We start from the raw sequence: 72089 nt of genomic DNA, 5'->3' as shown, positions 1-72089 counted from the left end.
ACATTGCCAAAGCAAGTGAGGTAGACAACATACAAAGTGAATATATAAAGTGAAAAACAACAAAAATTAACAGTAAACATTACACATACAGAAGTTTCAAAACAGTAAAGACATTACAAATGTCATATTATATATATATACAGTGTTCCCACAATGTACAAATGGCTAAAGGACACAAGATAAAATAAATAAGCATAAATATGGGTTGTATTTACAATGGTGTTTGTTCTTCACTGGTTGCCCTTTTCTCGTGGCAACAGGTCACAAATCTTGCTGCTGTGATGGCACACTGTGGAATTTCACCCAGTAGATATGGGAGTTTTTCAAAATTGGATTTGTTTTCGAATTCTTTGTGGATCTGTGTAATCTGAGGGAAATATGTCTCTCTAATATGTTGGGCAGGAGGTTAGGAAGTGCAGCTCAGTTTCCACCTCATTTTGTGGGCAGTGAGCACATAGCCTGTCTTCTCTTGAGAGCCATGTCTGCCTACGGCGGCCTTTCTCAATAATAAGGCTATGCTCACTGAGTCTGTACATAGTCAAGGCTTTCCTTAATTTTGGGTCAGTCACAGTGGTCAGGTATTCTGCCGCTGTGTACTCTCTGTGTAGGGCCAAATAGCATTCTAGTTTGCTCTGTTTTTTTGTTAATTCTTTCCAATGTGTCAAGTAATTATCTTTTTGTTTCCTCATGATTTGGTTGGGTCTAATTGTGCTGCTGTCCTGGGGCTCTGTAGTGTGTGTTTGTGTTTGTGAACAGAGCCCCAGGACCAGCTTGCTTAGGGACTCTTCTCCAGGTTCATCTCTCTGTAGGTGATGGCTTTGTTATGGAAGGTTTGTGAATCGCTTCCTTTTAGGTGGTTGTAGAATTTAACAGCTCTTTTCTGGATTTTGATAATTAGTGGGTATCGGCCTAATTCTGCTCTGCATGCATTATTTGGTGTTCTACGTTGTACACGGAGGATATTTTTGCAGAATTCTGCGTGCAGAGTCTCAATTTGGTGTTTGTCCCATTTTGTGAAGTCTTGGTTGGTGAGCGGACCCCAGACCTCACAACCATAAAGGGCAATGGGCTCTATGACTGATTCAAGTATTTTTAGCCAGATCCTAATTGGTATGTTGAAATTTATGTTTCTTTTGATGGCATAGAATGCCCTTCTTGCCTTGTCTCTCAGATCGTTCACAGCTTTGTGGAAGTTACCTGTGGTGCTGATGTTTAGGCCAAGGTATGTTTAGTTTTTTGTGTGCTCTAGGGCAACAGTGTCTAGATGGAATTTGTATTTGTGGTCCTGGTGACTGGACCTTTTTTGAACACCATTATTTTGGTCTTACTGAGATTTACTGTCAGGGCCCAGGTCTGACAGAATCTGTGCATAAGATCTAGGTGCTGCTGTAGGCCCTCCTTGGTTGGTGACAGAAGCACCAGATCATCAGCAAACAGCAGACATTTGACTTCGGATTCTAGCAGGGGGAGGCCGGGTGCTGCAGACTTTTCTAGTGCCCTCGCCAATTCGTTGATATATATGTTGAAGAGGGTGGGGCTTAAGCTGCATCCCTGTCTAACCCCACGACCCTGTGTGAAGAAATGTGTATGTTTTTTGCCAATTTTAACCGCACACTTGTTGTTTGTGTACATGGATTTTATAATGTCGTATGTTTTACCCCCAACACCACTTTCCATCAGTTTGTATAGCAGACCCTCATGCCAGATTGAGTCGAAGGCTTTTTTGAAATCAACAAAGCATGAGAAGACTTTGCCTTTGTTTTGGTTTGTTTGATTGTCAATTAGGGTGTGCAGGGTGAATACATGGTCTGTTGTACGGTAATTTGGTAAAAAGCCAATTTGACATTTGCTCAGTACATTGTTTTCATTGAGGAAATGTACGAGTCTGCTGTTAATAATAATGCAGAGGATTTTCCCAAGGTTACTGTTGACACATATTCCACGGTAGTTATTGGGGTCAAATTTGTCTCCACTTTTGTGGATTGGGGTGATCAGTCCTTGGTTCCAAATATTGGGGAAGATGCCAGAGCTAAGTATGATGTTAAAGAGTTTTAGTATAGCCAATTGGAATTTGTTGTCTGTATATTTGATCATTTCATTGAGGATACCATCAACACCACAGGCCTTTTTGGGTTGGAGGGTTTTTATTTTGTCCTGTAACTCTTTCAATGTAATTGGAGAATCCAGTGGGTTCTGGTAGTCTTTAATAGTTGATTCTAAGATCTGTGTTTGATCATGTATATGTTTTTGCTCTTTATTCTTTGTTATAGAGCCAAAAAGATTGGAGAAGTGGTTTACCCATACATCTCCATTTTGGATAGATAATTCTTCGTGTTGTTGTTTGTTTAGTGTTTTCCAATTTTCCCAGAAGTGCTTAGAGTCTATGGATTCTTCAATTGCATTGAGCTGATTTCTAACATGCTGTTCCTTCTTTTTCCGTAGTGTATTTCTGTATTGTTTTAGTGATTCACCATAGTGAAGGCGTAGACTCAGGTTTTCCGGGTCTCTATGTTTTTGGTTGGACAGGTTTCTCAATTTCTTTCTTAGATTTTTGCATTCTTCATCAAACCATTTGTCATTATTGTTAATTTTCTTCGGTTTTCTATTTGAGATTTTTAGATTTGATAGGGAAGCTGAGAGGTCAAATATACTGTTAAGATTTTCTACTGCCAAGTTTACACCTTCACTATTACAGTGGAACATTTTACCCAGGAAATTGTCTAAGAGGGATTGAATTTGTTGTTGCCTAATTGTTTTTTGGTAGGTTTCCAAACTGCATTCCTTCCATCTATAGCATTTCTTAATGTTACTCAGTTCCTTTGGCTTTGATGCCTCATGATTGAGTATTGCTCTGTTTAAGTAGACTGTGATTTTGCTGTGGTCTGATAGGGGTGTCAGTGGGCTGACTGTGAACGCTCTGAGAGACTCTGGGTTGAGGTCAGTGATAAAGTAGTCTACAGTACTACTGCCAAGAGATGAGCTATAGGTGTACCTACCATAGGAGTCCCCTCGAAGCCTACCGTTGACTATGTACATACCCAGCGTGCGACAGAGCTGCAGGAGTTGTGACCCGTTTTTGTTGGTTATATTGTCATAGTTGTGCCTAGGGGGCATATGGGGGAGGGAATGCTGTCACCTCCAGGCAGGTGTTTGTCCCCCTGTGTGCTGAGGGTGTCAGGTTCTTGTCCGGTTCTGGCATTTAGGTCACCACAGACTAGTACATGTCCCTGGGCCTGAAATTATTGATTTCCCCCTCCAGGATGGAGAAGCTGTCTTCATTAAAATATGGGGATTCTAGTGGGGGATATAGGTAGCACACAGGAGGACATTTTTCTCTGTTAGGATAATTTCTTTTTGAATTTCTAGCCAAATGTAGAATGTTCCTGTTTTGATTAATTTAATGGAGTGAGTTAGGTCTGCTCTATACCAAATTAGCATACCCCCTGAGTCCCTTCCCTGTTTCACACCTGGTAGTTTGGTGGATGGGACTACCAGCTCTCTGTAACCTAGAGGGCAACCAGTGGGTCCATCTCCTCTATACCAGGTTTCTTGCAGGATGACAATGTCTGTATTACCGATTTCTTTGGTGAAGTCTGGGTTTCTGCTCTTTAGGCTAAAGGCAGATGACCTCAGGCCTTGGATATTCCAGGATAATATAGTGAAGGCTTTTTGTTCCATAGAGTGTCCAATGTTGTTGGTCGTGGTTTGGCCTCTCTCTCTCTCTCTGTCTCTCTCTCTGTCTCTGTCTCTGTCTCTGTCTCTGTCTCTCTCTCTTTCTCTCTCTCTCTCTCTCTCTCTCTCTCTCTCTCTCTCTCTCTCGCTCTCTCTCTCTCTCTCTCTCTCTCTCTCTCGCTCTCTCTCGCTCTCTCTCTCTCTCTCTCTCTCTCTCTCTCTCTCTCTCTCTCTCTCTCTCTCTCTCTCTCTCTCTCCTCTCTCTCCTGTCATCCTGCGTAGCCAAGACACAGTGGTGTTACTCTTCTTCCTGAGCTGTTTGTTCTGCAGCAGCTGCCTGCAACCCTATCCCAGGGTGTTTCTGTTTTCCATGGAGCATTGTGAGCAGCACTCTAGGGGCTATGGCTGTCACAACAGGCCCTAAACCATCCACTCTGTCCTCACGTGGAGAGCAATGGGACCACTCACCATCAAGGATGGACAGAGACAGACAGAGACGGATGGACAGACAGACAGACAGAGACGGACGGACGGACGGACGGACGGGACGGACGGACGGACGGACGGACGGACGGACGGACGGACGGACGGACGGACGGACGGACGGACGGACGGACGGACGGACAGACAGACAGACAGACAGACAGACAGACAGACAGACAGACAGACAGACAGACAGACAGACAGACAGACAGACAGACAGACAGACAGACAGACAGACAGACAGACAGACAGACAGACCTACAGACAGACCTACAGACAGACAGACCTACAGACAGACAGACCTACAGACAGACCGACCTACAGACAGACAGACCTACAGACAGACCGACCTACAGACAGACAGACAGACAGACAGACAGACAGACAGACAGACAGACAGACAGACCCAGGGTTGAGTTCACTAAGGGAAAAGAAAAAGAGGCTTTGGACCAGTACTTTTTTCCTAACGGACTCATCAGAGAGGGTTGACACCTGAGAGACACAAGGACCAACACAACAACATAACAAAAACAGAGTACGAGAAGCAGTCTCTCTGAGAACACACAACATAATGACATCGTTGCTGAAAACCGTAGCCCCATAGACTTACAGTAATCTACATCAAGCAGAAAGTATAGGCTTTCTGCCCCAGTAAATATCTAAGTCACAGTTGGCAACAACAACAAAACAGTTCTACATCAGACATTTCCCTCCATGATTTTGGTCTTTAAGCTGAAGATCCTTAAAGCTCTGCAGTTAAGACATGTGAGTGGATGGTGTAGATTTCCTTCTGCCTAAACAATCCATTGAATGAATGACCCTAAAGCTGATATTATAAGCATTTAGCAGACATTTTCCAAGCCTGGACATGAAATTAAACTGTTCCAGGTCTCCAAGGTCATATATCAGAGGAGGATTATGTCATACTAATAGGTCATAATAAAGTAGTTAATGGTGCATGAAATAACCTAAAGGCTAAATGTTGAATTGCATAATGTGGCCTATCCATTCTCTTCTAGACTTCCCCAAAGACAGGATGAACATCATCAGGGATTCAAGAGAATACGGTTCCACAGTTTCTGTTACCATAGAGATACAGTAGGTGTTTTTAATTCTGTGCATATTACAACGTAGGAGTCACAATGGCATGGGTAATGTTGACACTAGCATAATGATGAGATTTTTGAGCTTTTGTCTTTTCTCCGGGTTATCCTCAGTGGCTAAAACCATTTGGAAATGCATTAGGGGACACATTCATACAGGCCCAATGCATTATGGTCCACCAGCGTTGCTGGTAAGAAACATACTTTTCTAATGTTTTTGTGAGAATGTGTGTCACCAACTTCAAACTTGGCCAGACAAAATGTCTTTGTATACACCAATTCATTTGATTTTTAGTTCAGCTGCAGTCCGTTTATTTAATCAGGCGCTGAACAATATTCCTGCAGGCGCATCATTACACTTCCAAGTGCTTTAGAGAATTCATTCATATTCATTGACCTTAGACGAGTGCAAAAATGTACAGAAAGGCTGAGAGGACATGGCCAAACAAGGAAGTGGTGAGTGTGTCAAGGAATCGAAAGGGGATCCTTTACGTCCACTACACTGTATCAATAAACTATTACCTCTGTCAAACAACACTTTTCTATGTGTCCATAATGTTGGTTAGGAAAAAAACTACTAACTTGATCAAAATCATGCAGTTTCAGACTCTGACTTTTCCCCCAAAACAATCAGAGACTGGTGCTGGAAAACCAAAATAGCCCGCTCTGCATTCCTTGGACTGCCGGGATCATTTTTTCACACATTTGACACAACCCAGCGAGGGTTCGTTAAAAAGGTTGAAACAAACTTTCCATCCGTGTATGGAAATGTAATCATTATGGAAATAAACATTTACACTGAGAGGCAGTAATAGTGGCTGTTTTGTTACCTTAACTGGCTAGTGTGGTATTACAAGTGTGACTCTGCCAATGGGCAGAGTGTCACCTATCACTCTTTAAGAGAGAGAGAGAAAGAGAGAAAGAGAGAGAGAGAGCCATGTGTTCTCCTCCTGAACTCAATGTGGTTTCTATTAGAAGTCTTATCTCAGCACGGCCTGTTCTGAATCTGATCTGAAGACTGAGGCTTTTCTTTGATCCAATTCAGGAGAGAGAGAAGGAGAAGGAGAAAAAACCTGTTGCCTTGGGAAGGGGTTTGAAATGGCAAACTCTGACACACTGTCCCTACAGTGAGGCCAGTGGAATATTCACTAGCAAAGGCAAAAAAAACTCACACCAAGCTAACTCAAACCAAAATGTTACCAAATTATAACTCACGCCATGTGACCAGATAAAGACGGGAGCAGCAGCCTCCCTATTGGCAGAAGAGTTGAGATGTTCCTTAAAATAAAAGGTGGTAAATCCTCCCATAGCCCTGATTGGTCCACCACCCTTGTCTCCAATAACAACGGGGCCTTGGAAAAGGTAGAAGGAAAAAAGACGTCATCATGAGTGATTTATTGTTGCAAATGTTCACTGTTTTAAGAATCGCTGTCCTCACCTCAATCAATCAATCACATGTATTTAGAAAGCCTTTTTTACATCAGCAGATGTCACAAAGTGCTGTATAGAAAGACAGCCTAAAACCCCAAACAGCAAGCAATGCAGATGTGGAAGCACAGTTGCTAGGAAAAACTCCCTAGAAAGGGAGGAACCTAGGAAGAAACCTAGAGAGGAACCAGGTTCTGAGGTGTGGCCAGTCCTCTTCTGGCTGTGCGGAGTGGAGATTACAAGAGTACGTGGCCATTTAAGGCCACCTCACATGCAGCTTGATAAGATGTTATACTGATAGTGTGCGTCTTTCCATTGAAAGGTCTGTGTTTTGTTTCGATAAGCTACTTCAGCATACATCTACGGTTCCCTAAAAAGCAACAGCTTTTTCCTTGGCAGTCTCTTATCTCCCTCGCTTACTGTAGTTGCTGATCTCAGAATCATCACTTATTCTCTTCAGTTTGACAATAAGTCAGCGTCTGTCTCTCTCTCATTCTCTCTTTCTCACACTCTCTCTCTCTCTCTCACGTTCTCTCTCTCTCTCACGTTCTCTCTCACTCTCTCTCTCACGTTCTCTCTCTCTCTCTCTCTCTCTCTCTCTCTCTCTCTCTCTCTCTCTCTCTCTCTCTCTCTCTCTCTCTCTCTCTCTCTCTCTCTCGTTCTGTATTGTTTTGCAGTGTTCCCATGCTCCCCTGCTGCCTTTCAGATGTGCCCTTCGGAGGGAAATTCCAGCCATCACCCTCGATTTGTATCAAAAATAAGCTATACCTTCTCTCCCTCTCTCTCTAATTGGGAGATAGATCCAAGGCCATCTGTAGCAAGGTGGATATTACTCAATGAAACGCGCAGACAAATTCTCTATCAGTACCTTTACAGCCACTCTGCATATCCAATCAATAAAATCTTAATATTTTGAGTTGACATTCCACTAATTCAAAAGTCTGTAAAAACATTGTCAGGACTGAATGAACAGTTTGACTGTGTAAACTCAGGGTTTCAAAGTAGGCGCAAGGTTGCAGCGCTTAAACATGGCAAAGCTTTCATCAACACACTTGTCTCCAGTGCCACCCCCTTCCTAGCAGCTAATGAGCAACAGTGTTAGAAGTCTCTCTCTCTCTCTCTCTCTCTCTCTCTCTCTCTCTCTCTCTCTCTCTCTCTCTCTCTCTCTCTCTCTCTCTCTCTCTCTCTCTCTCTCTCTCTCTCTCTCTCTCTCTCTCTCTCTCTCTCTCTCTCTCTCTCTCTCTCTCTCTCTCTCTCTCTCTCTCTCTCTCTCTCTCTTCTCTCTCTCTCTCTCTCTCTCTCTCTGCTGGAGCTCCCTGCCTGGACGTCCGCCACCAACAATACCACTCTTTCTGAAAGCCAGATCACTGCACAGTCTCCATGTGGTTTCCCAATGAAACTAACTTCAAAAGGTTGCACCATATCTGCAGTCACTTTACTGTAGCCAGTGGGGTGCCTCAACAAGAGACATTCGTTTCACATTATCTCAGAGTTTGTAAAAAATATAGTAGATACTGAAGTAACATTTTCCATCCTAAACAAAGTCTGTTTTTTTATGCTGTGTTCATACCCTCATAAAACAATACAATGATAATGTAATGATGACATTGGATCCTAATGTTGACATGAGTTTGTATGTCGTTGAGTTTTATGATTCCCTGGTGGACCTCATTCAGTTGGCTCTCTTCGGTTTGATAAAAACAGGCTATGAAAGTCCCTGTAGTCCCTTGAATTATCTCTGTTCTAGAGCCAAACTGGCAGAAAATAGGGAAGCTCCACGTCACTACGAAGACCACACCACATCAGAAACATCTTAAGGCTTCTGATCAGGATCCAACAGTTATAAAATGATCTGTACAGTACAGTTCTCCTAATGTTACGCAAAGACAATCAGTTCTTGTCATTACCGACCAACCAAATGACACGCCCAGTATTCTTCCTCTAAGCAGTGTATTCTCTCAAGATGGGACAGGGTGAAATTGTTCAGAACATGGTTTTGTTTGACGTTCATTGGACTGTGTGGTGGTGACAACAGTTGCTCTCTCAGCACTGGGATTATGGCAGAAGGAAGGAAGCTGTTGTTTCAGCCTTTCTTCTGTCCTCGTTGCCGGCACAGCCAATGTGTTGAGAGATACCCCAAGATGAGTGACAGGCCAGGCACCGTGCCAACGGAAACCATGCTCTCTGTGTGTACATACACACACAATGTACAGTATACACACACATAAAACACACACACATGTGCATATGCATGCAATAGAACACACATGTACTTAATTCATTCATACACACACAGACACACAAGTAACTGCCAAAATAAAGGAAACTCCAACATAAAGTGTCTTAATAGGGCGTTGGGTCACAACAAGCCAGAACAGCTTCAAAGCATCTTGGCATAGATTCTACAAGTGTCTGGAATTCTATTGGAGGGATGTGATATCATTCTTCCATGAGAAATTCCATCATTTGGTGTTTTGTTGATGGTGGTGGAAAACTTTGTCTCAGGCGCTACTCAAGAATCTTTCATAAGTGTTCAATTGGGTTAAGATCTGGGGGCTGAGACGGCCATGGCATATGGTTTACATCAAACCATTCAGTGACCACTCGTGCCCTGTGGATGGTAGCATTGTCATCCTTTGGGAGCATAGCCATGGTAGCCAAAACAATGGCCTGCATAGTATTTTTATACATGACCCTAAGCATTATGGAATTGCTTAATTAACTCAGGAACCACACCTGGGTGGAAGCACCTGCTTTCAATAGACATTGTATCCCTCATTTACTCAAGTGTTTCCATTATTTTGGCAGTTACCTGTACATTCTCAATGTCATTCGCTGCCCAATACACAGTCAGTTTAGTCAGTAATCGTGATCATACCCTGATTGCTCACTGTACACGTGAAGTGAAAAGGATAGCAGTAGCCCAGACACATGCAGCCTGATTCTCAGAGCATACTTCTTTTCACTGCTAAATATCAGACAAGGAAAAAGCCAATGAAGGAATGCATGTTATGAAAGAGGGGGTGCTGGGACCTGCCTGTCTGCAGAGAGGGACTGCCAACCCCCTAAGCACTTTAAGATGCACTTCATTCATTCCTTACCATGGAAACACCATGCAGGAGACAGTGAGCACTGAACAGTTCAGACCCAGACCATGTAGGCAGGAAGTGATCGGTATAAAACAAGGGGATTGTTGAATTTACTGGCTTCTGATTGGTGGATTAAGAGGGCTCTGATAGCAATGGGCCTGTAGGCCAATCATCACCTGTCATAGAGTTGATTATGTACTGTATCCAATCCCCATGCAGACTGGAACCTGAACCTGATTTAGATGTCTCTGTGTTTGTGCTCTCTGATCATGACACACTACTACAGGTACTCCTGTGGAGGAGACTTCTTAACACCCAGTCTACTGTATTGTCCAATCATACCTGGCCTACTGTACACCATGCTTCAGTTCTTCAGTATAACTGGTAAAGAGCCCTCTAGTGGTAGAGAGGGGAAGAGAGATCAACACTACCAGAGTTAGTACAGGTACACTATATATATATACAAAAGTATGTGGACACGCCTTCAAATGAGTGGATTCGGTTATTTGAACCACACCCAGTGCTGACAGGTGTATAAAATCGAGCAACAGCTATGCAATCTCCATAGATGAACAATGTCAGCAATGGTGGAAAAAGTACGCAATTGTCATACTTGAGTAAAAGTATATATACCTTAATAGAAAGTTACTCAAGTAAAAGTGAAAGTTACCCAGTAAAATACTACTTAAGTAAAAGTCTAAAAGTATTTGGTTCTAAATATACATAAGTATCAAAAGTAAATGTAATTGATCAAATATTCGTAAGTATCAAGAGTAAAAGTATAAATCATTTCATATTCCTTATATTAAACAAAGCAGTATTTTCCTGGTTTGAACATTTATGGAAAGCCAGGGGCACACTCCAACACTCAGACAGAATTGACAAAAGATGCATTTGTTGTTCAGTGAGTCCGCCAGATCATCGGCAGTAGGGATGACCACGTATTCTCTTGTAAGTGTGTGAATTGGACCATTTTCCTGTCCTGTTAAGCATTTAAAATGTAATGAGTACTTTTGGGTGTCAAGGAGAATGTATGGAGTAAAAAGTACAGGAATGTAGTGAAGTAATAGTTGTCAAAAATATAAATAGTAAAGTACAAATACCCCCAAAAATATCTTTAGTAGTACTTCAAAGTATTTCTACTTAAGTACTTCACGCCACTGATTTTCAATAGAAGGGCGTTACTGAAGAGCTCAGTGACTTTCAACTTGGCACCGTCATAGGATGCCACCTTTCCAACAAGTAAGTTTGTCAAATTTCTACCCTGCTAGAGCTGCCCCGTTCAACTGTAAGTGCTGTTATTGTGAAGTGGAAATGTCTAGGAGCAACAACGGCTCAACCACAAAGTGGTAGGCCACACAAGCTCACAGAACGGGACCACAGAGTGCTGAAAATGGTCTGTCCTCGATTTCCAAACTGACTCTGGAAGCAACGGCAGTGCAAGAACTGTTCATCGGGAGCTTCATGAAATGGGTTTCCAAGGCCGAGCAACCGCACACAAGCCTAAGGTCACCATGCGCAATGCCAAGTGTCGGCTGGAGTAGTGTAAATCTCACCGACATTGGAGCAGTGGAAACGCGTTCTCTGGAGTGATGAATCACGCTTCACCATCTGGCAGTTCGACAGACGAATCTGTGTTTGGCGGATGCCAGGAGAACTCTACCTGCCCCCATACATAGTGCCAACTGTAAAGTTTGGTGGATGAGTTTGGTCTGGGGTTGTTTTTCATGGTTCTGGCTAGGCCCCTTAGTTCCAGTGAATGGACATTTTAAGGCTACAGCATACAGTGAGATTCTAGATGATTCTGTGCTTCCAACTTTGTGGCAACAGTTTTTGGAAGGCCTTTTCCTGTTTCAGCATGACAATGTCCCCGTGCACAATGCGAGGTCCATATATAAATGGTTTGTCGAGATCTGTGTATGGAAGAACTTGACTCGCTTGCACAGAGCCCTGACCTCAACTCCCTCGAACACCTTTGGGATGAATTGGAATGCCAACTGCGAGCCAGGCCTAATCGCCAAATATCAGTGCTCAAACTCACTAATGCTCTTGTGGCTGAAGTCCCTGCAGCAATGTTCCAACTTCAAATGGAAAGCCTTCCCAGAAGAGTGGAGGCTGTTATTGCAGCAAAAGGGGGACCAACTCCATATTAATGCCCACGATTTTGGAATGAGATGTTTGATGAGCACGTGTCCACAGACTTTTGGTCATGTAGTGTATGACCCTACATCCAGGATCAGATTTGTTTTCAAATCTTTGTGATTAAGAAGTAGCATGGGTTTGATAGAAACATTGCGTATTTACCTGGTTTGTTTGATATTAATAGTTAACAATTAATACTTAACAAATAGGAAGACATTTCTGTTCTGTTTAACTCTGTGTTTCTGTAAAGAGATGGTTTCCACTCTAGCTTCCTGCAGTTAGTCTGGGCGTATGGTCAAGAAAAAATGGGTTTTGCTAGAGATAGCTTGAGCTGACAATGACTTGGTGATAAAAACCTAAAGTTGGCATTCCATAGACAAGATGTGGTGTGTGTGTGACCCGAGATAGAGATAGCCTGGAAGAGTTTAGAACAACGTCTCATTGTCTCATCATCCTGGCATTTGGGAAACTAAGCCGGGTTGGAAGTAAAACAACACACCGTGCAGATTTAATTTTACCTTTATTTTACTAGGCAAGTCAGTTAAGAACAAATTCTTATTTTCATTGACGGTCTAGGAACAGTGGGTTAACTGCCTGTTCAGGGGCAGAACGACAGATTTGTACCTTGTCAGCTCGGGGATTCGAACTTGCAACCTTTCAGTTACTAGTCCAACGGTCTAACCACTAAGATCTGTTTTTTTCATTTTCAGTTTCATTTTCAGTCATTATTGCAATAATTAATGGATATTGAATAAAGATGATTGTTTGAAGAAATGACAAAGTCTCTCTCACTTGATTAGAATATTCCATGACATGGGTCAGTTGTCAAAGGTCAGTAACATCCATTGTGAGATATGTAGTTTATTTGACCATTTTAGGGGAGAATCTGCCCACGGGAGATTCAGGAGGAGGAGGAAGAGAAGGATGTCCTTCAGAGGACACTATGCAGTGCTGTAAGAGTGAACCATCTCCTTCAGCACCTCTTCACTCGTGGCCAAATCCTTGAAAGGGGAATGCTCACAGAGCACATTTGTATCTTTACTTCAAACATTATCCGGAATACATAAATAATAAACGTCCCTCTCTAAGTGTGCTTTATGTTATCCTGAATAAATGAATAATAAACGTCCCTCTCTAAGTGTGCTTTATGTTATCCTGAATACATGAATAGTAAACAATCCTCCCTAAGTGTGCTTTATGTAATCCTTAATAAATGAATAATAAACATTCCTCCCTAAGTGTGCTTTATGTTATCCTGAATAAATGAATAATAAACATCCCTCTCTAAGTGTGCTTTGTGTTATCCTGAATAAATGAATAATAAACGTCCCTCTCTAAGTGTGCTTTATGTTATCCTGAATACATGAATAATAAACATTCCTCCCTAAGTGTGCTTTATGTTATCCTTAATAAATGAATAATAAACATTCCTCCCTAAGTGTGCTTTATGTTTTCCTGAATAAATAAATAATAAACATCCCTCTCTAAGTGTGCTTTATGTTTTCCTGAATAAATTGATAATAAACATCCCTCTCTGAGTGTGCTTTATGTTATCCTTAATAAATGAATAATAAACATTCCTCCCTAAGTGTGCTTTATGTTATCCTTAATACATTTTTTTATTTTTTTTATTTCACCTTTATTGAACCAGGTAGGCTAGTTGAGAACAAGTTCTCATTTGCAACTGCGACCTGGCCAAGATAAAGCATAGCAGTGTGAACAGACAACACAGAGTTACACATGGAGTAAACAATTAACAAGTCAATAACACAGTAGAAAAAAAGTCTATATACATTGTGTGCAAAAGGCATGAGGAGGTAGGCGAATAATTACAATTTTGCAGATTAACACGAGTGATAAATGATCAGATGGTCATGTACAGGTAGAGATATTGGTGTGCAAAAGAGCAGAAAAGTAAATAAATAAAAACAGTATGGGGATGAGGTAGGTAAAAATGGGTGGGCTGTTTACCGATAGACTATGTACAGCTGCAGCGATCGGTTAGCTGCTCAGATAGCAGATGTTTGAAGTTGGTGAGGGAGATAAAAGTCTCCAACTTCAGCGATTTTTGCCATTCGTTCCAGTCACAGGCAGCAGAGAACTGGAACGAAAGGCGGCCTAATGAGGTGTTGGCTTTAGGGATGATCAGTGAGATACACCTGCTGGAGCGCGTGCTACGGGTGGGTGTTGCCATCGTGACCAGTGAACTGAGATAAGGCGGAGCTTTACCTAGCATGGACTTGTAGATGACCTGGAGCCAGTGGGTCTGGCGACGAATATGTAGCGAGGGCCAGCCGACTAGAACATACAGGTCGCAGTGGTGGGTGGTATAAGGTGCTTTAGTGACAAAACGGATGGCACTGTGATAAACTGCATCCAGTTTGCTGAGTAGAGTGTTGAAAGCTATTTTGTAGATGACATCGCCGAAGTCGAAGATCGGTAGGATAGTCAGTTTTACTAGGGTAAGTTTGGCGGCGTGAGTGAAGGAGGCTTTGTTGCGGAATAGAAAGCCGACTCTAGATTTGATTTTCGATTGGAGATGTTTGATATGAGTCTGGAAGGAGAGTTTACAGTCTAACCAGACACCTAGGTACTTATAGATGTCCACATATTCAAGGTCGGAACCATCCAGGGTGGTGATGCTAGTCAGGCGTGCGGATGCAGGCAGCGAGCGGTTGAAAAGCATGCATTTGGTTTTACTAGCGTTTAAGAGCAGTTGGAGGCCACGGAAGGAGTGTTGTATGGCATTGAAGCTCGTTTGGAGGATAGATAGCACAGTGTCCAAGGACGGGCCGGAAGTATATAGAATGGTGTCGTCTGCGTAGAGGTGGATCAGGGAATCGCCCGCAGCAAGAGCAACATCATTGATATATACAGAGAAAAGAGTCGGCCCGAGAATTGAACCCTGTGGCACCCCCATAGAGACTGCCAGAGGACCGGACAGCATGCCCTCCGATTTGACACACTGAACTCTGTCTGCAAAGTAGTTGGTGAACCAGGCAGGCAGTCATCAGAAAAACCGAGGCTACTGATAAGAATATGGTGATTGACAGAGTCGAAAGCCTTGGCAAGGTCGATGAAGATGGCTGCACAGTACTGTCTTTTATCGATGGCGGTTATGATATCGTTTAGTACCTTGAGCGTGGCTGAGGTGCACCCGTGACCGGCTCGGAAACCAGATTGCACAGCGGAGAAGGTACGGTGGGATTCGAGATGGTCAGTGACCTGTTTGTTGACTTGGCTTTCAAAGACCTTAGATAGGCAGGGCAGGATGGATATAGGTCTGTAACAGTTTGGGTCCAGGGTGTCTTCCCCTTTGAAGAGGGGGATGACTGCGGCAGCTTTCCAATCCTTGGGGATCTCAGACGATATGAAAGAGAGGTTGAACAGGCTGGTAATAGGGGTTGCGACAATGGCGGCGGATAGTTTCAGGAATAGAGGGTCCAGATTGTCAAGCCCAGCTGATTTGTACGGGATGTTATCCCTCTCTAAGTGTGCTTTATGTTATCCTTAATACATGAATAATAAACATTCCTCCCTAAGTGTGCTTTATGTTATCCTTAATAAATGAATAATAAACATTCCTCTCTGAGTGTGCTTTATGTTTTCCTGAATAAATAAATAATAAACGTTCCTCTCTGAGTGTGCTTTTTTGAAATTCACTGCAAGGACTTGTCTTTACATTGTGTGTCTGTGCGTGTGTACAACTTTTATGGACATGGTGTACTTTGATGATGATGTTGGGCAGACCTAGAGCCAGGATGTGATTAGCCATGGGTAGAGGCTCTGAGCGGTGCTTCTAACACCGATCCACTCTTAAACCTCAGCACCGTCAAAGCAAGCAAGGATGTTACACCACTCAATATTACTTTGGGTAGGACAAGCAAAAAGGGAATTGGGTCAAAATGAATGGTGACAAGGGAACACTTTTTACGTGGCCAAGGTCATCAGGATATTGCTTTAAATTAAAGGTATGGTGATTTTTCAAGGGAGTGATACACTTAAAGCTGCAATATGTAGGTTTGTGGGCGACACATCCAAATTCACATATAAATGAGTTATAGATCCGTCATTCTCATTGAAAGAAAGTCTGAGAAGTGGTAGATCTGTTCTGTGTGTGCTATTTCTATGCTTCCTATTCTTAAGTTTTGGTTTTGCATCTTTTACTTTCGGTTTTGCACACCACCTTCAAACAGGTGAAAAAAACAATATTTTTGTTAATGGAAAATATATTTCAACAGCGGTTTAGATGGTACAATGATTCTCTACACTATACTTTCTTGTTTTGTCACAAACTGAAATTAGGCAAATTATTAGAACTTTAGCAACCAGGAAATGGTGGAATGATTTCTGCATAGTGCAACTTTAAGCTAACACTTCCTTATTATAAAGAACTCTAGTCACTCCACTATGTCGTCCTGTGTTTCAAAACACAAGGAGAAGAAAACAGGAAGTGATCTGGCCCATCAAAGGGATGATTCACTTATCTATTGGTGTCATGGCGTTCACATCATTGGAGAAGTACTACATGATCAGATTTGAGCTACACCCAATGACCTTTCCATTAGTCCTGAATCCCAAGCAAATGCACAGCTGGTTGATAAATCTCCTCTTTGCATGGTAACACAACTGACGTGCATGTAGTTCAGTGACTCGACTGTGTCCCAACTGGGACCCCTTAGTAAGACTTGATAGCACTGTTTTCTATCGGTGCTATGGATACTTAGAGACTATGTGTGGGGGAGAGCTGTTATTAAAGCCATTGTGGTTTTGGAAGTAGAATGGCATAGCTAGCATATTGTCATGATGTTGGCCTGGGGGTTAGGTTTATGACAGTCATAAATACCTCTCCCCCCTTTTTCCTCTCTCTACCCTACTGATGTTACATTTGAAAACCCCTTGGTTAACATAGAGATTCTGGGAACATCAGAAGGTGGGGGGAAATGAACGATATTCCGGTAATCCGACCAATTGAACATATGGAGTGGTACTTAATGAATATGATGTCAGTTCGGTTGTCATCTGAGACATTCTCATCAATGATAAGATTACATAAACTCTACAGTGTAAAGTCTACACATCAGAGTTATCGGATTCACATGGAATTGTTGTTCAATTTAAATGTTTGAATATGAAATTATTTGTGATGGGATGAAATGTGATTTTTAGCTTCTAAAATGTGAGAATTTGGTTTTCATAAGGTTAAGGCTCTGCTCAATCAGTGGCCCGTCCCTGTGAAGAGACATGGGTTATAAAACTTTTCAGACACACCCTTCTCGCTCCACTATATAAAGCCTTGACAAAAATGTAACCTCCTGTTCCGAGGATGTGAGGACGACGGTAAAATGTCAGAATGGTTCAGATAATAACTACAGAACGAAGCCAACATCAGCGTGAGCTTTGGTTGTGAATGGTTTGAACTTTGAACTCTTATTCACTACAGACGTGATACCTCCTAGCCGTTGAGTTAGCAACAGCAGCTGCAAACGAGGGTTAGAAAAGAACAGACAGAGTATCCCGTCTATCACACAACAACGTTACTACAAATCAAATCAAATGTATTTGTCACATACACATGGTTAGCAGATGTTAATGCGAGTGTAGCTAAATGCTTGTGCTTCTAGTTCCGACAATGCAGTAATAACCAACGTGTAATCTAACCTAACATTTCCAAAACTACTACCTTATACACACAAGTGTAAAGGGATAAAGAATATGTACATAAAGATATATGAATGAGTGATGGTACAGAGCGGCATAGGCAAGATGCAGTAGATGGTATCGAGTACAGTATATACATATGAGATGAGTAATGTAGGGTATGTAAACAAAGTGGCATAGTTTCAAGTGGCAAGTGATACATGTATTACATAAAGATGCAGTAGATGATATAGAGTACAGTATATACATATACATATGAGATGAGTAATGGAGGGTACGTAAACATTATATTAAGTAGCAATGTTTAAAGTGGCTAGTGATATATTTTACATCAATTTCCATCAATTCCCATTATTAAAGTGGCTGTAGTTGTGTCAGTGTGTTGGCAGCAGCCACTCAATGTTAGTGGTGGCTGTTTAACAGTCTTTTTATTTTTTTATTTTTTATTTCACCTTTATTTAACCAGGTAGGCAAGTTGAGAACAAGTTCTCATTTACAATTGCGACCTGGCCAAGATAAAGCAAAGCAGTTCGACAGATACAACGACACAGAGTTACACATGGAGTAAAACAAACAAACAGTCAATAATACAGTATAAACAAGTCTATATACGATGTGAGCAAATGAGGTGAGATAAGGGAGGTAAAGGCAAAAAAGGCCATGGTGGCAAAGTAAATACAATATAGCAAGTAAAACACTGGAATGGTAGTTTTGTAATGGGAGAATGTGCAAAGTAGAAATAAAAATAATGGGGTGCAAAGGAGCAAAATAAATAAATTAATTAAATACAGTTGGGAAAGAGGTAGTTGTTTGGGCTAAATTATAGGTGGGCTATGTACAGGTGCAGTAATCTGTGAGCTGCTCTGACAGTTGGTGCTTAAAGCTAGTGAGGGAGATAAGTGTTTCCAGTTTCAGAGATTTTTGTAGTTCGTTCCAGTCATTGGCAGCAGAGAACTGGAAGGAGAGGCGGCCAAAGAAAGAATTGGTTTTGGGGGTGACTAGAGAGATATACCTGCTGGAGCGTGTGCTACAGGTGGGAGATGCTATGGTGACCAGCGAGCTGAGATAAGGGGGACTTTACCTAGCAGGGTCTTGTAGATGACATGGAGCCAGTGGGTTTGGCGACGAGTATGAAGCGAGGGCCAGCCAACGAGAGCGTACAGGTCGCAATGGTGGGTAGTATGTGGGGCTTTGGTGACAAAACGGATTGCACTGTGATAGACTGCATCCAATTTGTTGAGTAGGGTATTGGAGGCTATTTTGTAAATGACATCGCCAAAGTCAAGGATTGGTAGGATGGTCAGTTTTACAAGGGTATGTTTGGCAGCATGAGTGAAGGATGCTTTGTTGCGAAATAGGAAGCCAATTCTAGATTTAACTTTGGATTGGAGATGTTCGATATGGGTCTGGAAGGAGAGTTTACAGTCTAACCAGACACCTAAGTATTTGTAGTTGTCCACGTATTCTAAGTCAGAGCCGTCCAGAGTAGTGATGTTGGACAGGCGAGTAGGTGCAGGTAGCGATCGGTTGAAGAGCATGCATTTAGTTTTACTTGTATTTAAGAGCAATTGGAGGCCACGGAAGGAGAGTTGTATGGCATTGAAGCTTGCCTGGAGGGTTGTTAACACAGTGTCCAAAGAAGGGCCGGAAGTATACAGAATGGTGTCGTCTGCGTAGAGGTGGATCAGAGACTCACCAGCAGCAAGAGCGACCTCATTGATGTATACAGAGAAGAGAGTCGGTCCAAGAATTGAACCCTGTGGCACCCCCATAGAGACTGCCAGAGGTCCGGACAGCAGACCCTCCGATTTGACACACTGAACTCTATCAGAGAAGTAGTTGGTGAACCAGGCGAGGCAATCATTTGAGAAACCAAGGCGGTCGAGTCTGCCGATGACGATGTGGTGATTGACAGAGTCGAAAGCCTTGGCCAGATCAATGAATACGGCTGCACAGTAATGTTTCTTATCGATGGCGGTTAAGATATCGTTTAGGACCTTGAGCTTGGCTGAGGTGCACCCATGACCAGCTCTGAAACCAGATTGCATAGCAGAGAAGGTATGGTGAGATTCGAAATGGTCGGTAATCTGTTTGTTGACTTGGCTTTCGAAGACCTTAGAAAGGCACGGTAGGATATATATAGGTCTGTAGCAGTTTGGGTCAAGAGTGTCCCCCCCCTTTGAAGAGGGGGATGACCGCAGCTGCTTTCCAATCTTTGGGAATCTCAGACGACACGAAAGAGAGGTTGAACAGGCTAGTAATAGGGGTGGCAACAATTTCGGCAGATAATTTTAGAAAGAAAGGGTCCAGATTGTCTAGCCCGGCTGATTTGTAGGGGTCCAGATTTTGCAGCTCTTTCAGAACATCAGCTGAATGGATTTTGGAGAAGGAGAAATGGGGAAGGCTTGGGCGAGTTGCTGTTGGGGGTGCAGTGCTGTTGACCGGGGTAGGAGTAGCCAGGTGGAAAGCATGGCCAGCCGTAGAAAAATGCTTATTGAATTTCTCAATTATGGTGGATTTATCAGTGGTGACAGTGTTTCCTATCTTCAGTGCAGTGGGCAGCTGGGAGGAGGTGTTCTTATTCTCCATGGACTTTACAGTGTCCCAGAACTTTTTTTGAGTTAGTGTTGCAGGAAGCAAATTTCTGCTTGAAAAAGCTAGCCTTGGCTTTTCTAACTGCCTGTGTATAATGGTTTCTAGCTTCCCTGAACAGCTGCATATCACGGGGGCTGTTCGATGCTAATGCAGAACGCCATAGGATGTTTTTGTGTTGGTTAAGGGCAGTCAGGTCTGGGGAGAACCAAGGACTATATCTGTTCCTGGTTCTAAATTTCTTGAATGGGACATGTTTATTTAAGATGGTTAGGAAGGCATTTTAAAAAAATATCCAGGCATCCTCTACTGACGGGATGAGATCAATATCCTTCCAGGATACCCCGGCCAGGTCGATTAGAAAGACCTGCTCGCTGAAGTGTTTCAGGGAGCGTTTTACAGTGATGAGTGGAGGTCGTTTGACCGCTGACCCATTACGGATGCAGGCAATGAGGCAGTGATCGCTGAGATCTTGGTTGAAGACAGCAGAGGTGTATTTAGAGGGGAAGTTGGTTAGGATGATATCTATGAGGGTGCCCGTGTTTAAGGCTTTGGGGAGGTACCTGGTAGGTTCATTGATAATTTGTGTGAGATTGAGGGCATCAAGTTTAGATTGTAGGATGGCTGGGGTGTTAAGCATGTTCCAGTTTAGGTCGCCTAGCAGCACGAGCTCTGAAGATAGATGGGGGCAATCAGTTCACATATGGTGTCCAGAGCACAGCTGGGGGCAGAGGGTGGTCTATAGCAGGCGGCAACGGTGAGAGACTTGTTTTTAGAGAGGTGGATTTTTAAAAGTAGAAGTTCAAATTGTTTGGGTACAGACCTGGATAGTAGGACAGAACTCTGCAGGCTATCTTTGCAGTAGATTGCAACACCGCCCCCTTTGGCAGTTCTATCTTGTCTGAAAATGTTGTAGTTTGGAATTAAAATTTCTGAATTTTTGGTGGTCTTCCTAAGCTAGGATTCAGACACAGCTAGAACATCCGGGTTGGCAGAGTGTGCTAAAGCAGTGAATAGAACAAACTTAGGGAGGAGGCTTCTAATGTTAACATGCATGAAACCAAGGCTATTACGGTTGCAGAAGTCGTCAAAAGAGAGCGCCTGGGGAATAGGAGTGGAGCTAGGCACTGCAGGGCCTGGATTCACCTCTACATCGCCAGAGGAACATAGGAGGAGTAGAATAAGGGTGCGGCTAAAAGCAATAAGAATTGGTCGTCTAGAATGTCTGGAACAGAGAGTAAAAGGAGGTTTCTGGGGGTGATAAAATAGCATCAAGGTATAATGTACAGACAAAGGTATGGTAGGATGTGAATACAGTGGAGGTAAACCTAGGTATTGAGTGATGAAGAGAGAGATATTGTCTCTAGAAACATCATTGAAACCAGGAGATGTCATTGCATGTGTGGGTGGTGGAACTAATAGGTTGGATAAGGTATAGTGAGCAGGACTAGAGGCTCTACAGTGAAATAAGCCAATAAACACTAACCAGAACAGCAATGGACAAGACATATTGACATTAAGGAGAGGCATGCTTAGTCGAGTGATCAAAAGGGTCCAGTGAGTGGAGAGGTTGGTTGGGGGTCACGGCGATTTAGACAGCTAGCCAGGCCATCGGTAGCAAGCTAGCATAGGATGGAGGTCTGTTGTTAGCCTGATGGCCTTGAGATAGAAGCTGTTTTTCAGTCTCTCGGTCCCTGCTTTGATGCACCTGTACTGACCTCGCCTTCTGGATGATAGCGGGGTGAACAGGCAGTGGCTCGGGTGGTTGTTGTCCTTGATGATCTTTATGGCCTTCCTGTGACATCGGGTGGTGTAGGTGTCCTGGAGGGCAGGTAGTTTGCCCCCGGTGCAGACCTCACTACCCTCTGGAGAGCCTTACGGTTGTGGGCGGAGCAGTTGCCGTGCCAGGCGGTGATACAGCCCGACAGGACGCTCTCATTTGTGCATCTGTAGAAGTTTGTGAGTGCTTTTGGTGACAAGCCAAATTTCTGCCTTATTATTATTGGACCATGCTGGTCATTTATGAACATTTGAACATCTTGGCCATGTTCTGTTATAATCTCCACCCGGCACAGCCAGAAGAGGACTGGCCACCCCACATAGCCTGGTTCCTCTCTAGGTTTCTTGGCCTTTCTAGGGAGTTTTTCCTAGCCACTGTGCTTCTACACCTGCATTGCTTGCTGTTTGGGGTTTTAGGCTGGGTTTCTGTACAGCACTTTGAGATATCAGCTGATGTACGAAGGGCTATGTAAATACATTTGATTTGATTTGATTTGATTCGGCGTTGAAGAGGCGCTGCTGTGCCTTCTTCACGACGCTGTCTGTGTGGGTGGACCAATTCAGTTTGTATGTGATGTGTACGCCGAGGAACTTAAAACTTACTACCCTCTCCCCTACTGTCCCATCGATGTGGATAGGGGGGTGCTCCCTCTGCTGTTTCCTGAAGTCCACAGTCATCTCCTTTGTTTTGTTGACGTTGAGTGTGAGGTTATTTTCCTGACACCACACTCCGAGGGCCCTCACCTCCTCCCTGTAGGCCGTCTCGTCGTTGTTGGTAATCAAGCCTACACTGTAGTGTCGTCCGAACAGGGAGTACAGGAGAGGGCTCAGAACGCACCCTTGTGGGGCCCCAGTGTTGAGGATCAGCGGGGTGGAGATGTTGTTACCTACCCTCACCACCTGGGGGCGGCCCGTAAGGAAGTCCAGTACCCAGATACACAGGGCGGGGTCGAGACCCAGGGTCTCGAGCTTGATAATGAGTTTGGAGGGTACTATGATGTTAAATGCTGAGCTGTAGTCGATGAACAGCATTCTCACATAAGTATTCCTCTTGTCCAAATGGGTTAGGGCAGTGTGCAGTGTGGTTGAGATTGAGATTGCATCGTCTGTGGACCTATTTGGGCGGTAAGCAAATTGGAGTGGGTCTAGGGTGTCAGGTAGGGGGAGGTGATATGGTCTTTGACTAGTCTCTCAATGCACTTCATGATGACGGAAGTGTGTGCTAGTCATTTAGCTCAGTTACCTTAGCTTTCTTGGGAACAGGGACAATGGTGGCCCTCTTGAAACATGTGGGAACAGCAGACTGGGATAAGGATTGATTGAATATGTCAAATCAAATCAAATCAAATTTTATTTGTCACATACACATGGTTAGCAGATGTTAATGCGAGTGTAGCGAAATGCTTGTGCTTCTAGTTCCGACAATGCAGTAATAACGCACAAGTAATCTAACTAACAATTCCAAAAAACTACTGTCTTATACACAGTGTAAGGGGATAAAGAATATGTACATAAGGATATATGAATGAGTGATGGTACAGAGCAGCATAGGCAAGATACAGTAGATGATATCGAGTACAGTATATACATATGAGATGAGTATGTAAACCAAGTGGCATAGTTAAAGTGGCTAGTGATACATGTATTACATAAGGATGCAGTCGATGATATAGAGTACAGTATATACGTATGCATATGAGATGAATAATGTAGGGTAAGTAACATTATATAAGGTAGCATTGTTTAAAGTGGCTAGTGATATATTTACATCATTTCCCATCAATTCCCATTATTAAAGTGGCTGGAGTTGAGTCAGTGTCATTGACAGTGTGTTGGCAGCAGCCACTCAATGTTAGTGGTGGCTGTTTAACAGTCTGATGGCCTTGAGATAGAAGCTGTTTTTCAGTCTCTCGGTCCCAGCTTTGATGCACCTGTACTGACCTCGCCTTCTGGATGACAGCGGGGTGAACAGGCAGTGGCTCGGGTGGTTGATGTCCTTGATGATCTTTATGGCCTTCCTGTAGCATCGGGTGGTGTAGGTGTCCTGGAGGGCAGGTAGTTTGCCCCCGGTGATGCATTGTGCAGACCTCACTACCCTCTGGAGAGCCTTACGGTTGAGGGCGGTGCAGTTGCCATACCAGGCGGTGATACAGCCCGCCAGGATGCTCTCGATTGTGCATCTGTAGAAGTTTGTGAGTGCTTTTGGTGACAAGCCAAATTTCTTCAGCCTCCTGAGGTTGAAGAGGCGCTGCTGCGCCTTCTTCACGATGCTGTCTGTGTGAGTGGACCAATTCAGTTTGTCTGTGATGTGTATGCCGAGGAACTTAAAACTTGCTAACCTCTCCACTACTGTTCAATCGATGTGGATGGGGGGTGTTCCCTCTGCTGTTTCCTGAAGTCCACAATCATCTCCTTAGTTTTGTTGACGTTGAGTGTGAGGTTATTTTCCTGACACCACACTCCGAGGGCTCTCACCTCCTCCCTGTAGGCCGTCTCGCCGTTGTTGGTAATCAAGCCTACCACTGGTGTGTCGTCCGCAAACTTGATGATTGAGTTGGAGGCGTGCGTGGCCACGCAGTCGTGGGTGAACAGGGAGTACAGGAGAGGGCTCAGAACGCACCCTTGTGGGGCCCCAGTGTTGAGGATCAGCGGGGAGGAGATGTTGTTGCCTACCCTCATCACCTGGGGGCGGCCCGTCAGGAAGTCCAGTACCCAGTTGCACAGGGCGGGGTCGAGACCCAGGGTCTCGAGCTTGATGACGAGCTTGGAGGGTACTATGGTGTTGAATGCCGAGCTGTAGTCGATGAACAGCATTCTCACATAGGTATTCCTCTTGTCCAGATGGGTTAGGGCAGTGTGCAGTGTGGTTGAGATTGCATCGTCTGTGGACCTATTTGGGCGGTAAGCAAATTGGAGTGGGTCTAGGGTGTCAGGTAGGGTGGAGGTGATATGGTCCTTGACTAGTCTCTCAAAGCACTTCATGATGACGGTTGTGAGTGATACGGGGCGGTAGTCGTTTAGCTCAGTTACCTTAGCTTTCTTGGGAACAGGAACAATGGTGGCCCTCTTGAAGCATGTGGGAACAGCAGACTGGAATAGGGATTGATTGAATATGTCCGTAAACACACCGGCCAGCTGGTCTGCGCATGCTCTGAGGGCGCGGCTGGGGATGCCGTCTGGGCCTGCAGCCTTGCGAGGGTTAACACGTTTAAATGTCTTACTCACCTCGGCTGCAGTGAAGGAGAGACCGCATGTTTTCGTTGCAGGCCGTGTCAGTGGCACTGTATTGTCCTCAAAGCGGGCAAAAAGTTATTTAGTCTGCCTTGGAGCAAGACATCCTGGTCCGTGACTGGGCTGGATTTCTTCCTGTAGTCCGTGATTGACTGTAGACCCTGCCACATGCCTCTTGTGTCTGAGCCGTTGAATTGAGATTCTACTTTGTCTCTGTACTGGCGCTTAGCTTGTTTGATAGCCTTGCGGAGGGAATAGCTGCACTGTTTGTATTCAGTCATGTTACCAGACACCTTGCCCTGATTAAAAGCAGTGGTTCGCGCTTTCAGTTTCACACGAATGCTGCCATCAATCCACGGTTTCTGGTTAGGGAATGTTTTAATCATTGCTATGGGAACGACATCTTCAACGCACGTTCTAATGAACTCGCACACCGAATCAGCGTATTCGTCAATATTGTTATCTGACGCAATACGAAACATCTCCCAGTCCACGTGATGGAAGCAGTCTTGGAGTGTGGAGTCAGCTTGGTCGGACCAGCGTTGGACAGACCTCAGCGTGGGAGCCTCTTGTTTTAGTTTCTGTCTGTAGGCAGGGATGAACAAAATGGAGTCGTGGTCAGCTTTTCCGAAAGGGGGGCGGGGCAGGGCCTTATATGCGTCGCGGAAGTTAACAATGATCCAGGGTCTTTCCACCCCTGGTTGCGCAATCGATATGCTGATAAAATTTAGGGAGTCTTGTTTTCAGATTAGCCTTGTTAAAATCCCCAGCTACAATGAATGCAGCCTCCGGATAAATTGTTTCCAGTTTGCAGAGAGTTAAATAAAGTTTGTTCAGAGCCATCGATGTGTCTGCTTGGGGGGATATATACGGCTGTGATTATAATCGAAGAGAATTCTCTTGGTAGATAATGCGGTCTACATTTGATTGTGAGGAATTCTAAATCAGGTGAACAGAAGGATTTGAGTTCCTGTATGTTTCTTTCATCACACCATGTCACGTTGGCCATAAGGCATACGCCCCCGCCCCTCTTCTTACCAGAAAGATGTTTGTTTCTGTCGGCGCGATGCGTGGAGAAACCCGCTGGCTGCACCGCTTCGGATAGCGTCTCTCCAGTGAGCCATGTTTCCGTGAAGCAGAGAACGTTACAGTCTCTGATGTCCCTCTGGAATGCTACCCTTGCTCGGATTTCATCAACCTTGTTGTCAAGAGACTGGACATTGGCAAGAAGAATGCTAGGGAGTGGTGCACGGTGTGCCCGTCTCCGGAGTCTGACCAGAAGACCGCTTCGTTTCCCTCTCTTTCGGAGTCGTTTTTTTGGGTCGCTGCATAGGATCCACTCCGTTGTCCTGTTTGTAAGGCAGAACACAGGATCCGCGTTGCGAAAAACATATTCTTGGTCGTACTGATGGTGAGTTGACGCTGATCTTATATTCAGTAGTTCTTCTCGACTGAATGTAATGAAACCTAAGATGACCTGGGGTACTAGTGTCAGAAATAACACGTAAAAAACAAAAAACTGCATAGTTTCCTAGGAACGCGAAGCGAGGCGGCCATCTCTGTCGGCGCCGGAAGTAAATATGTCCGTAAACACACCAGCCAGCTGGTCTGCTCATGCTCTGAGGATGCGGCTGGGGACTCCGTCTGGGTATGCAGCCTTGCGAGGGTTAACATGTTTAAATGTTTTACTCAGGTCGGCTGCAGTGAAGGAGAGTCCGCATGTTTTGGTTGCGGGCCGTGTCAGTGGCACTGTATTGTCCTCAAAGCGGGCAAAAAAGTTATTTAGTCTGCCTGCGAGCAAGACATCCTGGTCCGTGACGGGGCTGGTTTTCTTTTTGTAATCTGTGATTGACTGTAGACCCTGCCACATACCTCTTGTGTCTGGGCCGTTGAATTGTGACTCTACTTTGTCTCTATACTGACACTTAGCTTGTTTGATTGCCTTGCGGAGGGAATAGCTACACCGTTTGTATTCGGTCATGTTTCCGGTCACCTTTCCCTGGTTAAAAGCAGTGGGTCGCGCTTTCAGTTTCACACGAATGCTGCCATCAAACCACGGTTTCTGGTTTGGGAATGTTTTAATCGTTGCTATGGGAACGACGTAGTCAATGCACTTTCTAATGAACTCGCTCACCGAATCAGCGTATTCGTCAATATTGTTGTTGTCACGCCCTGGTCTTAGTATTTTGTGTTTTCTATATTTATTTGGTCAGGCCAGGGTGTGACATGGGTTTATTTTGTGGTGTGTTTTTGTATTGGGGTTTTGGTAGGTATTGGGATTGTGGCTTAGTAGGGTTGTCTAGCATAGTCTATGGCTGCCTGAGGCGGTTCTCAATCAGAGGCAGGTGATTCTAGTTGTCTCTGATTGGGAACCATATTTAGGCAGCCATATTCTTTGAGTGTTTCGTGGGTGATTGTTCCTGTCTCTGTGTTTTGCACCAGATAGGACTGTTTTAGGTTTTCGCACGTTTGTTGTTTTGTTAGTTTATTTATGTACAGTTTCTTTATTAAAGTACAATGAATAACAACAACGCTGCATTTTGGTCCGCCTCTACTTCACCTAAAGAAAACCGTTACAGTTGTTGGAAGCAATGCGGAACATATCCCAGTCCACGTGACCAAAGCAGTCTTGAAGCGTGGAATCATATTGGTCGGACCAGCGTTGAACAGACCCGAGCGCGGGAGCTTCTTGTTTTAGTTTCTGTCTGTAGGCAGGGAGCAACAAAATGGTCGTGGTCAGCTTTTCTGAAAGGAGGGCGGGTGAGCGCCTTATATGCATCGCGGAAGTTAGAATAGCAATGATCCAAGGTTTTACCAGCCCTGGTTGCGCAATCGGTATGCTGATACAATTTAGGGAGTCTTGTTTTCAGATTAGCCTTGTTAAAATCCCCAGCTACAATGAATGCAGCCTCAGGATATGTGGTTTCCAGTTTGCAAAGAGTCAAATAAAGTTAGTTCAGGGCCATCGATGTGCCTGCTTGGGGGGGAATATATATGGCTGTGATTATAATCGAAGAGAATTCCCTTGGTAGATAATGCGGTCGACATTTGATTGTGAGGAATTCTAAGTCAGGTGAACAGAAGGACTTGTGTTCCTGTATGTTGTTGTGATCACACCACGTCTCTTTAATCATAAGGCATATGCCCCCGCCCCTCTTCTTACCAGAAAGATGTTTGTTTCTGCGTGAAGAAACCAGCTGGCTGCACCGATTGCGTTAGCGTCTCTCGAGTGAGCCATGTTTCCGTGAAGCAAAGAACGTTACAGTCTCTGATGTCTCTCTGGAATGCTACCCTTGCTCGGATTTCATCAACCTTGTTGTCAAGAGACTGGACATTGGCGAGTAGTATGCTAGGGAGTGGTGCGCGATGTGCCCGTCTCCGGAGCCTGACCAGAAGACCGCGTCGTTTGCCTCTTTTACGACGTCGTTGTTTTGGGTCGCAGGCTGGGATCCATTCCGTCGTCCTGGGTGGAAGGCAGAACACAGGGTCCGCTTCGGGAAAGTCATATTCCTGGTCGTACTGATGGTGAGTTGACGTTGCTCTTATATTCAGTAGTTCTTCCCGACTGTATGTAATGAAACCTAAGATTACCTGGGGTAACAATGTAAGAAATAACACATAAAAAAATAATAATACTGCATAGTTTCCTAGGAACGCGAAGCGAGGCGGCCATCTCTGTCGGCACAGGAAGAAGGTAGCACAATGTATCCAATTGACCACCAGAGTCATTCTTCAAAGGATAAAGGACTCGGTTTGGCAACACGGCCTTCCATCTACCACCAACCTACTGAAGCACAGCTCAGAGTAAATACAGTGCCTTGCGAAAGTATTCGGCCCCCTTGAACTTTGCGACCTTTTGCCACATTTCAGGCTTCAAACATAAAGATATAAAACTGTATTTTTTTGTGAAGAATCAACAACAAGTGGGACACAATCATGAAGTGGAACGACATTTATTGGATATTTCAAACTTTTTTAACAAATCAAAAACTGAAAAATTGGGCGTGCAAAATTATTCAGCCCCTTTACTTTCAGTGCAGCTAACTCTCTCCAGAAGTTCAGTGAGGATCTCTGAATGATCCAATGTTGACCTAAATGACTAATGATGATAAATACAATCCACCTGTGTGTAATCAAGTCTCCGTATAAATGCACCTGCACTGTGATAGTCTCAGAGGTCCGTTAAAAGCGCAGAGAGCATCATGAAGAACAAGGAACACACCAGGCAGGTCCGAGATACTGTTGTGAAGAAGTTTAAAGCTGGATTTGGATACAAAAAGATTTCCCAAGCTTTAAACATCCCAAGGAGCACTGTGCAAGTGATAATATTGAAATGGAAGCAGTATCAGACCACTGCAAATCTACCAAGACCTGGCCGTCCCTCTAAACTTTCAGCTCATACAAGGAGAAGACTGATCAGAGATGCAGCCAAGAGGCCCATGATCACTCTGGATGAACTGCAGAGATCTACAGCTGAGGTGGGAGACTCTGTCCATAGGACAACAATCAGTCGTATATTGCACAAATCTGGCCTTTATGGAAGAGTGGCAAGAAGAAAGCCATTTCTTAAAGATATCCATAAAAAGTGTTGTTTAAAGTTTGCCACAAGCCACCTGGGAGACACACCAAACATGTGGAAGAAGGTGCTCTGGTCAGATGAAACCAAAATTGAACTTTTTGGCAACAATGCAAAACGTTATGTTTGGCGTAAAAGCAACACAGCTCATCACCCTGAACACACCATCCCCACTGTCAAACATGGTGGTGGCAGCATCATGGTTTGGGCCTGCTTTTCTTCAGCAGGGACAGGGAAGATGGTTAAAATTGATGGGAAGATGGATGGAGCCAAATACAGGACCATTCTGGAAGAAAACCTGATGGAGTCTGCAAAAGACCTGAGACTGGGACGGAGATTTGTCTTCCAACAAGACAATGATCCAAAACATAAAGCAAAATCTACAATGGAATGGTTCAAAAATAAACATATCCAGGTGTTAGAATGGCCAAGTCAAAGTCCAGACCTGAATCCAATCGAGAATCTGTGGAAAGAACTGAAAACTGCTGTTCACAAATGCTCTCCATCCAACCTCACTGAGCTCGAGCTGTTTTGCAAGGAGGAATGGGAAGAAATTTCAGTCTCTCGATGTGCAAAACTGATAGAGACATACCCCAAGCGACTTACAGCTGTAATCGCAGCAAAAGGTGGCGCTACAAAGTATTAACTTAAGGGGGCTGAATAATTTTGCACGCCCAATTTTTCAGTTTTTGATTTGTTAAAAAAGTTTGAAATATCTAATAAATGTCGTTCCACTTCATGATTGTGTCCCACTTGTTGTTGATTCTTCACAAAAAAATACAGTTTTATATCTTTATGTTTGAAGCCTGAAATGTGGCAAAAGGTCGCAAAGTTCAAGGGGGCCGAATACTTTCACAAGGCACTGTATTTATTGCATTTTCCTTTTCCAAATGGGCGGTAATTTAGAATGCATAAGATACTGTATTTACGATAGCACAGCTTCTTCCTTTGTTACTCTGTCTTCCCGCTCGTTCATTCAAACCCAGCCCCTTTTCTTTTGTGTAACAAGCTGTCATATCTGTTCCGCCCGCCAGGGACGTTTTCCTTTATGACGTCATTTGTAATCAAGTTATGATTAATTATGTGTATGTGTAATTCTGTGTGATTAGTTAGGTATTTAGTAAATAAATAATTAAACCCAATTTTGCATTGCTGATTCAACTTGTTAGCCAGGGTTCGTGAAGATTTTTTAGAATTTACAACTTTCAGATGAGACTGAATTAAGGTGACGATTAATATTGACTGCTATTGATGTAAAATATTACTAGGTCTTTAAGAGTTGATTCAGAAGATAAAAGCTCTGTAAATATTATTTTGTGGTGTCCCCACTCTCTAGTTAATTACATTTACATGATTAGCTCAATCAGGTAATATTAATTACGGAGAAATGATTTTATTGAATAGCATATCACTTAATCCGGCATAGCCAAAGGCATGACAATATCATCCAGTGGAAGTCATTTTCTATGTCATTGGGGAGTCCATTGAATATGCCATAATTTTCCTGTCCACACATGGGTTCACTTGTTTGATGGTTCCATAAATCATCTAGACAAGAAGTTGACACCCAATAGTGGAGTTGTACAGGGAAGAAGAAATCAGAGGGTTATCCTTGTCTCCAGGGGGTGGAGTAAAACCACTGAAACATCTCAGAGGGGATATGGGTGTTCCATGCAAGGGTGTGGACATGTTTTGTCCACCAACACCAACAACGTTGGACTTTAATCACTGTCAGTCATTGTTACTTTAAATCATTGTAAGCCTCTACACTGAGCAAATATCTTTCTTAAGTGTGACCTTAACTGTGTGGTAAGGTTACTTGTCACTCTGTATTTAAGTGAGCTACTGGCTGTGTCCAACGCAGGCAGACTGCCAATCTCAAAGATTACCTAAATGTCAACTTCATTCAGCATGGAGCGATCTGTGTGCCAAGAATGTTTGCACCTCAAATATACAGAGCAAAAGCAAAGGAATGTTATTGACGTTGGCCACTATACTTTCATCCCAGAACAAAGCAATACCGTACAGCAACTCAATACTAGGAAGGTGTTCCTAATGTTTGGTATACTCAGTGTACAATGATATCAAGGCTTGATAAATATAGATTTGCTTGATAAAATGGTATATGCATTATAATATTGTAAAAAATATTGTGTACTTCCGGCACCGACAGAGATGGCCGCCTCGCTTCGCGTTCCTAGGAAACTATGCAGTTTTTTGTTTTTTTTACGTGTTATTTCTTACATTAGTACCCCAGGTCATCTTAGGTTTCATTACATACAGTCGAGAAGAACTACTGAATATAAGATCAGCGTCAACTCACCATCAGTACGACCAAGAATATGTTTTTCGCGACGCGGATCCTGTGTTCTGCCTTACAAACAGGACAACGGAGTGGATTCCATGCAGCGACCCAAAAAGACGACTCCGAAAAAGAGGGAAACGAGGCGGTCTTCTGGTCAGACTCCGGAGACGGGCACACCGTGCACCACTCCCTAGCATTCTTCTTGCCAATGTCCAGTCTCTTGACAACAAGGTTGATGAAATCCGAGCAAGGGTAGCATTCCAGAGGGACATCAGAGACCGTAACGTTCTTTGCTTCACGGAAACATGGCTCACTGGAGAGACGCTATCCGAGGCGGTGCAGCCAACGGGTTTCTCCACGCATCGCGCCGACAGAGACAAACATCTTTCTGGTAAGAAGAGGGGCGGGGGCGTATGCCTTATGGCTAACGTGACATGGTGTGATGAAAGAAACATACAGGAACTCAAATCCTTCTGTTCACCTGATTTAGAATTCCTCACAATCAAATGTAGACCGCATTATCTACCAAGAGAATTCTCTTCGATTATAATCACAGCCGTATATATCCCCCCCCAAGCAGACACATCGATGTCTCTGAACGAACTTTATTTAACTCTCTGCAAACTGGAAACCATTTATCCGGAGGCTGCATTCATTGTAGCTGGGGATTTTAACAAGGCTAATCTGAAAACAAGACTCCCTAAATTTTATCAGCAAATCGATTGCGCAACCAGGGGTGGAAAGACCTTGGATCATTGTTACTCTAACTTCCGCAACGCATATAAGGCCCTGCCCCGCCCCCCTTTCGGAAAAGCTGACCACGACTCCATTTTGTTGATCCCTGCCTACAGACAGAAACTAAAACAAGAGGCTCCCAAGCTGAGGTCTGTCCAACGCTGGTCCGACCAAGCTGACTCCACACTCCAAGACTGCTTCCATCACGTGGACTGGGAGATGTTTCGTATTGCGTCAGATAACAATATTGACGAATACGCTGATTCGGTGTGTGAGTTCATTAGAACGTGCGTTGAAGATGTTGTTCCCATAGCAACGATTAAAACATTCAATAACCAGAAACCGTGGATTGATGGCAGCATTCGCGTGAAACTGAAAGCGCGAACCACTGCTTTTAATCAGGGCAAGGTGTCTGGTAACATGACCGAATACAAACAGTGCAGCTATTCCCTTCGCAAGGCTATCAAACAAGCTAAGCGTCAGTACAGAGACAAAGTAGAATCTCAATTCAACGGCTCAGACACAAGAGGCATGTGGCAGGGTCTACAGTCAATCACGGACTACAGGAAGAAATCCAGCCCAGTCACGGACCAGGATGTCTTGCTCCCAGACAGACTAAATAACTTTTTTACCCGCTTTGAGGACAATACAGTGCCACTGACACAGCCTGCGACGAAAACATGCGGTCTCTCCTTCACTGCAGCCGAGGTGAGTAAGACATTTAAACGTGTTAACCCTCGCAAGGCTGCAGGCCCAGACGGCATCCCCAGCCGCGCCCTCAGAGCATGCGCAGACCAGCTGGCCGGTGTGTTTACGGACATATTCAATCAATCCCTATACCAGTCTGCTGTTCCCACATGCTTCAAGAGGGCCACCATTGTTCCTGTTCCCAAGAAAGCTAAGGTAACTGAGCTAAACGACTACCGCCCCGTAGCACTCACTTCCGTCATCATGAAGTGCTTTGAGAGACTAGTCAAGGACCATATCACCTCCACCCTACCTGACACCCTAGACCCACTCCAATTTGCTTACCGCCCAAATAGGTCCACAGACGATGCAATCTCAACCACACTGCACACTGCCCTAACCCATCTAGACAAGAGGAATACCTATGTGAGAATGCTGTTCATCGACTACAGCTCGGCATTCAACACCATAGTACCCTCCAAGCTCGTCATCAAGCAAGTACTGGACTTCCTGACGGGCCGCCCCCAGGTGGTGAGGGTAGGCAACAACATCTCCTCCCCGCTGATCCTCAACACTGGGGCCCCACAAGGGTGCGTTCTGAGCCCTCTCCTGTACTCCCTGTTCACCCATGACTGCGTGGCCACGCACGCCTCCAACTCAATCATCAAGTTTGCGGACGACACAACAGTGGTAGGCTTGATTACCAATAACGACGAGACGGCCTACAGGGAGGAGGTGAGGGCCCTCGGAGTGTGGTGTCAGGAAAATAACCTCACACTCAACGACAACAAAACTAAGGAGATGATTGTGGACTTCAGGAAACAGCAGAGGGAACACCCCCCTATCCACATCGATGGAACAGTAGTGGAGAGGGTAGCAAGTTTTAAGTTCCTCGGCATACACATCACAGACAAACTGAATTGGTCCACTTACACAGACAGCATCGTGAAGAAGGCGCAGCAGTGCCTCTTCAACCTCAGGAGGCTGAAGAAATTCGGCTTGTCACCAAAAGCACTCACAAACTTCTACAGATGCACAATCAAGAGCATCCTGGCGGGCTGTATCACCGCCTGGTACGGCAACTGCTCCGCCCTCAACCGTAAGGCTCTCCAGAGGGTAGTGAGGTCTGCACAACGCATCACCGGGGGCAAACTACCTGCCCTCCAGGACACCTACACCACCCGATGTTACAGGAAGGCCATAAAGATCATCAAGGACATCAACCACCCGAGCCACTGCCTGTTCACCCCGCTATCATCCAGAAGGCGAGGTCAGTACAGGTGCATCAAAGCTGGGACCGAGAGACTGAAAAACAGCTTCTATCTCAAGGCCATCAGACTGTTAAACAGCCACCACTAACATTGAGTGGCTGCTGCCAACACACTGACACTGACACTGACTCAACTCCAGCCACTTTAATAATGGGAATTGATGGGAAATGATGTAAATATATCACTAGCCACTTTAAACAATGCTACCTTATATAATGTTACTTACCCTACATTATTCATCTCATATGCATACGTATATACTGTACTCTATATCATCGACTGCATCCTTATGTAATACATGTATCACTAGCCACTTTAACTATGCCACTTTGTTTACATACTCATCTCATATGTATATACTGTACTCGATACCATCTACTGTATCTTGCCTATGCTGCTCTGTACCATCACTCATTCATATATCCTTATGTACATATTCTTTATCCCCTTACACTGTGTATAAGACAGTAGTTTTGGAATTGTTAGTTAGATTACTTGTTGGTTATTACTGCATTGTCGGAACTAGAAGCACAAGCATTTCGCTACACTTGCATTAACATCTGCTAACCATGTGTATGTGACAAATAAAATTTGATTTGATTTGAAAAATATTGACATTTTATTACAAAAAGTGTCTGTGGGCTTTCAACCAGTAAGTCTAACATACACAACACAGATCATAACCCCATTGTCTTGTTAGTCTCTGAACTATGAAAAAACATAGAAAACACATCAACAGAGACAACGTACACATTTAACCCCTTTTTCAATGGGTTGAGGACATTTGGTTCATCAAAACATGTGGATGAATACAGTCGACTCCTGATATATACAAAGGCTTGGGATCGTCATGGTTGCTTGGGATCGTCATGGATACGTGGACTAACCCAAAGCAGCAGATGTCAGATTTGAGAAATGAGAACTCAGAGAAACATGTTTTCATGGGCTATTGGCTATGGCCAAAAGGGGTTACTAACAATCACAATTCCAGTATATCAATCTATATTCATTCCAACAGTTAAATACACAATGAATGTATGTCTACACAATTGATTATCTACAACTTTTTGCCAAAGTTCAAGTACAGCAACCAGGATATTTGATCATTTCAGTGGAAGCTATATAGCGTTAGCCTGTGCCATCCAGTCAGTACCCACTGGGCACAGATGTCAGTTCTACATATAGTTTTGATTTACATTTGGTTGAGTTGTCAACTAACGTGAATTCAATGTGGAATCAACAAAAAATGTCACCAAGTCATTGGATTTAGGTTAAAAGTTAGGTGAAAAAAATCTGAAATTCTCTTACGTTGATTTCTCTTTTCTACTCCAAACAGTTCCACTTCATCACATTGAATTTGTGGGTTGAAATTATGTGGAAACAAAATAGATTAAACCAGTAGTTAGTTTCCATGCAGGACAGTAGCCTTCCAGTGACATCCAGTGAACTTCAAGGGTCCTGCCAGCAGCCGCTTTACATTTCAGGACACAACACCCCACAATGCTAACTGAAACCAAGTGAAGGCACTGAAGAAGACCATGATTAGGGAGAACAGAGCAGGAAGGGACCCACACGTCCAAACTAACTAAGGACACAACAATTGAAGTCTGTTTGTTGTTTGTTCACAGATTTGTGCAAGTAAGAGGTGCAATGCAGCAAACCCTTTTGACAGTAACTGTATCTAGATGTTTGATGGCTAGCTGAGCAGGAGGCTAGCTCATAGGATAAGGTGATGGCTGTGATAACCGAAGAAAAAAATGAAACAACAAAAATAAAAGTATTTACAGTGCACTCCCCCTTTAGAAAAAGATCAGGTCATAGAAACAGAGTCAGTGACACGTTGCAACAGCACAAGACATCACGCCTCATAGAGAAGATGTTCTTTTAAATATCCATCCTCTTCATCTGGTCATCCTGCAGAGTCCATCAGAAGCACCATGGCAACAGAAGACACTTTCCTCTTTCTGAAGTCAAAGACAAAGGCATGTTTCTGAAAGGAAAGAGAGAAGGGAGTTTTACAGTTTAAATGTAGATAGTTTGTAATCTATCAGAAGGGAGGTTTACAGTTTAAATGTAGATAGTTTGTAATTTATCAGAAGGGAGTTTTACAGTTTAAATGTAGATAGTTTGTAATCTATCAGAAGGGAGTTTTACAGTTTAAATGTAGATAGTTTGTAATCTATCAGAAGGGAGGTTTACAGTTTAAATGTAGATAGTTTGTAATCTATCAGAAGGGAGTTTTACAGTTTAAATGTAGATAGTTTGTAATCTATCAGAAGGGAGGTTTACAGTTTAAATGTAGATAGTTTGTAATCTATCAGAAGGGAGGTTTACAGTTTAAATGTAGATAGTTTGTAATTTATCAGAAGGGAGTTTTACAGTTTAAATGTAGATAGTTTGTAATCTATCAGAAGGGAGGTTTACAGTTTAAATGTAGATAGTTTGTAATCTATCAGAAGGGAGGTTTACAGTTTAAATGTAGATAGTTTGTAATCTATCAGAAGGGAGTTTTACAGTTTAAATGTAGATAGTTTGTAATCTATCAGAAGGGAGGTTTACAGTTTAAATGTAGATAGTTTGTAATCTATCAGAAGGGAGTTTTACAGTTTAAATGTAGATAGTTTGTAATCTATCAGAAGGGAGGTTTACAGTTTAAATGTAGATAGTTTGTAATCTATCAGAAGGGAGGTTTACAGTTTAAATGTAGATAGTTTGTAATCTATCAGAAGTGAGGTTTACAGTTTAAATGTAGATAGTTTGTAATCTATCAGAAGGGAGGTTTACAGTTTAAATGTAGATAGTTTGTAATCTATCAGAAGGGAGGTTTACAGTTTAAATGTAGATAGTTTGTAATTTATCAGAAGGGAGTTTTACAGTTTAAATGTAGATAGTTTGTAATCTATCAGAAGGGAGGTTTACAGTTTAAATGTAGATAGTTTGTAATCTATCAGAAGGGAGGTTTACAGTTTAAATGTAGATAGTTTGTAATCTATCAGAAGGGAGGTTTACAGTTTAAATGTAGATAGTTTGTAATCTATCAGAAGGGAGGTTTACAGTTTAAATGTAGATAGTTTGTAATCTATCAGAAGGGAGGTTTACAGTTTAAATGTATATAGTTTGTAGCTATTAAACCCAGCTACGACAGCACACTGTGGCTTACTACCATCTACAGACAATATCGCAACAACTACACATTGCCTATCGGAATCAATGACAATATAGTACAAAAGTATATTTAAGACAAGCTAAGGTTAGGCCTATTCTATGACCATTCTAGACATTTCAGCAATCAAATAGATAGTACCTTGAGGTTCACAGTGATCAGCTTGCTCTCCAGCATTCCTATGTTTCAGAGCTCGCTCTTCTGTCCAGCGCTCTGTCAGCACACACACAACAGGAGTAGATTAGATTGAGGCTTTTGACAGTGACCGAAGTGGCTCAAAATTGCACACAAACCACACTACCGTACACAACACTTAAACCCTGGGGATGCTTGTCAACTTTAAAACTTTAAAATTTAAAATTATTTTTCTGCCTCGAAGAGGGATGCTTGATGCGGCCTATGAACCGTCTCCAACCCCCTCCCTTCTCTTGGTCTGTTTGCCTCCTCTGACTGGCTCTACACAGGCCCAAAGACTATTATCCTTACTGGGTTTCCTTCCATCTGCCTTTCACAAAGACTCTGTCTATTCTCTTTGTACAGCAGACTGGCCGTAGTATCTCTAGATCAGAAGTGTACCTGAACTGACCGTCCTAGCTATCCCGGTTCTGACTGGCCCAACTCTTCTCCTTTTCCACTGTTTACAGCTGGGAAGGAACTTAACCAGTATCAAAGCTGGGACCGAGAGACTGAAAAACAGTTTCTATCTCAAGCCCATCAGACTGTTAAATCGCCATCACTAGGCGGCTTCCACCTGGTTACGTAACCCCGCACCTTAGAGGCTGCTGCTCCATATACATACACTTAGACATAGAAATTACTGGCCACTTTAATAATGGAACACTAGTCACATAATAATGTTTACATATTTTTGCTTTACTCATCTCATATGCTGTATTCTATTCTACTGTATTTTAGTCTATGTCACTCTGCCATTGCTCATCCTAATATTTATATATTCCTTTAATTCCATTCTTTTACTTTTAGATTTGTGTGTATTGTTGTTAATTGTTAGATACAACTGCACTGTTGGAAGCTAGAAACACAAGCATTTCGCTACACCCGCAATAACATCTGCTAAACATGTGTATGTGACAAATAAAATGTGATTTGACTTGAGTATTTGGCCATCCTGCAGGGGTGTTTTTGTCTGGAACTTAATACCTGGAACAGGTGAATGACTGACGCCCCCACGGCCCCAGCTGCTTGTGTCTCTGTCTGACTTACTGAGCGCTCTAGAACCGTCCATACTCTAGAACCGTCCATACTCTAGAACATCCATACTCTAGAATCGTCCATACTCTAGAACATCCATACTCTAGAACCTTCCATACTCTAGAACATTCCATAGAAAGAGACAGACTATGGACTGCATCTCAAATAGCACCCTATTCCTTATAAAGTGCACCACTATAGACTGGGGTTCATAGGGCTCTGTTCAAAAATAGTGCACTTTGTAGGGATAGTGTGCCATATGGGATGCAGACCATAAGTGAGCTGACACAAGGCCAGTGAAACAGAAACTCTACAACTGAATGTCTAAATAGCTCCACTAATGGTTTTGGAACAGGTAGTCTGGACTGGAGACGTTTCCTGTATAGAGGTTCTCATACTGTGTGAAGTGTGTATCCGGCTCCAGTCACACCACTGGCAAACAGACAGGCCAGGCCAGACAGAAAGGCCTCCTGTAGTCTGCTGCGTTCTGCTCTGTTCCCTTTCCAAGGTCTGGGGTGACCATGACCATACAGAGGACGTGTGTCCTGTCTCCTCCCAGCCCCAAGGTAAGGAGAGATTTGACAGTCTGAACCCTGGCTCACCGCTCAGCACTATACTGAAAGTACATAATCTCCAGCTAGCAGGAGGTTTAGTGTATCAGGTGGGCCAGCCTACTGTAGTCTGGCTATACACACTTCAATTGACAGACAGACAGATAGACAGTATGAATGCACACAGACAGACAGTAAGAATACAGCATCATTAACTCACACTTGATGCTGCCGTACAAAGTCTGCAAACTGACGGTCTTTGGCACACAGCTCAATTATCCTTAGGCGGTCCTGAATTTGCTGTGAGAGACAGACAATGAGAGAGAGAGAAAGAAAGAAAGAAGAGAAAGAAAGAGGGAGAGAGCGAGATGTGGGGGTAGAGAGAGAGAATAAAGTGGGGGGAAAGAGAGAGTGAAAGAGAGAGAGAGAGAGAGAGGAAGAGAGAGAGAGAGAGAGAGGTAAGAGAGAGAGAGAGAGAGGTAAGAGAGAGAGAGAGAAAGAGGGGGTAAGAGAGAGAGAGAGAGAGGGGGAGAGAGAGAGAGAGAGAGGAGGGGTAAGAGACAGAGAGAGAGGTAAGAGAGAGAGAGAGAGAGAGAGAGAGAGTGGTAAGAGAGAGAGAGACGGTTATGTAACATTAGGGGTTGATGTAAGGCCGATGGATTTGTGTTGGTTTCCGTAATGCCTGCCCAATGCTGGTGTCTGGACGAGCACTCCTCTTCCACCATAAGCACTGAAGCTAAAGACTCAGGGTGAAAATAGAATCTCATACACACGTGTTACGGTGCCTTATTTAGACCTAAAGTCGATTGTTGATAAAGCTCTCTGGTAGTATTTACTTGAAAAACATCTTTAACAAAGTTAAGATCCCTGGAATGATCTCCATAGAAATCCCCCAGAGAGCCAGTCTGTTGCAAACTGTCTGTCTCTCTCTTACAGTCCTCCCAGCAGTCAACCACTCAGACAGCCTCTACGTACCTCTCTGGTGAGCTCGGAGTTGTCGTAGATTTGGAGTATCTCGTCACTGCAGAAGTCCACAGAGGGGTCTGCGCTGCCCGTACTGTGGTGCGGCACGTCGTCTTCGTACCGTCTGTAGTACTCAGCCGTGGCCACATCACTCTCATACATGGGGTTGAACTTGGTGGCTCTCTCTAAGGATGGCACACTGTCCTGATCTCTGTGAAACAGGTAGGAGAGGGGCAACATTATTAAGAAGGCCCCTTTCAAAAAATGTAGAACTAAGAACAGATATAGCCCTTGGTTCACTCCAGACTTGACTGCCCTTGATCAGCACAAAAACATCCTGTGGCGCACTGCACTAGCTTCGAATAGTCCCCGCGATATGCAGACTCAACAGCCTTGTTTTCTCTAATGATTGCCTCGCCTGGTTCACCAACTACTTCTCAGATAGAGTTGAGTGTATCAAATCGGAGGTCCTGTTGTCTGGACCTCTGGCAGTCTCTATGGTGGTGCCACAGAGTTCAATTCTCAGGCTGACTCCTTTCTCTGTATATATCAGTGATGTCGCTCTTGCTGCGGGTGATTCTTTGATCCACCTCTATGCAGACGACACCATTCTGTATACATCTGGCCCATCTTTTGACACTGTGTTAACAAACCTCCAAATGAGCATCAATGCCATTCAGCACTCCTTCCGTGGCCTCCAACTGCTCTTAAACTCTAGTAAAACTAAATGCATACTCTTCAACCGATCGCTGCCCGCACCCGTCCGCCTGCCTAGCATCACTATTCTGGACGGTTCTGACTTAGAATATGTGGACAACTATAAATACCTAGGTGTCTGGCAAGACTGTAAACTCTCCTTCCAGACTCATATTAAGCATCTCCAATCCAAAATTAAAACTAGAATTGACTCCCTATTTTGCAACAAAGCCTCCTTCACTCATGCTGCCAAACATACCCTCGTAAAACTGACTATCCGGCCTCCAACACTCTACTAAGCAAATTGGATTCAGTCTATCACAGTGCCATCCGTTTTGTCACCAAAGCCCCATATCTACCCATCATTGTGACCTGTATGCTCTCGTTGGCTGGTCCTCGCTACATATTCGTCACCAAACCCACTGGCTCCAGATCATCTATAAGTCTTTGCTAGGTAAAGCTCCGCCTTATCTCAGCTCACTGGTCACCATAGTAGCATGCGCTCCAGCAGGTATATTTCACTGGTCATCCCCAAAGCCAACATCTCCAACATCTCCTTTGGCCGCTAGGCTCCAGTTCTCTGCTGCCAATGACTGGAATGAATTGCAAAAATCACTGAAGTTGGAGACTTATATCTCCCTCACTAACTTCAAGTATCGGCTGTCAGAGCAGCTTAACGATCGCTGCAGCTGTACATAGCCCAACTACCTACCTCATCCCCATATTTGTGTTTATCTGCTCTTTTGCACACTAGTATTTCTACTTGCACATCCTCATCTGCACATTTATCATTCCAGTGTAAAATTGCTAAATTGTAATTACTTCGCCACTATTGACCTATTTATTGTCTTATAACCTTACTACATTTCCACACACTGTATACATATTTTTCTATTGTGTTATTGACTGCACGTTTGTTTATCCCATGTTTAACTCTGCGTTGTTGTTTTTGTCACACTGCTTTATCTTGGCCAGGTCTTGGCCAGATCTTGGCCAGGTCGTAGTTGTAAATGAGAACTTGTTCTCAACTGGCCTACCTGGTTAAATAAAGGTGTTCTCAACTGGCCTACCTGGTTAAATAAAGGTGTTCTCAACTGGCCTACCTGGTTAAATAAAGGTGTTCTCAACTGGCCTACCTGGTTAAATAAAGGTGTTCTCAACTGGCCTACCTGGTTAAATAAAGGTGTTCTCAACTGGCCTACCTGGTTAAATAAAGGTGTTCTCAACTGGCCTACCTGGTTAAATAAAGGTGTTCTCAACTGGCCTACCTGGTTAAATAAAGGTGAAATAAAATACATTTAAAAAAATGTTTGTTGAAAACGATGGAAGCAGGAACATTTTTTCTGGTGCAATAGAAAGGTGGCTGATGTCACACCACTGAGAATGATGTGTTCTGTCTACTTACCGGTTATAATGATGAGCAATAACATTTCAGACTGTACGTGCGGTGCGGCCAAGTGAGTCACACATACAAACACAAACACACCCACAGCCGTATGGGGTTGGCATGATACGTGATGACCTATGCCAGTGGGTGGAAAGTGACATTGTGTCCTGTCCACTCTAAACAGGATGTCAACCTGATATCAACCTACGTTGGCATGCAACACACAGACACATGATGTTATTCTGTTGTACTGGCCTGTACCTAATGACATCGCTCTCTCTCTCTCGGACTCACTCATTCACCCTCTGTCTCGGACTCTCTCTCTCTCTCTCGCACTCACTCATTCACCCTCTGTCTCGGACTCTCTCTCTCTCTGTCTCGGACTCACTCATTCACCCTCTGTCTCGGACTCTCTCTCTCTCTCTCGCACTCACTCATTCACCCTCTGTCTCGGACTCTCTGTCTCGGACTCACTCATTCACCCTCTGTCTCGGACTCTCTCTCTCTCTCTCTCTCGCACTCACTCATTCACCCTCTGTCTCGGACTCTCTCTCTCTCGCACTCACTCATTCACCCTCTGTCTCGGACTCTCTCTCTCTCTGTCTCGGACTCACTCATTCACCCTCTGTCTCGGACTCTCTCTCTCTCTCTCGCACTCACTCATTCACCCTCTGTCTCGGACTCTCTCTCTCTCTGTCTCGGACTCACTCATTCACCCTCTGTCTCGGACTCTCTCTCTCTCTCTCTCTCTCTCGCACTCACTCATTCACCCTCTGTCTCGGACTCTCTCTTTCTCTCCCTCGCGCTTTTTCTTTCTTTCTGTCTCCCTCTCTCTTTATTTCTCTCTCTCTTTATTTCTCTCTCTCTCTATTTCTCTCTCCCTCTCTCTTTATTTCTCTCTCCATCTCTCTTTATTTCTCTCTCCCTCTCTCTTTATTTCTCTCTATTTCTCTCTCCCTCTATTTCTCTCTCCCTCTCTCTTTATTTCTCTCTCCCTCTCTCTTTATTTCTCTCTCTCTTTATTTCTCTCTCTCTCTTGATTTCTCTCTCTTTATTTCTCTCTCTCTCTCTTTATTTCTCTCTCCCTCTCTCTTTATTTCTCTCTCCCTCTCTTTATTTCTCTCTATCTTTCTATTTCTCTCTCTCTTTATTTCCCTTTCTCTCTTTATTTCTCTACGTCTCTCTCCCTCTTTATTTCCCTCTCTTTCCCTCTCTCTTTCTCTCAACCCTCTGTCTTTATTTCTCTCTCTCTCCCACTCTCTATTTCTCTCCCTCTCTTTATTTCTCTCTCTCTCCCACTCTCTCTCTATTTCTCTCCCTCTCTCTTTATTTCTCTCTCTCTCTATTTCTCTCCCTCTCTCTTTATTTCTCTCTCTATTTCTCTCCCTCTCTCTTTATTTCTCTCTCTCTCTATTTCTCTCCCTCTCTCTTTATTTCTCTCTCTCTCCCACTCTCTCTCTATTTCTCTCCCTCTCTATTTCTCTCTCTCTTTATTTCTCTCTCTCTTTATTTCTCTCTCTCTCCCTTTCTCTCTTTATCTCTCTCTCTCTCCCACTCTCTCTCTATTTCTCTCTCTCTCCCACACTCTCTCTATTTCTCTCCCTCTCTTTATTTCTCTCTATATATTTTTTTTCTCTCCCTCTCTCTTTATTTCTCTCTCTCTCTTTATTTCTCTCTCCCTCTCTCACTTTATTTCTCTCTGTCTTTATTTCTCTTTATTTCTCTCTCCCTCTCTCCCTTTCTCTCTCTCTCCCTCTCTCTTTATTTCTCTGTCTTTATTTCTCTGTATTTCTCTCTCCCTCCCTTTCTCTCTTTATTTCTCTCTCTCTTTATTTCTCTGTATTTCTCTCTCCCTCTCTCCCATTCCTCCCACAGATGAAGTTTCATTGTGAGTTCCCCGCTGCCCGTAGCTCCAGCTGCTGCTCCATATCTGTAATAAACAACATCTGACAAGCTACGCTGTACTAAATAAAAAACCTTTGGCACAAACTAATGTAATTTCCCCTTTGGAAATGTTTTGTTAACTATACATTCCAACCTTTGAACAGGAAGTGTTGTGGACTGCAGCTCCATCAGATATAGTCTTTACATTATACAGTACGCCATGTTCCATGAGCTAAACACTCATTTGAGAAACACACTGAACTGGTCAGGAGTCCAATCTAGCAGTCTGTGGACAGTTTATTGGTAACAGTGGGAGACTGCAGGGCGGGACTGTTAGAAGGGCCCATGGTGCTAACATGGGCATTGGCCCAAGGTCTATCTGTCGAGGCCAGTCCTTGTGTCACTAGAAGCAGGCAGGCTAAACTCAGGGCAGCTGCCGAGGCACACACTGATTCATAAAACAATCACACACACATTCACACACACCTACACATGGATGCATACACACATGCACGCACACACACACACACACACATACAGTGGGGCAAAAAAGTATTTAGTCAGCCACCAATTGTGCAAGTTCTCCCACTTAAAAAGATGAGAGAGGCCTGTAATTTCCATCATAGGTACACTTCAACTATGACAGAAACAATGAGGGGAAAAAATCCAGAAAATCACATTGTAGGATTTTTAATGAATTTATTTGCAAATTATGGTGGAAAATAAGTATTTGGTCCCCTACAAACAAGCAAGATTTCTGGCTCTCACAGACCTGTAACTTCTTCTTTAAGAGGCTCCTCTGTCCTCCACTCGTTACCTGTATTAATGGCACCTGTTTGAACTTGCTATCAGTATAAAAGACACCTGTCCACAACCTCAAACAGTCACACTCCAAACTCCACTATGGCCAAGACCAAAGAGCTGTCAAAGGACACTAGAAACAAAATTGTAGACCTGCACCAGGCTGGGAAGACTGAATCTGCAATAGGTAAGCAGCTTGGTTTGAAGAAATCAACTGTGGGAGCAATTATTAGGAAATGGAAGACATACAAGAACACTGATAATCTCCCTCGATCTGGGGCTCCATGCAAGATCTCACCCCGTGGGGTCAAAATGATCACAAGAACGGTGAGCAAAAATCACAGAACCACACGGGGGGACCTAGTGAATGACCTGCAGAGAGCTGGGACCAAAGTAACAAAGCCTGCCATCAGTAACACACTACGCCGCCAGGGACTCAAATCCTGCAGTGCCAGACGTGTCCCCCTGCTTAAGCCAGTACATGTCCAGGCCCGTCTGAAGTTTGCTAGAGAGCATTTGGATGATCCAGAAGAAGATTGGGAGAATGTCATATGGTCAGATTAAACCAAAATATAACTTTTTGGTAAAAACTCAACTCGAAGTGTTTGGAGGACAAAGAATGCTGAGTTATATCCAAAGAACACCATATCTACTGTGAAGCATGGGGGTGGAAACATCATGCTTTGGGGCTGTTTTTCTGCAAAGGGACCAGGACGACTGATCCGTGTAAAGGAAAGTATGAATGGGGCCATGTATCGTGAGATTTTGAGTGAAAACATCCTTCCATCAGCAAGGGCATTGAAGATGAAACATGGCTGGGTCTTTCAGCATGACAATGATCCCAAACACACCGCCCGGGCAACGAAGGAGTGGCTTCGTAAGAAGCATTTCAAGGTCCTGGAGTGGCCTAGCCAGTCTCCAGATCTCAACCCCATAGAAAATCTTTGGAGGGAGTTGAAAGTCCGTGTTGCCCAGCAACAGCCCCAAAACATCACTGCTCTAGAGGAGATCTGCATGGAGGAATGGGCCAAAATACCAGCAAAAGTGTGTGAAAACCTTGTGAAGACTTACAGAAAACATTTAACCTCTGTCATTGCCAACAAAGGGTATATAACAAAGTATTGAGATAAACTTTTGTTATTGACCAAATACTTATTTTCCACCATAATTTGCAAATAAGTTCATTAAAAATCCTACAATGTGATTTTCTGGATTTTTTTCCCTCATTTTGTCTGTCATAGTTGAAGTGTACCTATGATGAAAATTACAGGCCTCTCTCATCTCTTTAAGTGGGAGAACTTGCACAATTGGTGGCTGACTAAATACTTTTTTGCCCCACTGTATACTGTTGATCCTGCAACTCAGGGCTTCTAAATACAATCAGCACTGTTTTGATACTTCTCAATAAACATGTCCTGATTGGTTAATCAAAAACAACATGGCTGCCAAGGAAGTCTGAGACGCTAATCACACTCTCATAGTTCTTTCTCTCGGAGAGATTCTCGGTCAAGCACCCCATTAACAATGCACAAAGCTTCAATTAACCAAAACATTTTAGGACAACCGTCTACATTTATTGTCTGTCTACACACCAGTATAGTATTTCTTAACCTTCTTAACTGTACTACTACATACAGTACTAGTCAAAAGCTTGGACACACCTACTCATTCAAAGTTTTTTCTTTATTTGTACTATTTTCAACATTGTAGAAAAATAGTGAAGACATCAAAACTATGAAATAACACCTATGGGATCATGTAGTAACCAAAAAACGTTTTTAAATAAATCAAAATATATTTTATATTTGAGGTTCTTCAAAGTAGCCACCCTTTGAATTGATGATAGCTTTTCACACACTTAGGATTCTCTCAACCAGCTTCATGACATAGTCACCTGGAATGCATTTCAATTAACAGGTGTGTCTTCTTAAAAGTTAATTTGTGGAATTTCTTTCATTCATCATGCGTTTGAGACAATCAGTTGTGTTGTGACAAGGTAGGGTTGGTATATAGAGGACAGCCCTATTTGGTAAAAGGCCAAGTCCATATTATGGCAAGAACAGCTCAAATAAGCAACAATAAACAACAGTCCATCATTACTATAAGACATGAAGGTCAGTCAAAATGCAACATTTCAAGAACTTTGAAAGTTTCTTCAAATGCAGTCGCAAAAACCATCAAGCGCTATGATGAAACTGGTTCTCATGATGAACACCACAGGAAAGGAAGACCCAGAGTTACCTCTGCTGCAGAGGATAAGTTCATTAGAGTTACCAGGCTCAGAAATTGCAGCCCAAATAAATGCTTCACAGATTTCAAGTAACAGACACATCTCAACGTCAACTGTTCAGAGGAGACTATCTGAATAAGGCCTTCATGGTTGAATTTCTGCAAAGAAACCACTACTAAAGACACCAATAAGAAGAAGAGGCACGAGCAATGAACATTAGACCGGTGGAAACCTGTCCTTAGGTCTGATGAGTCCAAATTTGAGATTTTTGGTTCCAACCGCCGTGTCTTTGTAAGACGCAGAGTAGGTGAACGGATGATCTCCGCATGTGTGGTTCCCACCGTGAAGCATGGAGGAGGAGGTGTGATGGTGTAGGGGTGCTTTGCTGGTGACACTGTCAGTGATTTATTTAGAATTCAAGGCAGACTTAACCGGCTACCACAGCATTCTGCAGTGATACGCCATCCCATCTGGTTTGCGCTTAGTGGGACTATCATTTGTTTTTCAACAGGACAATGACCCAACACATCGACAGGCTGTGTAAGGGCTATTTGACCAGAAGGAGAGTGATGGAGTGCAGCATCAGATGACCTGGCCTCCACAATCACCCAACCTCAACCCAATTGAGATGGTTTTGGATGAGTTAGACCGCAGAGTGAAGGAAAAGCAGCCAACAAGTGCACAGCACATGTGGTGAACTCCTTCAAGACTGTTGGAAAAGCATTCTAGGTGAAGCTGGTTGAGAGAATGCCAAGAGTGTGCAAAGCTGTCATCGAGGCAAAGGGTGGCTATTTGAAGAATCTCAAATATAAAATATATTTTGATTTGTTTAACACTTTTTTGGTTACTACATGATTCCATCTGTGTTATTTCATAGTGTTGATATCTTCACTACTATTCTTCAATGTAGAAAATAGTAAAAATAAAGAAAAACACTAAGTAGGTGTGTCCAAACTTTTGACTGGTACTGCAGTTATTAGGCAAGATAAGCCAAAATATTATCAGATGACATTACTCTACAAGCAACACTGCAGTGATATCTTAAATAACCATTACACATGACAGGTAAATAATCTGATTTACTCCTTCTCCCTCTGGGTTTATGAGTCTGCTGCTTACCGTAGAGGATCCTCTGAATCCTCCTTGTCATAACCGTCCCTCAGAGTCCTGGCCAAGAAGAAGATTGCCCCAGAGGCCACCAATAGGAATCCAGCCACCGACGCTATGGCGATGCCCACCACCAGAGGTTCTGACACATACTCCTCACAGTGTTCACCGCGGTACCACCAATTCTCTCCAACACGACATCTAGAACCACACAGAACACCATTAGAACCATATGCATCTCAAACACACACATACACATACACAAACCTATAGTGAATTCATCATGTCAGTGTCCTTAACTAAACTCCCACCCACCTGCAGATGGCTCCCTTGCCAGGGATGACATCACACTTCCCATCGTTGAGACAGAAGTCCTCCTGCAGGTCACAGATACTCTGGCACGGCAGTCCGTCCACGCTGAAGTAACCCGCGTCACACACACACTCCGCCTCCCCGGACCAGCGGTTCACCGTGCACATCGAATACTCATTACATGCTTGGAACTTGCAGGGGTTTGCCTGGTTGCCTGGCAACGACAAAGAAAACATAAAGAAATGTGTTTTGTGTGACCTCAGTTCTACCATCTGAGAACCTGGTGACTCAGGGAACGGGGGTTTGACTGTGCTGGTGATGGTGGTTAAAGCCCACTAATTCTAAAATAACACATAAATACACCACAGAAAATATATGTTAGAATGTTTCAGACTTTAGTCCTAAATTGGCTGATGATGACGTGCCCAGAGTACTTTAGTTGTCACTATCGGAACATTCTAGAAAAGAGCGAAGTATTCTAACCCTAACTCTGACTCCAACCTTAACTCTCTACCTCTAACCTTAACCCTTAACAAATACCTTTGTCTTTTTCTAATCCGATGCCCTGTGGAGACCTTACATGATGTGACATGATTAAGCATCAGTGTTACAGTAGATGATTATGATTGGCTCAGACAGATTACAACACAGATTTTACTATAACGACCCAGCCGGCCTTATAGAATAACACCATGGTGACTCATCCTCATTATGACACATACTGTACAGTACTGTTGCTGGTCACATTGTACATCTGCCCAGACGAGAGTTGCAAAATTCCCAGGTTTTCCAGAAGACCCGGTTGGAGGATTCTGGATTTCCTGCTTAATCCCTCCTGATTCCTGGAATCCTCCAACCGGGATTTTGGTAAATCCAGGGAATTTATTGAAAGTTCCCGGAATTTTGCAACCCTAGCCCAAACAGAAGTGTCAACCACATGAGATCACCATCCCCGGGGCCACAGTATCAAAGCCATTGACACATTGAGATCGTTATGTTATTTTCATGGGCTTTTTGAGTTACAAAGTGTTGAGAAAACAACTTGATTCATAACTAGAGAGTCATCTCACTTCAATGACTCAATACAGCAATCTCCTGCTGATGTGTTAATGTGAGAAGTTTGGGTTAGGTCAGCATGCCATTGCTTCTGTTGTCGACTTTCACATCTTTCAAGATCCAATAATGAAACCTCAGCTACAGAAGATCAGCCACCAAAAGGACATTACTGTCAGGAAATGCTTCACAACAATGAGTCCTTGTTGACATGATTTCATACATTTCCTACTCTCACTACAGAATAACATCACTCAAGACTCAATAATCACTTGTTTGCAGCTGAGGTTTACCTGATTCCACATCCAGTGAGTATTTGTCTATGGCGAGGTTCATGGTTTGGAAGGCTGAGTTAGCAAAGTCCTCTAGGATAAGGTAAACAGTATTGGTGACCCCCCGAGAGACGGGCTTCCCAAACTTCATCCTGCTGTTCACCACGATGCTGCCGTTACGGAAATTCAGGATCTCCAGGTTCTGGAAGTTGCTGAGGTTGGACTGTAGGTAAGGGATGAGCTACAGACGAGAAAGAGACATTGTTACTTTATGCTTCCCAAAACACCAAGATATACTGTATTCCACAGGTACTGTATTACTTGTGACAAATCCAATCACCATGGAAACAGTTCATTAGAAAGTTATAATACAGAATCCATTATATGCAACATATTACAACATTCAAAGCAATGAAAATGGTCAAATGAACTTGAGAAGGCCGTCTCTACGCATACTGAACATTCGTTTATGGCCCCCATACCCCAATGTTATTGCAGATAATCCCATATATCCTTTACCAGTTCGAGGAACCTCTGCTCCAGGGCTTTGTACTCTGTGGAATTCTTGTTGAAGAGATCCTCAGAGAACATCATGTTGGTCACCCTCAGGCTGAAGAACACCATCAGATCCTTGCCAGGGCTTTTCGCCATGGCGATGCTGCCCACGTCTGATCCGTGGGCGATGCTGGAGTACCCGCTGCTGTCCCCGTCCATGTGACTCGTTCCGTCATACACGTTGAAGGTGAGGTCAATTTCCGACATGGGGGAGTCTGGTGCGTAGTCTCCAACCGCTTGGATTGAAGTGCCGACTTCTAGTTCGTATGTGTCGTGAGCTGGGGAAGGGGATGCTAGCGCCATGCTAACATCTCCTTCTTCAATGCTAACATCTGACTCTTCTGCTGCCTCAAGCAGGTTTTCTGTGGGTCTGAATGTGGGCTGGAAGAATGGAGGTAGGATTGTTGGGGCAATTTCAGGTGTCTCAGAGATTTCAATGTCACCATGTGGTGCTATTTCTGTGGTGGCTGGATGGTGTGTGGCTTCCTCCTCTTCTGGTACAGAGTCAGATATACGAGAGAAGGGAGATTCCTTCTCGGGGGATAAGATGCTATGAGACTCTATGACTTCCGGGGCTGCTGTACCTGCAGCCACAACAAAGATTTGATCTTCAGCTAGGTCCTCCTCTGATATGTCAAGGGCTGGGAGTAGTGTGGCCAAGGGCCCTGCGACCTCCGCCCCCTGTTCCTCCAAGATCTCCACCTCTCCATCTTCATCCTCAGGATCGGGCACCAAGAGTAAAGGTCTGTCAGTGAAGGCTTCGATCTCTGGTGGTTCGGAGGTGATCATATCGAAGATGGACTCCTTGACTGTGAACAGCTCCATGTCTATGAAGGTAGGTGACTCAGTAACTGTGGGGAGTTCAACCTCTATTGGACTAGTTGGCTCCGACAGCTTCTCAACAGAACCATGGGTCTCAGCTGCTGGCCCTTCCAACACCAGGGCCTCAGTGGTGTAAAACTGAGGATAGGGATAATCAGTGACTGGTGCTATGATGGTGAATGGTTCGCTTGGGTAATAATCGTCATAAATCCCAGAGGCCTCCAGCGTCTGTATGGAAAGCTCCACGGTCAGGGTCTCTGCGGTCCAGAACACAGGGACTTCAGCGGTGGTCGTGTAGTCAGGTCGGGTACTAATGTCTTGGGTCACAGGCAGCCTGTCCAAGAAAGGCTGTTGTGGCTCTTCCTCAACTGGGGCATATTCTGGATGGGACTCAAAAGGACCCATATCCTCTGGAGTTTCAGTCAGGACAGATTCGGTGATCTCTTCCCCCTTCTCCTCATCCTTCTTCTCTTCCTCCTTTGGTTCCACTTCTGGATCTGGAAAATGCACCTCCCCCACCACAGAATCCTCCTCATCCTCCTCTATGTAGTCTGTCTCCTCAGTTGTCACAGGAAACCATGGGAAGACGTCAGCCCCTTGGTCATCCCCAGAGAAGCCGGAGCCAGAGCCAGCATCCAAATCTGGGTCTACTCTGGGAGGTGCCGGGGCAGGGGCCTCTGTGGTCTGTGGTTGTGAAGGGGAGGAGGTAGAGGAGCCTCCAGCACCGACCACACCATCCCCATCGGGAGTATCAGAGTCTTGCTGAGTGTTGCTGAGAAGAAATCCCTCTTCTTCAATATTTCCATTGTCTAGAAAAACAGGAAAACACATGCTTTGTTACTGGAACATGGAATCTCCCTTCTCTTCAGTGAAGGGAAACAGAGTGAAAACAGAATAGAGGAGAATCCATGATATTAACAATGGATAAATGGTTTCAAAACTCTATTAAATCAGATTTGAATGTGTTTTTTTGTGTTGTGTGTTACTGTGTGGTTGACAGTATACAAGGTGATGTGAATGTGGTCTTGTGATTTAGGAAGTAGAAACAGGACGGCTCACTCTCTGCAGGGACAGCAGTGGTGCTGGGTGGCAATGTGGTTTCATCCAGAACGAACACATCATTTTCACTGGCCACAACGCTCCCGGAGCCTTTCAAAGGGTCCACAGGAAACAGGAAATCATCCTTCTTCAGGAAGATGTCGCTGACATCCAAGTCTTGGCCAGGAGCATCTGGTGGTTTCTCAGCAGCCAGAACATTGTCCTGACACACCAGGAAGAAAAGACAAAGGTTGATAAAAGTGCACTGACATTATTCTTACATTCTACTAACGTTAGAGAAATGTACGTCTAGTAACTCACACTTAAATGAACGTCCGTGTGTATTGTTGTCTGCCTGTAGCCCAAACGGGAGGCTCGGAGACACGACAAACATAGAAAATGCCAAGAATATACCTAGATTAGGCTGGCTAGAGGAAAGATAGTCCTAAATCCTCTATGTATACGGGAATTTCCCGGGCGATACACCTGGGCTGGCCATGCCCCAAGGATGGACACACGCAACTACACTACATAGACTTACACCACCCATGCATACATAAATGCAAAAATACCTACATTTTCCCATGCACAGATCAAAAAAAACATGCATAGGATGACAGATATGATCACGTATACATTCAACAGCCCTTAGAAGTCAAAGTGGGGGGGAAAATGATCCTCAACATCTTCAGTGAATTACAGTGGAAATTCATCCTTCTATCCAGACTAACTTCAGTGGAAAGAAATTGCACTGGCATGCAGAAGATACATTTGGACACAAAAGCCGGCCCTCTGTGCCTCCCTAGCTGCAGCTGCAGATTAGTTGTGTTTTTCTCTCTCACAAGGTTGAGTTGTAGCAGAGTGTTTCTCTCTCACAAGGTTGAGTTGTAGCAGAGTGTTTCTCTCTCACAAGGTTGAGTTGTAGCAGTGTTTCTCTCTCACAAGGTTGAGTTGTAGCAGAGTGTTTCTCTCTCACAAGGTTGAGTTGTAGCAGAGTGTTTCTCTCTCACAAGGTTGAGTTGTAGCAGAGTGTTTCTCTCTCACAAGGTTGAGTTGTAACAGAGTGTTTCTCTCTCACAAGGTTGAGTTGTAGCAGAGTGTTTCTCTCTCACAAGGTTGAGTTGTAACAGTGTTTCTCTCTCACAAGGTTGAGTTGTAGCAGAGTGTTTCTCTCTCACAAGGTTGAGTTGTAGCAGAGTGTTTCTCTCTCACAAGGTTGAGTTGTAGCAGAGTGTTTCTCTCTCACAAGGTTGAGTTGTAGCAGAGTGTTTCTCTCTCACAAGGTTGAGTTGTAGCAGAGTGTTTCTCTCTCACAAGGTTGAGTTGTAGCAGAGTGTTTCTCTCTCACAAGGTTGAGTTGTAGCAGAGTGTTTCTCTCTCACAAGGTTGAGTTGTAGCAGAGTGTTTCTCTCTCACAAGGTTGAGTTGTAGCAGAGTGTTTCTCTCTCACAAGGTTGAGTTGTAGCAGAGTGTTTCTCTCTCACAAGGTTGAGTTGTAACAGAGTGTTTCTCTCTCACAAGGTTGAGTTGTAACAGAGTGTTTCTCTCTCACAAGGTTGAGTTGTAGCAGAGTGTTTCTCTCTCACAAGGTTGAGTTGTAACAGAGTGTTTCTCTCTCACAAGGTTGAGTTGTAACAGAGTGTTTCTCTCTCACAAGGTTGAGTTGTAACAGAGTGTTTCTCTCTCACAAGGTTGAGTTGTAACAGAGTGTTTCTCTCTCACAAGGTTGAGTTGTAACAGATACAGATGTAGCCCTTGATATGTGTGCTTCACAAAGTAAATATTCAGAAACACAAAATACCTCACGATAAACTAAATCTGAGTGAAATTCACATATACATCCCAGCAACGGATGCCCTATATGAATGAATGCAACAACACAGGCCTTTTAACCTCACCATATGTTCTGTATTAGTATGTCCTGCTCAAGGGACAGAGAAACACACACACACACGCACACACACTTGATCTCCCACAATGAAAATGGGCTTCCTGCAAACAGCCATGTGACTCAGAGAGACCGTCAAACCAGGTTGTGTTCACATGAATGAGCAGAGCGTCATTGTCTTTCACCACAGGATAAACAAAAGTTGTGTTATGCCCTAAGGACAACAATAAAGTTCTGTTTGGTCAAAGTGGACTCATTTAATAACGAATGGACTTCAGATGTGCTTATCTTTAACTACCAGTAACTGCCTTGTGCCTGTGTTAGACCCTAGGAAGCTTGCCATTACCTGAGAGAATGAGAGAGAACACATGGTAGTCAAGACAAATTGGACAACGCCATTCAGCCTAAACAAGATTGTAAATCAGTTTAATAAAGGATGAGAAAAAATAGGAAAAAATTGAGGGAGTAAATTCTGAGATTATTAAGTTTGTTCCCAGTCAAATGTGTCTTTGTAATTACAGTGACATCTATGAGAAAAGCGAATCATTCAGCGTAATAAATTCTTGTCATATTTCCACTCAAACCAGATTTCTTTCTATATTTCTTAGTGATTGAACACAACTGTTTGCTTAATATGGCATGCTGACTTGCGTCTTGAGAATAGTTTTGTGTAAAATGGACTTGACTATTTTTACAGACTTTTACTGAACTGAGACAGCTGGGTATGAATTCCATTTTCCAAAGCAACTTTAGCAACAAATGACTTTCATTGCATTCATTTTAGTGTAGCCTACACACCAACACACATTGAACTAGCAATGTCATCAACTACATATTCAGTTGACTATATTGCTAAAAGGATGCAATACACAATGTTCCTCAGGACAATGTGAGCAGTGAACTGACACTCACTCACCATCATGTCATTGGACTCTTCTGGTTTGGTGGTGGGTCTCCCTCCCAGAAACAAGTTATCAACTGGAAAATAAAACAGTCGTACACAAATCAACTGGAGAACCCTTTTACCTTTTCACACAAATCCCAGGACTAAACCCTTATTTAGCAGTGGTCGCCAACCCTGTTCCTGGAGGACTGCTCTCTGAGCAAGCTTTTGTGTCAGCACTAACCCACTTAATTGTACTAGATCAACTAATCCTCAATGCTATTATTAGTCTAGTTAGGTGTGTTAGTTCTGGGCTGGAATAAAAGCCTTCTCATAATGTAGCTCTCTAGGACCAGAGTTCATGACCACCTGTTTTACAGTTTATCCGGTCTGTAGACCTACCTCGCTCTAGCTGCAGTGAGTCAGGGTCTACATCCAGAGTGGTGTTGCTCATGAAGTTCTCCTTGTGCAGGGCTTCAGTGATGTAGTTTCGGAAGTCTGTTATGGTGTAGACCACAGTGGGGCGTTCAACAGCGTCACGGTAAGACTTCTCCACCACGTTGGACTGGAGGTTGATGTAGTCCATGGTCTCGTTACTGATGCCTGCCCCGTCCACTTCCAGAGTCACTGCGTAGTGGACTACCACAGACAACATACCCCTAGAGGAGCAATATTCATTTGATAGAGAGAGAGAAACATATTGAGGAACAGAGAGACACATTGAGGGACAGAGAGACACATTGAGGGACAGAGAGACACATCGAGTAACAGAGAGACACATTGAGGAACAGAGAGAGACATATTGAGGAACAGAGATACATATTGAGGAACAGAGAGACATATTGAGGAACAGAGAGACATATTGAGGAACAGAGAGACATATTGAGGAACAGAGACACACATTGAGGAACAGAGAGAGACACATTGAGTAACAGAGACACATTGAGGAACAGAGACATATTGAGGAACAGAGACACATTGAGGAACAGAGACACACATTGAGGAACAGAGAGAGACACATTGAGTAACAGAGACACATTGAGGAACAGAGACACACATTGAGAAACAGAGAGAGACACATTGAGTAACAGAGAGACACATTGAGGAACAGAGACACATTGAGGAACAGAGACACATTGAGGAACAGAGAGACATATTGAGGAACAGAGAGACACATTGAGGAACAGAGACATATTGAGGAACAGAGAGAGAGACATTGAGGAACAGAGAGACATTGAGGAACAGAGAGACATATTGAGGAACAGAGAGACACATTGAGGAACAGAGGCACACATTGAGGAACAGAGAGAGACACATTGAGTAACAGAGGGAGACACATTGAGTAACAGAGAGACACATTGAGGAACAGAGAGACACATTGAGGAACAGAGAGACATATTGAGGAACAGAGAGACACATTGAGGAACAGAGACATATTGAGGAACAGAGAGAGAGACATTGAGGAACAGAGAGACATTGAGGAACAGAGAGACATATTGAGGAACAGAGAGACACATTGAGGAACAGAGGCACACATTGAGGAACAGAGAGAGACACATTGAGTAACAGAGGGAGACACATTGAGTAACAGAGAGACACATTGAGGAACAGAGAGACACATTGAGGAACAGAGAGACACATTGAGGAACAGAGAGACATATTGAGGAACAGAGAGACACATTGAGGAACAGAGAGATACATTGAGGAACAGAGAGAGACAGAGGTCCTAGCTTAATTATTACAGAGGTCCTAGCTTAAAGAGGTCCTAGCTTAAAGAGGTCCTAGCTTAAAGAGGTCCTAGCTTAAAGAGGTCCTAGCTTAATTATTACAGAGGTCCTAGCTTAAAGAGGTCCTAGTTTAGGCACAGTGCAGTCAAATGTGATTTTCCTGTGTTTTATAGATATTTCCACACAATGACTGTGGAACTTTACTGTGAAATTGTGAAAACTATGACAATCCCCTTTAAGTAAAAGAGCTGTTTAAAAAGACAGCCTGAAATTTCTGCCTGTTTTGGTGGTATGGAGCTTACGCCTTTTCATCACCATGCGGTCAGTTATTTAATACAACAATTAGAAAGAGAGTTTCAAACCTCTCTGCCAATACCAGCTAGTTTTCAGTTTTCCCCTCCTAACTTAGACCACTCCCAGACAGTCCGAGGGAAATTCTCGCTTGAGAAAGTTTTCATTGCTAAGAAGATATTTATGTTTCTTGTTGACTATTTTAACTGAAAACAATGACAGTAAGATACTTAATTGTTACCCAGAAATGATTTGATATTGAGATAAAAACGGCTGCATTGGAACTTTAAAGTGGTCCTAGCTTGGAGAAGCTATATCCTAATCTAGATACTGTGTTCCTGGTCAGTTTATGACCATCTTCCCTTTCTCCCCCCAGACAGCCCAATTCTCCTTCAGCTCTAATTCCCTGGCAGCTCCATTTAAAGGTTGCATGCTAACAGGGCTTTATATGACCTGCAGAACAAACTGTGAAGAGCCGAAGGTGGGTTAAAGGCCTCACTGTGCTCGCAACGTTTAGTTTTCCACGATGCCAGTTTGTAGGGGAAACCAGTGAGGGGCTAAACCAGCGGGGGAATCTGGCCTGGAGCCTCCGTACTGGTTGACAATCAGGAGGAAAGTGATCTTGTCATAAAACTCTGCCTTTAATCTCATCATCATGACTGGCAGATGGCCAGCGGGGTGAGAGATGGGGCTTACCCCACTTCGGGGGTGATTGACCATTGCAAGGCCATTAACTGTAAACTGGAGCATTGCAGAACTCGTGTAATATAAAGACGCCAACTAACAGAAAACACAGAGAAGTCCAATGTGACATGTAGCCAAAAGGAATCACGTTTTAGCTTTGTTTTTTGTGCTTTTCGTGTCTGCAATGGTGCCGATGCACTGAGCTATAATGATTGACAGGCATTGGAAGTATGCTTGTAATGCTGGTAGACATAGTGTGGAACAACTGAAGACTGTGGCAAATAAGCAGAAAACATCTAACCATGCAGTAGGTACGGTAAAGGCTTGGTTCGTTGGCTCAGCCAGACACAGATGCACATGCATATCCCATTAGTAGATATACATGTGAGATACTCAGTGGGATTTGGGTTAGCTCAACTGTGTAGTCATAATGGTTGAACTGGGAGTGATAGCATTGCAATGAGATGGATTTATCACGCTCCAGTGCACTTTCACACAGGTATCTAGCCTGTTATTACAGCACTCTCCAGGACGTCATCAACTGTAATGTGTGTGTCAGTGGTCGTTGTCATGGATTTAGGAGCCATAAATCCTGACATGTGAATCCATTAACAGTAACCAGGTTTCCAGCCATCCTTTTTATGCGAGTAAAGTACATGTTGGATAAAAAATGTCACGTGTCACGACAGGCCTGATGGGAACAGCAAATCTGTCGGTAAATCTGTCGACAAACAAATCCGCTAGACAAGGTGGGAGTTAATTATGAGAGATATGGCGGTGGAAACGCATTCATGTGCATACATTGATAAATATTGAGGGTCTTATTCTGGTGACATGATGATCGATGCTTGGCTGGCTGCCATTTGACAAATAAAAATGATTATCCATAACAATCACTGATGTGATCTTCCTGTCTGGGTTGGCGCCCCCCCTTGGGTTGTGCCGTGGCGGAGATCTTTGTGGGCTATACTCGGCCTTGTCTCAGGACGGTAAGTTGGTGGTTGAAGATATCCCTCTAGTGGTGTGGGGGCTGTGCTTTGGCAAAGTGAAGACATCCCACTTTGTACAACCAAGCATGTGGTTTTATGCAGATTTTAGAATATTCGCATGAACATCTGTAGCCAACTGGATGTAAACCTTGTGAGACAGTTATTTGGGTCAGAAGAAAGAAAATATGCTTACCTTTGGAGGTCCTTCTGAGGCCTGGACACATTTGGAAAAGACAAAGAAATATTAGAACTTGATATTGAAATAGCATATTGCCTGTTCAATTAAATATGATGCTTTATAGGTAGTAGATCAATGGATTTATAGCTGTTAATGATGCTTACCTGAATTCAACTACAAAGACCTGCTTGAACCCTGGTAACCTTTCAAATGCATCTTCAATCTAGATGAGAACGATGAAAAGAAAACACACTTAGTTAATTACAGCGTCAAGTTGGAGTTTTTCTCAGGAGAATGTAAAAGATCCACCCTGTTCGCCAGACATGCCTGCGTCTATACCAGTACTGTGAATCCCTTACGCCACCAGTTAGCGATATCATTCTCAGTCCAGGACCACATAGGATGATCAGTTACTGCAGTATAGACAAAAATCAAGTCAGTCCCCTGTCCAAGTCGGTGTAGTGGCTGTCTGTGTGCTAAAGCTGTCCTCTAGGATCTGTGCCACCTCCCTTCTTTCCCATCTTGGCCAGCAGCAGTAAGGCTCTGTCCTGTTGTTTACTTATTCATCCTCTCTGTATGTCTGCATCTCAAATGGCACCCTATTCCCTATTTAGTGCACTAATTTTGACCCGAGCCCCATGGGGCTCTGATCAGGCCCTGGTCAAAAGCACTGCACTATATTGGAAAATAGGCGGCCATTTGGGACACGTCTATAACTAATGGCCTCTGCTCTGACATAAACTCTGGCTCTGCCGGAGAAAAGGACAAAATGTGAGGTGGCAACATCCAGCGATGGGAATACACCGTCCGTCCCTGTGGGTTCCCAGCAGAGGACATGTTTCCAGAGCTGTCACACTGACTGGTGGACCTCTGATTTTTCCAGGCAGCTTTCTTCCTGTTCTTCAGTGAATACAGTATATAGCTGGCAAGCCCGGACAACCAGTACAACATTCAAAAGCTGTTTACAGTAAATAGATACAGTAGAATATATATATAGATATCTTTCAACCTCTTCTGAACTTTCTGTTTCTACTCTGTACACGCAAGAGTTAATCATGTAAAATACACTGTCCAAAACATTAGGAACACCTGCTTTCCATGACAGATGGATCCCTTATTGATGTCACCTGTTAAATCCACTTCAGACAGTGTAGATGAAGGGGAGAAGACGGGTTAAAGAAGGATTTTTAAGCCCAGAGACAATTGAGACATGGAGTGGGTATGTGTACCATTCAGAAGGTGAAGGGGCAAGACAAATTATTTGAGTGTCTTTGAACAGGGTATGAAAGCAGGTGCCAGGCACACCGGTTTGAGTGTTTCAAAAAGTGCAACGTAACAGTTTCCAGTGTGTATCTAGAATTGTTCACCACCCAAAGGACATCCAGCCAACTTGACACAACAGGAAAGTATTGGAGTCAACATGGGCCAGCATCCCTGTGGAACGCTTTCGACACCTTGTAAAGTCCATGCCCTGACGAATTGAGGCTGTTCTGAGGGCAAACGGAGGTGCAACTCAATATTAGGAAGGTGTTCCTAATGTTTTGTACACTCAGTGTACATCCTGTATGTGAAAAGAAGGAAACAAAAACAAAAGCAGGTGTCAAAAAGGACGGGACCAAACAATTGTTTTTACCAAGAGCCTGCATGGGGAGAGCAGTATACCAACTCTACTGTACCTTATGGGTGAAATGTTTGGCCACGCGTTGGTAGTAGAAGCTAGAGGGGTCTCTCAGGGCGTCGTTGTAGTTCTCTCCCTTCAGCTGGATGCTGAGTTCTACCACCTGCTCCTTCATGGGTGTGGACGGCCTCGTCATGATGTCCTCGATCTCATTGCCCAGCTAAACACAGGACACAAAAACAGATCACATCATTACAATATCACTTCACTCTCATTCATTTCAGTAGACAGTGTCTTTAATCTATAGCTGATGCACCTCTCTTATTGTGTGTTTAAGAATGCTTCTATCCTTTATGAAATAACAATTTGATTATTGATTCTGTGTTTCATTGATTGCAATAATAATAACCTCGTCATTTCCTTACCGTGTTTTCCACCTCTGTTATGATATCTTGGATCCCTAGGAAGTCATCATTTGTTTCTTCGGTGACCCTATAACGATCACCGTTATTGTTCTCCTCTGCATCCTTATAACGATCGCCATTATTGTTCTCCTCTGTGTCCTTATAACGATCGCCATTATTGTTCTCCTCTGTGTCCGTCAAAATTCCAGTTTCAGTGGTAACCTTATGAGTAATCTCCACAGCAGCCTCCTGTGTCGCCTCTGGAGTGGACTCACCTGCAGCCTCTGTGGTTATCTCCGCTGCAGCTTCTGAAGGCTCTAGAATGATCTCTTCGGAAGCCTCTTCTGTAGTTTCAGTAATTGTCTTTTTGGAAGCCTCTTCTGTAGATTCTGGAATGATCTCGTCTACTGCCTCAGATGGGACCTCTTCTGAAGCCTCTGGAGTTTCCTCCTCTGAAGGTTCTGGAATTTCCTCCTCTGAAGTTTCTGGAATTTCCTCCTCTGAAGGTTCTGGTGTTATCTCTTCTGGAGTCACTGAAACTATTTCTTCTACAGTTTCTGTTGAGTCTTCTTCAGCAGCTTCCAGAGTCATCTCTACAGTCTCTGGGGGGATTTCTTCTACAGCCTCTGGAGTGTCTTCCACTGCAGTCTCCAAACGGACCTCTTCTGCTTCCTCAGGAACTTCTTCAGTAGACTCTGGAGTTACCTCTATCTCCACCTTGGGATTGTCCTCTACTGCAGTTTCTTCTGTAATCTCCTCAGCCTCTGGAGGTTCCTCCACTACATATTCTGGAGTTAACTCTACTTCAACCTCAGGAGTGACCTCCAAAGTGGCTTCTGAGGTGACCTCCATCGTAACTTCCTTCATCTGTACTTCAGCCTCAGGAGTGACTTCAGCCTTTATTGTTGCTTCTTCAGTGATCCCTGTTACATCCTCTGGAATGGCCTTTACTGAAGTTTCTGGAGTGACTTCTTCCTCAGGACCAATTTCTATTACCACTTCATTAATAGTAGTGGCTACAGTTTCCTCTAGTACAGTCTCTGGAGTGATCTCCTCCGTAGCCTCGAGTATCAAATGCATTGTGGCAACTGAGATAACTTCCTCTAAAATCTCAGGGGTCTCCTCTTCAGTGTCTTCTGGGGCAACATTTACTGTAGCCTCTGAGGTGGTCTCCACAGGGAGCTCCTGAACATCTCCATCTGAACCCTCTGAAGGGATCTCCATGGCAGCTTCAGGCTCTGAAGTGTCCCCTGGAGAAACTTCTGGAGTTAATTCTGCTGCATCCTCTGGAATATCCTCATCTGTAGTATCTTCTGACGTTGCCTTGGTAGCAATGTCTGAAGTGGTCTCCAAAGTGACGTTTTCTTCTACCGCAGCTTCTGTGATCTCCTCATCTGTGGTATCTGAAGTGACCTCTATAGCAGCCTCTTTAATCTCCTCATCTATGGTGTCTGAAGTGATTTCTGTGGCACCCTCTGTGATCTCCTTGTCTATGGTATCTGATGTGATTTCTGTGGCGCCCTCTGTGATCTCCTTGTCTATGGTATCTGATGTGATTTCTGTGGCACCCTCTGTGATCTCCTTGTCTATGGTATCTGAAGTGATTTCTGTGGCACCCTCTGTGATCTCCTTGTCTATGGTATCTGAAGTGATTTCTGTGGCACCCTCTGTGATCTCCTTGTCTATGGTATCTGAAGTGATTTCTGTGGCACCCTCTGTGATCTCCTTGTCTATGGTATCTAAAGTGATTTCTGTAGTACCCTCTGTGATCTCCTTGTCTATGGTATCTGAAGTGATTTCTGTGGCAGCCTCCGAAGGCGCTTCAGAAGGGGTTTCAGAAATGGCCTCCAAAGAAGTTTCTGGAATAAATGTTATTTCAGGTTCTGGGATATCCTTGTCTGTGGACCCAACAGGCATATCGATGGCAGCTTCTGAAGGGACCTCTGCAGGGATCTCAATGACAGCCTCTGATGGGACCTCTGCAGGGATCACAATGGCAGCTTCTGGTGGGACCTCTGCAGCGGCCTCTTCTGCCTCCTCCACTGTATTGTGTGTGGTATCTGAGATTACTTCCTCATACATTTTCCCAATTACCTCATTAATGGGCTCGTGGATGACAGTGACAATAGGTTCAGATGTGATCTCCACAGTGTCATCTGAGGTAGCATCGGATGATTCCTCAACAGCAGCCATATTAACCTCATCACTAGTCTCAGCAATGACTTCAACTGCTTTTTCGGAGTTGACATCAAAGGCAGCTTCGGTAGTGGCGTCCTCTCCTATCTCCTGTATTGTCTCGTCGGTCTCTGAGGTGACGTCGATGTCAGCATCTTCAGTCACAGAGTCAGTAGTTTCTGGCGGGACCATCTCTGTGACCTCCTCAACTGGCTCTGCAGTAATGACAGGAATGACGTCAACATCTCCTCGCAAGGTTGGGAAGGTGTCTGGCTGTACGACAATGACTTCATTGTCTACAGAAGAAAACAAGAAGGGACCCAGAAACAAAGAATATATAAGTATGAATAAAAAGAGGGTGTATTATACGTGACACAGAATACAATTATATAAGAAAACATTCTACATGACATCAATGAATTGCTACTGAACATGTCTGGCACTGAAATTGAAAAGCAGTGTGTTCAGACAAGCGGTTCAGACAATCTCTTAGGAAAGTCTAGCGGTCCCTCTATCCACTGTCCATTGACAACGTGGTGTGTCATTAAGAAGGATTAAAGGCCTATTCTGGGAGCAACGCATGTCTTGATCAGGCTACAGTAGTCCTATGCAGCACCCACAATAACCTCAAGACAGTACTAGACTACAGACAGGGGCTAATAGTCTAGCTATACTGTCACTGATCAACATATGGCATAAAAGACAGATGCATTTTGCCCAGACACTGAATTGAGGTTAAGAGGTCAACCTTTTTGGGTGGTGGCCAATTCTGGTGGAGTTGCCGCAGTTGGACTGTGTGAAAGAGAGACAATCAATCAGTAACTTCAACATGTTGGACTGTGTGAATGAGAGACAATCAATCAGTAATGTCCACATGTGATACAAAAGATTCTAGGTTGTAAAGCTCCCACTTTACAATAAGCACCCCTCATACCTGTGTAATAAAATGGCAGTTACGCAGGAATGTACAGCGTCATTACAATAATTACATAGTAATTCAAACTGGTATACCTGTTCAAATGGCTTTCATGCTATTGTGATGTCATTAGCAAATCAAAACCAGGTATTACATGTTGTTACACTGTAGCCCTGTACGTAACTACCAGGTATTACATGTTGTTACACTGTAGCCCTGTATGTAACTACCAGGTATTACACTGTACCCCTGTATGTAACTACCAGGTATTACACTGTAGCCCTGTATGTAATGACCAGGTATTACATGTTGTTACACTGTAGCCCTGTATGTAACTACCAGGTATTACATGTTGTTACACTGTACCCCTGTATGGAACTACCAGGTATTACACTGTACCCCTGTATGTAACTACCAGGTATTACATGTTGTTACACTGTACCCCTGTATGTAGCTACCAGGTATTACACTGTAGCCCTGTATGTAGCTACCAGGTATTACACTGTACCCCTGTATGTAGCTACCAGGTATTACACTGTACCCCTGTATGTAACTACCAGGTATTACATGTTGTTACACTGTACCCCTGTATGGAACTACCAGGTATTACATGTTGTTAAACTGTAGCCCTGTATGTAACTACCCCTGTATGTAACTACCAGGTATTACACTGTACCCCTGTATGGAACTACCAGGTATTACATGTTGTTACACTGTACCCCTGTATGGAACTACCAGGTATTACACTGTACCCCTGTATGTAACTACCAGGTATTACATGTTGTTAAACTGTAGCCCTGTATGTAACTACCCCTGTATGTAACTACCAGGTATTACACTGTACCCCTGTATGGAACTACCAGGTATTACACTGTACCCCTGTATGGAACTACCAGGTATTACATGTTGTTACACTGTACCCCTGTATGTAACTACCAGGTATTACACTGTACCCCTGTATGGAACTACCAGGTATTACACTGTACCCCTGTATGTAACTACCAGGTATTACACTGTACCCCTGTATGGAACTACCAGGTATTACACTGTACCCCTGTATGGAACTACCAGGTATTACATGTTGTTACACTGTACCCCTGTATGTAACTACCAGGTATTACATGTTGTTACACTGTAACCCTGTATGGAACTACCAGGTATTACACTGTACCCCTGTATGTAACTACCAGGTATTACACTGTACCCCTGTATGGAACTACCAGGTATTACACTGTAGCCCTGTATGTAACTACCAGGTATTACACTGTACCCCTGTATGTAACTACCAGGTATTACATGTTGTTACACTGTAACCCTGTATGTAACTACCAGGTATTACACTGTAGCCCTGTATGTAACTACCAGGTATTACACTGTACCCCTGTATGTAACTACCAGGTATTACACTGTAGCCCTGTATGTAACTACCAGGTATTACACTGTAGCCCTGTATGTAACTACCAGGTATTACACTGTAGCCCTGTATGTAACTACCAGGTATTACACTGTAGCCCTGTATGTAACTACCAGGTATTACAAAAGTAGACCTGCTATAATACTTTGCTGTTACTGTCTACATGCGTGTAGCTTACAGGCACAGCAAGCTGTCTACAGCAGTGGCTATGATCAAACAACAATGTAGTAGTTGTATGAATTTGGTTGAAGCGAGGGGGGAAAGGTTGAGCAGGCTGCAGAGCTGTGTGGTGCACGGAGGCTGCCGTGACGGCACATTTACATGTTACATTTTCATCATTTAGCAGACTCTTATCTAGAGCGACTTATATAAATTTTCATACTTTTTTTTATACTAGTCCTCGTAGGAATCGAACCCACAACCCTGGTGTTGCAAGCGCCATGCTCTACCAACTGAGCTACACGGGACTACATCACTGTTATGGATAGCATACAACACAGCAGTGTTTCTATAGAGCTGTGTGGGCACCAAGACAGCAGGCTTTAGTGTTGGGAACAGGCCTACCTGCACACTTTGGACCCTGAGCTTGTGGGCTCGCTGACGTGGATGGGACGGGGATGAGGAGAACATGGAAGTGGTGTAAATACAATGTGGTTGATGAGGGGTTGAGGTTGAGTAACGTGTGTGACGTTCAGCGGGATGCAACATTCTGTACGTCTGCTCTAAGTGACCTGAATGTTCTGTAACGTTGCAACCTGCTGAACGTGACACAGGCATATACTTACAGTGGGGAGAACAAGTATTTGATACACTGCCAAATTTGCAGGTTTTCCTACTTAGAAAGCATGTAGAGGTCTGTAATTTTTATCATAGGTACACTTCAACTGTGAGAGACGGAATCTAACACAAAAATCCAGAAAATCACATTGTATGATTTTTAAGTAATTAATTTGCATTTTATTGCATGACATAAGTATTTGATACATCAGAAAAGCAGAACTTAATATTTGGTACAGAAACCTTTGTTTGCAATTACAGAGATCATACGTTTCCTGTAGTTCTTAACCAGGTTTGCACACACTGCAGCAGGGATTTTGGCCCACTCCTCCATACAGACCTTCTCCAGATCCTTCAGGTTTCGGGGCTGTCGCTGGGCAATACGGACTTTCAGCTCCCTCCAAAGATTTTCTATTGGGTTCAGGTCTGGAGACTGGCTAGGTCACTCCAGGACCTTGAGATGCTTCTCACGGAGCCACTCCTTAGTTGCCCTGGCTGTGTGTTTCGGGTCGTTGTCATGCTGGAAGACCCAGCCACGACACATCTTCAATGCTCTTAATGAGGGAAGGAGGTTGTTGGCCAAGATCTCGCGATACATGGCCCCATCCATCCTCCCCTCAATACGGTGCAGTCGTCCTGTCCCCTTTGCAGAAAAGCATCCCCAAAGAATGATGTTTCCACCTCCATGCTTCACGGTTGGGATGGTGTTTCAGGGGTTGTACTCATCCTTCTTCTTCCTCCAAACACGGCAAGTGGAGTTTAGACCAAAAAGCTCTATTTTTGTCTCATCAGACCACATGACCTTCTCCCGTTCCTCCTCTGGATCATCCAGATGGTCATTGGCAAACAGACTGGCCTGGACATGCGCTGGCTTGAGCAGGGGGACCTTGCGTGCTCTGCAGGATTTTAATATATGACGGCGTAGTGTGTTACTAATGGTTTTCTTTGAGACTGTGGTCCCAGCTCTCTTCAGGTCATTGATCAGGTCCTGCCGTGTAGTTCTGGGCTGATCCCTCACCTTCCTCATGATCATTGATGCCCCACGAGGTGAGATCTTGCATGGAGCCCCAGGCCGAGGGTGATTGACCGTTATCTTGAACTTCTTCCATTTTCTAATAATTGCGCCAACAGTTGTTGCCTTCCCATCAAGCTGCTTGCCTATTGTCCCTTAGCCCATCCCAGCCTTGTGCAGGTCTACAATTTTATCCCTGATGTCCTTACACAGCTCTCTGGTCTTGGCCATTGTGGAGAGGTTGGAGTCTGTTTTATTGAGTGTGTGGACAGGTGTCTTTTATACAGGTAATGAGTTAAAACAGGTGCAGTTAATACAGGTAATGAGTGGAGAACAGGAGGGCTTCTTCAAGAAAAATTAACAGGTCTGTGAGAGCCGGAATTCTTACTGGTTGGTAGGTGATCAAATACTTATGTCATGCAATAAAATGCAAATGAATTACTTAAAAATCATACAATGTGATTTTCTGGATTTTTGTTTTAGATTCTGTCTGTCACAGTTGAAGTGTACCTATGATAAAAAATTACAGACCTCTACATGCTTTGTAAGTAGGAAAACCTGCAAAATCAACAGTGTATCAAATACTTTTTTTGTATTTTTCCTTGTGACCGCATGCAAGTGCTGGTATCTCAGACATTGGAACGTTTGGAACTCACCTATTCGGAGCAGCAGTCATCACCACTCTCTGAAATAAAAACAGAATCCATTGATAAATAAAGCTTCTCAATCACATACCAATAAACTACACACACTTGGACACACACACATACACATCAATATCCATAATGTTTTACGTATCAAATTGTACAAAATTCTCACTCACAGCCCTAACAAGAGAGACGTGCTCCTCTGATCGGCTGAAGTTGCTGCCAATCTCCATCACGCTGACAGTTCCATCCTGACATAAGTTAACCCAGGCCTGGTACTCATCTCTCTCAGGTAGACGGTCCCAGAAGATCTTGAACGCCTCCCACACCGTCTCCTGACACACTGGACAGCACACAGACACAGGACTGGGTCAGAGACTAGCTTTCACACCCAGAATTCTTTGTGTACTTCCTGATTGGACAGAATTGAAATGGAATTGACCCCAACCCTGATTGACACAGAGACATGTGACACAGAGGTCACACTCTGTGACACAGATGGATGTAGAAGAAGACCCGCTTTACATATATGAATATTCAATCGATTTAAATCATACTGTGTAGTACAAGGATATGGAAATCAAAACAAACATTGACATTTAGCTGACATTTAGCCAGCGATCCTGACAGGAAAAATCTCTCCAATGGACAGCTATGAAAAATGAAGGCAATCAGGGAAATGTGAGGTCATTTTTTGATCCATACACACATATACTCCCAGGTTCCAGACAGCATCACCATTTCACCACCCCTGCTGACATTGAAATTACTTCTCAGCTCAAGACATGTGGTTTTCACAATGTACCAGTACCTCTGCTTTGGAACAAAAAAGCTAGCAAAAAACGTTAACCCCCTTTCTTTTTCTCTCAATCTGCAGCCACATCTGTAGGCTACATTTCAGGTTTGGAGGCTGAGGACAACCAGAAAGCCCTTGGTAGAGGAGCTAGCGGGAGCAGGCCTGAGGGCTCTCATATTTTCCTGGCAGCATGGCTCATCTGATCAATGTCTAGAGGACTACTATTTCGGTAGCGAGGCAGGGTTCAGACTGAGGACTGGGGCTTTCTCTCTAAGCTTCCCCAGGTGGAGCACCACATGTTCGGGTTGAACTGACAGAAGGGCACCCTGGTGCAAGGCTGTCTGGTGCCAGGCTCTCTGCCTGGCCTCACCTGAAATCTGGTCCTTACCAGTATCAATCAGTCTATACCAAAATGAGGTTGGACGTTTGATCTTAAACGTGGAGCGTTTCTCAGCCTCCATGACTGACTACCATAACTATAGCCCTGGAATCATGATAGATTAGTTACTGTCGTTGATTAACTTCCAGTAATTTCCCTTGAGTTCCAACAAGGCTCTGAACCATTGTTCCAAACAAACGACTGATAGAGAATGGTAACACCGGGCTGTATTTCAGCGGCTGAAGCCATGCACGTGGATGACCATAGGGCTTTAATAAAGAGGCTGGAAAAGTACTGCTTACTGCATGGTTCATGTTGGAGGTGATTAAAAGAGCACACGTTTACATGACAAACATCTATTTATCTTCCCCACCTGTCCATTCCCAATTAAATATAAGATCATCACAGAAAGTTGTACTCATTTTGATGGTATATAATGGTTGTGTTATTACAATAAAAGCATATTAAATCCGTAATAAGTCATAGACGGCCTTATGATAAAAGGAGTGAGATTAGCCTTCTGTCACATACACTCTTAGAAAAAAAGGCGCTATCTAGAAGCTAAAAGGGTTCTTCGGCTCTCCCCATAGGAGAACCTTTTGAGGAACCCTTCTTGGTTCCAGGTAGACCCCTTTTGTTTCCGGGTAGAACCCTTTTGGGTTCCATGTAAAACCCTTTCCACAGAGGGTTCTACATGGAACCCAAAAGGGTTTTACCTGGAACCAAAAGGGTTATTCTATGGGGACAGCCGAAGAACCCTTTTGAAAACCTTTTGCATAAGAGTGCATGCACCACAGGAATTCAATTAATCTGGCTGAAGAACAAAGATTGTAGATGAATAGACTCCAGGTCATAATACAGTAGTGAAAAAGCTTACCTCGCTGGTGAAAGTACTTCAGATGGTTTTCTATCGCCTGGTCTACAGTCTCTTGAGAACAAAGCTTCACTCCACTGGGGAAAATAATATTCCGCTTTTGTCTAGAAATAGCACCCTTTCCTTTGTATGTCTTGTGGGTCAAGGGCTCCAGACCTTCATCTGACTCCAGTTGTCTTGAAATCCCAGAGGGGTCTTGAGATTTCAAGTGTTTCACTACCAAACCTCTATCCATAGCAACCCCATGCAAAGCATCTGTAAAAGTACATGAGACAGTTATACATGTGACCAGAAGTCAAACAGCCATCATTAAATCCTCTACTGTACCTACCCGTGCCAAAGTATCCTGTCAGAAGGATGGCAGACACAACCCAAAAAACACAGTTCCTCGTTAGCCCCGGCATTTCTCAAAGAGCCAAGATCCAAGATGCAGCCCCAGTCTAGAGTAAATCTTCTCAATCCTTCTCAGTTCATCAACAAGAGGGTTTTGTTTACTGTCCATCCACTTGATAGCATTGTGTAAAAATAGGGCTATTCCTCTGGTTATTCTTCGTGGGCTAGGCTATCCCCCCAGTGTAACGGGATGTGGTTACAGTGCTGAAGACAGCTCCCCAGCCTTACTCAGGTAAGCAGATGGGACTTTGGCAGGAGATTTCTTTCTGCTTCCTAATCCTATTTGATAAGCTTTAGTGGTGCCTCTGCAAGACTTTAGTCCAACCGTGCATGGTTGTTTAACTTGTGAATAATCTGTGTTGGCCAATGTGGGGAATAGGGATAGTGATGGTCATTTTTTTTTTTTACATAATTGCATATTTTCACAACTGCAAAACATGCAATAACAACTTATCCTACTTATTCTATTGGCTTGGTCTGCTTACATTAATTCATTACTTACTCATTCCTTTTATATTTACAGTACTTGCAGAGATTCACAATGTGAAATGTGATTCTCACGGTGACATTATCAACAGATGTGAAATGCATTCAAAATCACCACAAATTGATTGTGGCCTTCATTTAAGCTAGAGAGAGTATGTGAACGTGTCCTTTGTCTCTGTCTTTCAGGGCAATCTTGAAACCTCTCTGCCCAATGCCATTACACACAGCAGTAAGTATAGGTAGGTCAGTATAAATTCAGGTGAGTACAGATGTAGGATCTTAATTTGATCACTCTTTTGTTGCTGAGAATTTTCCCGCACGGCAGGGAATGCAAACTTGTAGTGTATTTAAGTTTTAAAAAGGCTTCTAAAGCTCGTAATTTCCACTTTAAAATGTATCGAACTCGACAACAAATGTCCATTCATTATAATCCACATAATTAAAATGTCCTGTTTCTCCAGGATTATTTTCCTGCTGTAGTAAACTGGCTCAAATTAAGATATTACATCTGTATCTGTAGGTGAGTCAGTAGAGGTCAGTGTTTGTGGAACCTGCTGTACCACAACACAGACATGCAATCTTCCCGGGAGGCTGATTTGGTGGTGAGTAATGAACATTGCTGCCAATAAGCTCGTCTGACCTGTAGCAGGACAGTGCAGCTCAAGGGGTAGACCCAGGTGACTAGATGCTACTTATCCTTTCTGACAGGAAATGTGCTTATTCCCTTCAGGACAGAGGAAATCAGAACAGAACAGCAA

At 43.7% G+C, this 72089-nt stretch overlaps 2 protein-coding genes across 2 annotated transcripts; both read right to left on the bottom strand.

Moving 5' to 3' along the window:
- Nucleotides 1-35355: 35355 nt before the first annotated feature.
- On the bottom strand, nucleotides 35356-64426 carry LOC112237464 (interphotoreceptor matrix proteoglycan 2). The gene is made up of 16 exons (XM_024406056.2): nucleotides 64386-64426; nucleotides 61484-63933; nucleotides 61117-61278; nucleotides 59605-59663; nucleotides 59456-59476; nucleotides 55974-56230; nucleotides 55605-55666; nucleotides 52822-53023; nucleotides 50905-52571; nucleotides 50407-50626; nucleotides 49064-49274; nucleotides 48761-48949; nucleotides 40656-40854; nucleotides 39901-39980; nucleotides 38059-38130; nucleotides 35356-36744 (listed from the first exon to the last, which is right to left on the bottom strand). The coding sequence occupies exons 2-15, from the start codon at nucleotides 63827-63829 to the stop codon at nucleotides 38097-38099; spliced, it is 5709 nt and encodes a 1902-aa protein (XP_024261824.2). The 5' UTR covers nucleotides 63830-63933; nucleotides 64386-64426; the 3' UTR covers nucleotides 35356-36744; nucleotides 38059-38096.
- A 3982-nt stretch (nucleotides 64427-68408) lies between these two features.
- LOC121846168 (interphotoreceptor matrix proteoglycan 2-like) lies at nucleotides 68409-70687 on the bottom strand. Its single transcript, XM_042319403.1, has 3 exons — nucleotides 70456-70687; nucleotides 68580-68746; nucleotides 68409-68441 (listed from the first exon to the last, which is right to left on the bottom strand). The coding sequence occupies exons 1-3, from the start codon at nucleotides 70685-70687 to the stop codon at nucleotides 68409-68411; spliced, it is 432 nt and encodes a 143-aa protein (XP_042175337.1).
- Nucleotides 70688-72089: the final 1402 nt, after the last annotated feature.

The sequence above is a fragment of the Oncorhynchus tshawytscha genome, unplaced genomic scaffold (assembly GCF_018296145.1).
Source record: "Oncorhynchus tshawytscha isolate Ot180627B unplaced genomic scaffold, Otsh_v2.0 Un_scaffold_4246_pilon_pilon, whole genome shotgun sequence".
NCBI lineage: Eukaryota > Metazoa > Chordata > Actinopteri > Salmoniformes > Salmonidae > Oncorhynchus > Oncorhynchus tshawytscha.
This window is presented reverse-complemented; position numbering and strand designations above follow the sequence as displayed.

Coding starts and splice junctions, on each gene's coding strand:
- LOC112237464 (XM_024406056.2), bottom strand. CDS start 63,829: ATGGTCCCGCCAGAAACTACTGACTCTGTGACTGAAGATGCTGACATC. Junction 48,950..49,063: donor GGCAAGGGAGCCATCTGCAG/GTGGGTGGGAGT, acceptor GTGTGGTTCTAG/ATGTCGTGTTGGAGAGAATT. Junction 39,981..40,655: donor ACTCCGAGCTCACCAGAGAG/GTACGTAGAGGC, acceptor TGTCTCTCACAG/CAAATTCAGGACCGCCTAAG.
- LOC121846168 (XM_042319403.1), bottom strand. CDS start 70,687: ATGGATAGAGGTTTGGTAGTGAAACACTTGAAATCTCAAGACCCCTCT. Junction 68,747..70,455: donor GAAGTACTTTCACCAGCGAG/GTAAGCTTTTTC, acceptor TGTGCTGTCCAG/TGTGTCAGGAGACGGTGTGG. Junction 68,442..68,579: donor ACGTCTCTCTTGTTAGGGCT/GTGAGTGAGAAT, acceptor TTTTTATTTCAG/AGAGTGGTGATGACTGCTGC.